The 65591-nt window shown below is 38.6% G+C and overlaps 1 protein-coding gene across 1 annotated transcript; it reads left to right on the plus strand.

The window, feature by feature from the left end:
• Positions 1-15044: 15044 nt before the first annotated feature.
• On the plus strand, positions 15045-47118 carry LOC102084116 (opsin-5-like). The gene is made up of 7 exons (XM_065055740.1): positions 15045-15303; positions 26609-26761; positions 33222-33341; positions 37203-37373; positions 40160-40494; positions 43654-43898; positions 45180-47118. Exons 2-7 carry the CDS (start codon positions 26623-26625, stop codon positions 45241-45243), a joined length of 1074 nt encoding a protein of 357 aa, XP_064911812.1. The 5' UTR covers positions 15045-15303; positions 26609-26622; the 3' UTR covers positions 45244-47118.
• Positions 47119-65591: the final 18473 nt, after the last annotated feature.

Genomic DNA, 65591 nt, shown 5'->3' on the forward strand with positions numbered 1-65591 from the left:
AGAAAGGTGCAATTAATACAATGGCTGTTTCAAGAACTGGGTAACTTTTTGTTGTTGTTATCTTCTATAGGAACACGTCTGTTCATTTTCTATTCAGCAAATGATCAAAAGGTTCTTAAAATCCACTTCGTGCTTATTCAGAACACTTAGACTGCTTTTTTTGCTTTTTTTCTTTAGACTGTAAAAGTTCTTGGTGCTGCTTCCCTTAGTAAGAAGTGGATGAGTAACTCTTTTATTATTATAGAAGTGCATTGATAGCATGATGACTAGTCAAAGAATGCAATTTTATTTCCAGGAATTGATTCCTCTTACTACCTTTAAGCAAGTTGTATAATGTTGCTTTGGGGTGACACAAAAATACCACTCAGTATCATTGAAGACATTATTTTAATTTCTATCTTAAAAAATAATAATTAAAAAAAAATGTCAAATCTCTTGCAGTCTTTAGTATTTAAAAGGACAAAGTGCTAATTTTTACTAATGCTATTTGGTCTTCATTCATCAAACATTATTCTTTCAAAGGTCAGGTACATACTGTTTCTGCAGTTCTGTGACAGTCTTACAATGCCTCTGCTGTATTTAGTTGTAGCTAGATAGCTTCTCAATGTAAGTATAAATGACCAGTTATCTTTTACAATGCTGGAGGATGATACTTGGTATTCAGTCATCTAGTATTAAGTTGTATCTATCTCATAAACCCCATAGACCAGGAACTTAAAATGTCAATATTTTCTCAGAAACTGACAGATAAACGTAATTCTTTACATCCATACCTAACAGTTACAGAGGCAAAAATCATCCTTAGTCCAAAGGATGATGCTTTTGACTGATTTAAATCAGCAGCAATAAGCCAGGTTTGTACTTCTCATTAATGATCTTGCTTAATCGGGAGGAGATTAAAACAGCACACATTGGGTGTGTAGGCACTAGGAACGTTATCAGGATTCCAGCTATTTCTTTGGCCCTGATGCCAGACAGTATTTCAGTGCTATGGCCTCCAAAATGGTGTGGTCATATCCCAGCTACCTTTTGCAAATGGTTTCTGGTCCATGATTGGGATTTGTTAGTAGGGTTCTGTTTTGTCTTGGCCAAAAATGTGGCCGAACATCCAGCTTGGTAAGTACAGGTGAGTGAGATTCAGTGCAAGGGACTAATTTTCTAGTAGGAAAGTGGCTGCTGAAAACAGAGTCATCCAGAAGTCTGAAAATAGTGGAAATGGGGTGAGGTATATAAGTAACAAGTACCACATGTGCCCTTAGGAAATGGCGTCAGGAACTGCTCTTATTTTGACATGAAGGACTAGAATAGAATCATTTCAGTTCGAAGAGACCCTCAGGATCATCAAGTCCAACCAGAACCTAACTCTAGCACTAAAACATGTCCCTAAGAACCCCATCAAAACTGTTCCATCACGGGATCAACATGAACCTTCATTGCACTGCTGTCAAAAAGCTGGATGGTCTTAATTGTATAACAGCAGCCTTTCAAAAACACAGGGAGAATGAATCCCCCAAGTACGTGATATATATAAAACCTCATCTAAGATGTAATGTCTCACAGAATCACAGAATGTCAGGTATTGGAAGGGACCTCAAAAGATAATTTAGTCCAATCCCCCTGCTGGACAAGGAACACCCAGATAAGGTTACACAGGAATGTGTACAGGCAGGTTTTGAATGTCTCCAGAGTAGGAGACTCCACAACCCCCCTGGGCAGCCTGTTCCAGTGTTCTGATACTCTTAATGAGAAGAAGGTTCCTCTCAAATTTAAGTGGAACCTCTTGTGTTCCAGTTTGAACCCATTACCCCTTGTCCTATCGTTGGTTGTCACAGAGAAGAGCCTGGCTCCATCCTCCTGACGCTCACTCTTTATATTTTTATAAACATTAATAAGGTCACCCCTCAGTCTCCTCCAAGCTAAAAAGCCCCAGCTTCCTCAGCCTTTCCTCATAAGGGAGATGCTCCACTCCCTTAATCATCCTTGTTGCCCTATGCTGGACTCTCTCCAGCAGTTCCCTGTCCTTCTGGAACTGAGGGGCCCAGAACTGGACACAATATTCTAGATGCGGTCTCACTAGGGCAGAGTAGAGGGGAAGGAGAACCTCTCTGACCTACTAACCACCCCCCTTCTAATACACCCCAGGATGCCGTTGGCCTTCCTGGCCACAAGGGCACAGTGCTGGCTCATGGTCATCCTGCTGTCCACCAGGACCCCCAGGTCCCTTTCCCCTACGCTGATCTCTAATAGGTCACTCCCCAACTTATACTGGAGTCTCCCATTGAATAAAGATGGATAAACTAGTGCAGATCCTGAGAGAGACGAACTGTGGTCTGAGAAATGGGGAATCTCTCTTCATGAAGAAACTGAAGGTACTTTCATTTGGATGGTACGATTACTTGGTTGGCAAAATTAAAGTTGAAATGATACTGTGTCCTGTAATACACCGGGGAAATAAATTCTGGAACAGGGAAAGAGTTATCAGAGCTGCAGGAGAGTTTCAACATAATAACAAATAGGTGTATGTTCAGGCTGGACATTAGAGAAAGATTTCTAATTATCACTGAATGAAAGTCAGGAATAGGCCTACAGTAAAACCCAAAGGAACAAATAGTGAATCTATAAAAAATAAAAGAAAAAAAAAAGAAATATGATCAGCTTACCCAGGGGTTGCCTGCAGTGCTGAGTGATGAGATTTCATAGCTCCAAACATTGTTCCTAATGATGTGTTCCCTCTTTGGCTGGATATTTATATAGGTTTGTAAATCACATATTAACTACATTGAAATTAATCTCTTAATATGTTTTCTATATATTTTTTTATGTCTTACATGGAAGTTTACATTATATATATATATTTAGAAAGAGGATATATTGTTTCAGCTGGGACAGGTAAGCACATAATAGGACAAGCTGCCTTTAGGAATTTGTGTGTCCATAGAGCTCAATGACAAGACACTTGAATTGTAGGGGAATAGATGCTGTTCAGACAAACTCTTCCATGGACAACTAATTAGTCCTTTTTCCCCCTACCTTCTAACAGGTTTATCACGGACTCCTTTGTAGACAGGGATTATAGTTTATCCAATAACAGGTTTTATAATACTTTAAATAATCCCACCACATAATATGAATGACTTAAAGAAAGAGCAAGCATTTAGGATTAATGAAATTAAAACCTTTCATTAGCAGGAGAAAACAACTAATTTACATTCTTGAGCTGGTTTAGGACAGTAGCACTGATTTTGTGGTGAACAAAAATACAGGTAGAATAGCAGAAAAAAGAATCTGCAAAATTTTTGCTGGTATTTTCTTCCTGTTGGTTTCATAGTGTTTGACTCATGGGTGAAGAAATGCCAATGCCAAGATGGGCCTCTGTTTCATGCTTGTTGCTGGTGATACTATCTATTGAGTAGTCATCTAATAAAGCTGACAATGTTGCCTTCACCTTTTTCTCTCCTTCTGTGAGATGGCTAGAGATGGCAGGTGCTGTCAGAAGTTTGGCACAGCATACTTGTCTATAGGGCTAACTCCCATTTGTAAACTTTTTGGCACCACTTTTGTAGTTGCAGAAACAATCAGAAAGTCCTGGCACCCTGGAGACAGTCACCGTGACAGAGATGTCATTGAAGTGGGATCACCTCAGTGAGCCACTATTGCCATTGCATGTCACACATTTTGCCAAGGTGTCAAAAAACAGTAAGAGAAAACAGGGTTTTTTTTAGAGGAAGGTGTTTCCAGGCTGCTGTCTGTACTGGACCACATACATGGAGAGACTTGTAACAACCATCCTTATGCACAAACACATGGTGCTTTGGATTTATATTTAATAACCTCCAAGAACATCACAAAATTTGTCAGCATACAAGAAAACAGAAGTAGATACTATAGCCCCTTTCAATGGAGGTTTGGGTTCATCTTCCAAAAGTGTGTTACATAGGTGCAGAGACAGCTGCCTCTAGGTCTTAGAAACTGAAGAGTAAAAAATATTTACATAAAATTCAAATTTTGTTGCTTCTTACACTCAACTGTTCACAAGTGTTATTGGTTTGTTCTTTGCCCTCTTCTCTTGTGGTCTTCACTTTATTAGTTGTTCTATCCAGTTTTCTTTGCCTGATTCACAAGGTATTTCCTAGGAGTCTTCTTCCAGCTGGGAAGATTTTCCTCTTCCATGTTGTTTTGTCTCAAGTGATGCAAAATGGGTGAGTACTGGTCTATTTATACAAAAAAATAAGCAGTGGCTAAGGTTTTGGATACCTGTTTAAAATATGCAGTGTGACTTGTCCATCTGTATTTGAAGTTTGTGAAAATGCCATTAAAGGTTTGGTATTAAACCTGCATCTGTCACAAATGCATTAAAACGGACGAAATGGAACATTTCCTTTGCACTATTTTCCACACAAAACAAAAAAAAATTATTCAAGCAACAGTCTTCTGCTGTGATTTTTTTTTTAAGTACACCTCTCATTTTTAGTTAATGCACCAGAAATGAATGAATGACAAAACCTCAACAAGCTAATATTTCACATCTCTAAGTACTAATTCTGTTGTTTAACCACTTTCCTGTGGTTATTTGAGAAACGTATGATTTTTCTTTGCTGCCACCTCCTGTTGCATTGAAGGTAATGCTGTTTAAGGGTGTTTTTTTGGTAGTATATAAGTGTTAATTTGATGGTAGAGTCTGCTTACCACTGCTGCATGAGGAGACTTTCCTGCTACCACACTTGCTCTTATACAGCTGGTGCAATCCATGTTGGTGGAGCATGATGAACATAACCCAGACCAGGCACAATATTCTTCAAAACACTTCATGGCTACTTATTTTTCTTTCTCTGGAAATAAATAGAGCACAGTAAATAAACTTCAGCCTGACACTTGCGGGACTGGCAAGATGTGGTCCAAGGACTAAAATGTGTGACAAGCACAGGGAAACAAGAGTGTCTGGAAAGGGGGCGGAAAGAGAAGAAAAACAGGCAAGTGATAAACAAGGTTGAGCAGGGGGCTGGAGGGGGGATTGAGTAGGAAGAAGAGAGGATGTCCCTAACCTGAAACATTAGAGGGGATGCTGGAGATTACTGCACCATAGAAGAAGCAGTTTGAATGAATGCCAATTTATTTTCAGAAACTCTTCTTTCTTTTTTTCCTTCCAACATTTTTCATCTTGTGACCCTTTTTACTTCAAGACTTTTATCTCTTACTGTTTTGAATACCTTTCCCTTTTGCCCACTTGCAACTGCTGTTTCTACCCATTCTTCACCTCTTTTCCTTTTTGTTTCTTTTGCATTCACTCTTTCTGTCCTCTTCAGCTTAATAGACAAGAGTTCACGGTTTTTTCCTGTTCTCGGTACTCAAAGAGCATTCAGAGTGAAAAAAAAAAATAGACTTGAAAATACCATTTATATATATAGTTGCCATTGGATAACTCAGCTAGCTAGTGACTTCCACTGGGTCATCCTTGTGCTGAACCAGCTGATCTGACTGCTACAGTTCCTTGAACCTGCACCTTGTTGGAGGTTGTGGAGGCTGCATGGTCGAGATCCTTTCCCTGTGGTGAATAAAACCAGTCACTCCAATGAAGACTTGTGTAAGATCCTGGGAATCAAGTACATGATAGATAGTCCCCTTTTTCTGTAGCTGCAAAAAACTTTGTTTTACGTGAACCCCTGTGTCAAGATACAGCACCAGTTACCACTTTCTGGCAGCAGTGCTAAGTTTGATGAGTATTTATTCTTGCCTTGTTCTCTCCTCTTCATCACTCACTCATTCATAGGCATGTATGATAGGGGATAAGTCAACTGAGGTGGATACAAAATACTCCCTCTGTCTCTTTCCCCTCTTTTCTCCCAGGAGCATGGACCTGAGGAAAGCCTGGACCTACGAGTGAAGACACACCAGTGTTTCCTCAAGGCAATGGGGCTTTATCAATAACTTCAGCTTCTCATCAATCCTTCTCTTGCTATTGACCCAAAAGGAGATAGTTAGTTATGCAGGTAAATATACACCAACCAGCAGGCAGCCAGTGTCTTCAAAAACTAAACAAAGAGGATCCAAAATGAGAACTACAAACTTTTGAAGTATTATTAACTCTAAAGGATTGTGTTGGAGAGGTGGTAACTGCACAAGCAGAGAATCACTTCTCCTGATTACAATTACTGTGGTGTATTGGGTGAAATTTTATCAAAACTGCTCACTAAAACCACCGCCATAAGTTAGGCTAGCTTAATAAAATTGACACAAAAAGCAGGGAAGTTTGCAGCTGAAGGCACAAACCCAGGTACGGATCTCCAGGTGAAGATGCACAAGAAAGTGATTTGCTCTCACAGAAGAGAGCTGCTCCAGACTGGAAATTTGGAGGTTGCCCTTGCCAGGGAGACACTGAATGTTTTGGAGAGAAGGCAGAGAGAGGATTTGTGTGATGGATTCTGGCAAAAAGCCTGTGAGCTGAGAATAAGAATCTTATTGTCTATCCTGTTTTATTCGGTGTGCATAGGAAGTAAAATTCACTTTGTGTTCAAAGCATATCTGACTATCAGCTTCTCTTTGCTCTAGAGCACTGCTCTTAGGAAAAGAGGTCGAGCAGTTGCTGTTGATCATTTTGCAGTGGGTTAATTGGGCTGTGTAACTTTTAGAGCAGAGTAATTAGCAGCTCCGTGCCCTGTTTTGAGTCATTCTTAGTCACACATTTGTAAAGGACCCCAGAGCAGGGAAGCATATGCATAAGTGTGTGTACAGGCACAAGCGAACAAGACCAGCAGAAGAATCCTGTTGTACTTAATACGATTGTGAACTGATCAGGGTTGGATCAGCTGAGCTATTCTAAGATGGATTAAAAAACACCTACTGAGACAATGCATCCACAAGAAAATGATAACAAATTAGAAATATTTTTTATGGGGAAAAATCTTTCGTGTTCTTTAGTCCTAGTTTTCTGTTTCTTTTCTGCAAATGCCAAACTGATCCGTAACTCTGCAGAAGTCAAAACATCCTCATTTTTATTAGCTATTAAACTTTGTTATTGCCCTTAGAAAGAGTCTGACCATCTCAACCAAATATTAGTTCTTCTAATACTATTCTAAAAATCAGCACCTTAGCTTAGGATTGTCTTAACTAAATAGTGTTACCTCAGTGTAGTCTCAGCTTTTTTTAATAATACAATAAATATGGAGTCTTCTTGAGTTAGTTTTTACATTATTAAGTTTTTTTGCCTGTCCTTTAAATGGAGAGAAATGGAGAAGCTGAAGCTTGTCTAATATACAGGAAAATTCAAAAAAGAAAACAAGTGTCCTTTGTCCTTTTTTAATTTGCAAGGAAGACAGCAGGAGTCTATGTGGGAATATTATGGATCTGGGTGACTTATGATTTTTTCTCCCTCAGACTGCCACCAATGTGTTTAATAATTAGATGTAGGCAGAATTGGACTCAATTTTTTATATCTAGAGAAATGAAATATAGGAAGAAGTTGCCACCCTTTCTAGAAATGAAAAGACAAAATCATTGCTGAAATTGCTGGAGGGTCTTTGGTTTCAAATTCAGAAGAAATCCTTTCATCAAAGGAAACATTTAAAGGGGCTATTTTATTTTTTTTGCTTAGTGGAGAGTCTAAAGTCTTTAATAGTGTGAACTATTAAAGCAGTCAAGATGCAATCAGGCAGTTCCTTGTTGCAAATCCAGCAAGAATTGCCTTTGGGTCTAATGTCATTAATGTATAACACCATGAGCTTAATCTGTCAACAAATACATCTGATTTCTTTCTTGAACTGACAGTATGAAGTAGAGGAATGTACAACGCAAGTAGACACAGATCAATCAAATACTATTTCATACTCTTTTGAACTTCTTTATTTAATGAACCTCAGTATCTCTTACCTGGATTTGATATGTAAAGTCTTTTTCTGTACTGGTTATATTGATATTCAGTTGGCTCATGGGCTGTTTTTATAAATGAATATAATTATATTATATAGACTCAAAACAAGCGTAGGGTATCTAAGAAGTTATCTAGTCCATCTCTCTTCCCCAGACTCTTCTGAAACCATTTCTACTAGATATCAGTCCAAGCTTGCTTTTTTCCTACTGTCTAGTGTGAACCTTTTCTTGAAATGTTAGTCCCACTCTCTTCTTGTCCTGTCTAACATAAGTAGGAAGCAAATTTATTCACTTTTCTAAGCATTTTTATACTGTTCAGAGATCTTTCTTGAATACTTTCCATTTCAGATTAAACAACTGTTGTGTTGTATTTTCTTCTCTCTATTCAGTTCTGCTTATTCTATTGCCTTTTTCTACCCTCCAGGAGAAGCATTTATCATTTTAAATATGGGCTCTACCCATACTTACCAACCTACTAACCAAAACATTTGATATGTAAGGCTTGCCAAGTTAGTGACTTTTTAACAGTTTCAAATACACACAAAAAACCCAACCAGTATTACCATGAGCACTGAAATCAATGGAGTTTGATTTTTTAATTATTCTTCATCCATTAATGCGTATCTTCCCTCTAAAAAAGAGATATCAAAATAGAAGTATTGTGCACAGAAATACTGGTGTTTCAATTGTTTGATGAGGCACTAAACAAAGTTTGAGTGCCTCAATAGCCTCCATCAATGGCACAGGTCATGGTTCTGCCTCTTTTCTTTGCTGAGGGTTATGGTTCTGCATAATTTCAATCTATGTTCTTACTGATTTTTCAAAACATTTAAAAAGATATAAGAAGATATTTCTACTCATTTCTGTTTTAGAGGGAATTAATAAGTTGCAAAGTTATTGGGGAAAATGTGAGCAATGTAATTATGTAGTCCTGATTTCCTTAAGAAGCCCAGAAGCAAGTCAGCCACTTATTTTTCATTCCATTTTCAATATCAATGTATATTTTCAGGGATAAGAAATGAAAAAGAGTATCTAGGAAGTATTTAACTCCAGAAATTTTAATGTCAATTTTTAAAGAAACTACATTTTTCCACTTTCCTTTATTTAACATATTTTTTCTTTTGACTGATTCCATTATTAAAATGTTGTTTTCCGGTTATTTTTGTCATGCCTAAATATAAAAGGCATATAGATATTTAAATTTTGATGATTCATATTTCATCAGCTAATGTTAGGTGAGATTAATCTCAGCCTGCATGTATAATTATATTTGTATGTCATAGAATTAAGTCCAGAAGTTTGCTCACCACTTTATTTAGCTGTCTCTTTGATTTGTACCTTTCATGTTCCTCCTCTTGGGAGACTGGGGACCACTGGCTGAAAACAGAAGATCCCAAGGTGTCCTCATTGCCTGAGACAGGACATTTTTGAAGTGAGACATACCCAGATGGTCTGAGTGAACTGTCAGCAGGTGGCCTAGTTTAAGGTTGTCTTTGGCAAGTTCTGCAGACCCAGAGGACAAAATTAGTGGCTTCATTGATCACAGACATTTTGTATGCCTTAGTAAGAGAAAAATATTCCTACGTGGATGCAAGCTGAAGGAGACATTGCTTACATTTGCAGTGGAGGTTGTTACAAGTTGTTTTGGAGGGATGAATATAGGACAAGTTAGAATTAAGACTAATTTTAGACCTAGCTCTAGTCCTAGTAAACCCGACACTTCTAGAAAGCAATTCATTTGACTACTTTCAGCTATTCAGTTTATAGAGAGGTGATATGGCCTTTGGCAATAATGAGAACCAAACTATCTGTTTCTCTGCAGTAACTGATATGAGCTTAATGTAGATGGACCCCATCCCACGGCACCTCAGAGTGGCTGATAGATTTTTGGATAACACATCTGAGCAATGCAGTTCTATGTGCAAGGAAGAAAGTAATTGGGAGCCAAGAAGTCAGGAAGGGCTTAGAATGTAAGAAAACGTTGAAGAGGGTTATCTATAACAGGGTGAGGACAAGGGCAGAAAACAAGAGAGAAAGGAGCCTTGAAGAATTCTCCATAGCTATATATGGTGGAACATGAGGCCTTGAAGATCTAGTTGCTGGTGGAGCAACGGGGATAGCCACTTTACACAAGGTATGAGGGACTCGCATACCCATAAAAGGTTTTATTTTCACATAGAAATTATTCTATTTTTCTATTCAGGATTACACCCTAGGAAGAATGGGTTGGTTTTTTTGTTTGTTTGTTTTTGACTTTGTGTGTGTGTGTTTTTATTTGTTTGGTTGGTTTTGTTTTGTTTTCATTCTTTTTTGTTTGTTTATTTGTTTGTTTGTTTTTGTTTTGTTCTGTTTTGTTTTGTTTTTTTCTTTCTTTTTTCTTAAGGGGGCAGAATAAAAGGGAAGTATTTTACCTTGCTACCTGACTCAAGCTATCTGTCGAAAAGGAATGGCATTGCAAGCATCTACCTACAATAAGTAGAGGGAGAGATCTGTGTTTTGATGAAAAAAACATGATGGAGTTTTCATGCTTCCAGTTGCATTGTATTTCTCAAGAACTTGTAGGTAACTAATTCATAACTTCAAAGCTGGAGCATTTATTAGTGAAAAAGACTAGAATAGGCTGTCTCTTGAGAAATAATAGTGGTAATTTGGATACAAATGGTCAAGTCTTGAAGAAAAATGTCTGCACTGAGAAACTTACAGCCAAAACACAATGGACGGGTGCAGATAAATAAGTGTGAATTTGCCTTAGAGGCCAAAAGATCAAATTCTTTTGTTTGCTTGTTTTGGACTCTAACTTGAGCCATGTTATTGATCATCCACTTGAACACTCAACTGAGAATTGTGTGGCATAGGGGGCTATTTGAAAGACAGGTAGCCAAAATGAAGAAAGGAATTTGAGTGCTATTGTCAATCTGAAGTCTGTGATGAAAAGGAGCTGTGAGGTTTTGGTGCAGTAAGGAAGAAATACTCCCTCCAAACAAATTTTTTTCTGATCACTTTTGCTTGTCTGTGTGGTTTATTTTCTTGATTATTGTTACCTAAAACACACTTTTTTTTCCAATTTCTTTGTTAATTCAACCATTCAGTTTTTCACTTCCTCAAAAAATGATGACAGTATCACTAGATGCTACCTGCTCCTCCCTCCCTCCCTCCTTCCTTCCTTCCTTCCTTCCTTCCTTCCTTCCTTCCTTCCTTCCTGTTTAGCTTTATAGCTCTTTATTTAGAAGAGGATGTCTCAATGTCAGGAGCACTAGAGCTCATCCAGTGTCATGACAACAGGGAACACCTGCACATGTGCATAATTACTTCACTTGACAAATCCTGTCCCAGCATTAATATTTAAAATATCATCCAAAATGGTGCTAGTAGATTTAGAATAGGCAAATTTTCAGTTAACATGTTTTGGCACCTAGAAGATGAGGGCCCAAGAGGGGATGGAACCCACAACCACTGAGCTCTTCTGTGCCTCGAGCTTTGTGCTGCCATTGTATTAATTTGTTCTGTCGCATGTCATGATGTATGGCTTGGAGGTTTGCATGGCCTTGCCCTCTAATGAGTCCTGGCAGCCATTTCTTAATGAGAGAGTGCGAGTGCCATGGGAGTAATTTGGATGGACACATCCTGATGGATGAGGCTTTTGCACTCAAATATTCCTCTTCCCAGCCATTGTGTGTAGCCAAGCTGAAATTGCGTAAGCCGAACAGAGAGTTACTTAAATTTTATCTCAGTTGATCAGTCTGGCATTAAGCATCAAGCCATGATTTTTTTTATAACCATGTGAATGAACGTGCTGAACATTTAAGATAACCTGCAGTTGCCACAGGACCATGTGTATTTTGGCCCGATATTCTACTTGCTGCACCAAAAATACTGTGTAGTGGTGCAAATAATGCAGGTAACATGGGGCTTTATTGTTCTTCATGTTGTTTGCTGAAAAGATACATTACAGAGCTGTGGTGTACTAGTAACTGAAGTACTGCCAGACTGAAGGATTTTACCTTCCACCCCCTGGTACTTTTTTTTTTTTTCTTATTCCCCCCCCCTTTTTTTTTCCTAAAAAACCCCAGTCAAATATTCATTTTTGTTTTCTTGCAAGCATGTTCACTGTTGGCTTTTGTTTCCCTATTTATGGTGGTCTAGACATGAAAGGTACATGTCAGCTGGATTCATCCAAGCTTGGGAATACAAGCAACTTCCTGGTTCTCTTCAGCCACTGCAGCGATCTAATTCTTCATTTTCCAAACTATGGCATTTTTTTGCCAAGGTTCCCAAAAAAATGTTCCACAATTTGAATCTTTTGTGTCTCACTTCTTCACTAAGTCCCGTGTGCCTAAACTAGTTTCTCAAACAGCTCAGAGAATTTGCGTTGGTACCACATCCTAAGCCTGGCCTGATACAGTCAAAATCTTGTTGTGGACCTTATAGAGACATACAAGAATTGATTGCCAGTCCAATTAAAATAAAACAAAAAGCTGCTACAAGTTCAATTAAAATGACACCCATGCATCAATAATTCACATTTTCTAATTAAAATAAAAGGCGTGAAATCACTAATGTAGTTAATAGCAATCTCTTAGCCACACTGTCCTTTTGCTGTCCCTTTTCTCCAAGCTACTTTCCCATCCTTGTGGTTGCCTGTGATTTGCTCTGGGTGCTGGCCAAAGGCTGCCATGGCAAGATATCAGTGCCCCAATTTGCCAGTGTTATTGTTGGTGCCAACAGTTTCTTCTTATGATAATCTTCAGTTTTGTGGTTTGCTTGGGGATATTTTTATACTGTTGTTTGTTAGTGAACTTCTTTCCCAGTGACCTATGATACTGTACTATGCTAGGATTTTTGCTCACACATGGTTCTTTGCTGAACTTTTGCCAGATACGATGTGACTAAACCTTACTAAATATGAGCAAGTCTGAGATTTAAAGCTACTGAACAAGGACTGTGGTTAAAAAAATAACCATCTGACCATTTTCTTTTTTCTATTAAAATTTTAGTCACCTGATTACTCTGTTACTTGAGCAAGAAAAGCCAGTCAAGACCAGTTAAGATGGGTCTAAGATGAGGACTTGAGGTCCATGGTCCATTACTAACAACGGCAACATCATACCGTCAATACCACCTGCAATGAACTGAGGAATGAACTCAATTTTCTTCCACTGCTGCCTTGCATGCATTTTTTCCCATGATTTCTGCACCTAAGGAAAACAAACTCTGTCCTGGTGATGTGTGATATGTCTCAGAAGGACTTCAATGTATACTTTATATCTATTGGCATTTGACTCCATAGCAAATATAAAAATCTTCCTTAAAAATGATGTTATAGGTCAGAAGTATCAGTGAGAACCCTGAAAGTCCAGTTTTTTGGTTACTGCTTTGGAACAGAACCATGGTCCTGTTGTCTCCAAGTGCCAAAGGCTCTCGGTGGTTCTATAAATTACACCTTTTCCTACTTTTCACCCATCCATCTTTGCCCTTTCCTGGTCCTGACCCTCTTGTGTTATTCTGCTCTCTTTAATGCACGCTAAGTGCTGCTGCTTCCCACTGTGCTCCGTGTTGATGTGGAAAAAGTGGAGGTGAGGACGGCCACCATGTAGCATCTGGTTTTGGGACTTATCAGCCTTGGTCTCCTCATAAGTCTTGTAGAGAGCAGTGCAGAAGCATTTTTGGAGGGGCTGGAGCTTCTGGGGCTTCTCATTTTGAGAACTTTCCTGATGGCTACAACTGTTTTGGCACACACTGACAGTTTGGAAGACTGGAAATCTCTTCAAGAGTGAATTTTGTGTTTGGAAAACCATGTGCTTTTCATCTTTCTCTGCCCTGCTTCTTCACCCTGTAAATAAAACATGACATTAACGATGAGCATTTTCTGCAAAGCGGCTTCAAGTCAGTTGAGCATAAAGCACTGCGTTCCTGTTAATTCTGTAGTGAACTGTCCTGAAGTCATTTGCCACACATGGTTTTTGACAGTGTAGCTTTGGATTTTGGGTCAATTAGAAAGTTACTCTCTGGAATTTCATGATTTTACTGAAAATGGAGCTACTCCCAGTCCCTTCATTAGGAAAGCAGAAAACATAGTGCTTTTCTTATTTATGTAACCATCAGATAGTGATATCCAGCCTTACTGTAAGACTCTCCCTTGCCTCCATTTCTGGAAATAATTTGTTTTCTCTTTTTTCATTATTGTAGGATACCACCCTTTTATCTCTTTTACTTCTAGAACGTGATCCTTTCACCTCTCATCAAGCATAGAAAGAAGACACTGGTGAAATTAGTAATGATCTTTTTCTTTTTTTTTAAATGGTATTAAAATGTCATGTTAATTTTTTTAATGATTAAAACTTTTGGTTACTTCTGCAGCCTCTTACTCTTAGCCACTGGTGGAAAGGTGATAGGGTTAGTCTCTTGTTACAAAGCAACCAAAACTGTTCCCTGCAATATTATTTTCATATCCATGATTGGATTCATTTTACTGTGTTATCCAGGAAAGTGTTTCTTGATCAGGCAGCTGATGAAAACAAACTGATTCTGCGGGGCAGAGCTCTGCAGACTCAGAAATCTGTATTGGTGGAGGAAAAATCAGTGATTGATTCCTGTATTTCCTATTTGTAAACTTCTTTTGCAGGCTTTAATTTCTGTTTTACTGCAATGGGGAGTGAAAGTCAGGTCTTCAACTAATGTAAAAATTTGCTAAGACCAGGGTGGTGATGGTGATTTACACACGTCTTCTTACTCTCCAGTCCAGTTTTATAAGTGACTGGTGTTGCTGGTGAACATGAGTGAAATGCAAAACTAAAAGATGCTTTTATTAACTCTCTAAAAGCAGCTTTTAGGACTGCAGATTATTTTTCCTCTCTTACCAGAAAATAAGAATCACTTGATGAGAAAAAAAACAAACAAAAACAAATAACACATAAACCTTCAAGTTTAAAAACATTCTCTGTTTTGTGGTGTGAGGGATAGAAATAGGATTACAGCTGTGCTGGCAGGAGGGATCCAGTAGCATGTGACATGTAGTTTGACAGAATTTGGCTGGGTCTGGCTTATGCCCCTTCCCTTGCCAGTGGTACAGTCCCATGGTCCCTCTCTGAGGTGTCGCTGCTTCTTCGGAAAGCTGATCGGCACAGACATGGGGGCAGGATGCTCCGGAGGGTGATTTTTGTGGGCTAAAGTGGATGATCGACAGCAGTACCGCTGGGAAGAGTGAGAGAGGGAGGAACAGCACAGCATCCATAGGCTGGGAGTGGGAAGGGGGGGAAGGAGAGAGATCGCCCTTTACTAAGGAACAGTGTGATTTTTCTCATCTCCCTCTCGAATTCTAAAACTTGAAACACCAGGAGCGTTGTGGATTTATGCTTTTACAGATCACTCTGCTCTGGACATTGAATTAAAAGCAGCTGTGAAGCTCTAGGGGGGATGATCTACACAGAGTTCATAAATAAGGTACGTCCTGTTTCTTCTCTTGTTCGTGTAAGATGCTGCAAGTATAGCAGTGTACATACAAAAAATGCAGGTGCAACGTTGCATGCATATGTGGACATCTAGGTGCTTACACTATGTATTTTCCCTGTATTTTTAATTCAGGTCCACATTCCTATTAGCTTCACTAATACTTAATTTCAGATAGAATATTTTGATTGCCATTCTACCTTTCTTTTCCTTCCTGTGGAATAAAATGTTTCATTGTAGGAATAAAGATTTTAGGATTTAGCATTCGGCAATATATCTGATGAAGTCAGAAAATTTTTTCTGAAAGTTTTGATATTTAATATTTGCACCATGTCTTTTATTTCTTTCTCTCTTGCACCCCTTCTGATGGTATTAGGGTTTCTAGGCTTGTATGATATAACCAGGGATAATTTCATTGTGGCCAGTGTAATGGCATTTTGATAAATATTGTCCTTTTTGGATTGACGTTTTCTTTATGCTTGTTGGAGGTCTATACAAATCTGGCACTACCTTTATCACAGAATGAATTTGGAAGAGAACTGATCATTTGTGTCTTTAGGCAATATCAGGAACCTAAAATATTGATTGACTCGATTTCATACTGATTATTTGTTGATTTCAAAGTAAGAAATTAAAATGAATGTCCCAAAATACTCCCTTAAAACAAGGGAGAATGTTATTTGCAGAAACTGTGTACACATCCCTTCCTCACATCTCTGCTTGTTCATAGAGAGAAGGTAACTGCCTGGAGTTGTAAAACTAAGTCAGCACAGTGTCGTGATGGCACTTTGCACTAAAGAAAAAACAGCTTTTTATACATAGCAGAACTCTAAACTGCATTTAATTACAAATTAGCACTGAAGTACTCATCTAAGAGTTGGGCATCGGCAAATCCTGGTGTTTTCATGTAGCTGGAGAATGTTTCTTTGTTGAGTGGGATGTAGGATCCCTCCTTGTGTACCTTCTGCACCGAAGTTTGCAGTGTTGAACTACTGCTTCAGTAGTAAACAAGCAGCAAAAGGACAATTTTAATATCAGCCTCAGCCTGTAATAGGAGGAGAGAAATCCAGCAGAGAACGAGGGAAAGAGAGTCAGCATTTCCAAGTTACATTCCCAGCCTCTGACCCACTGTATGACTGCACGTAAATCACTAACCCACTCTAATTAGGTTTATAAGCTGGAAAATAGTTGTGCTTGTATTTATTCCAGGACTTGTTGTTTTACATGAGAAAGGAACAGATGAGATTTCATATGCTGGTCTGCCAAGAAGCCGCTTGTTTCTCCTTGGGACAGGATCGGGCTTTTGTGTGTCTCCAGGACACTTGTTTAATGGACAAACAGATCACAATGTTGAAGTGGAGGAACAGGATTTCCTCTGCAATAGGAAACCTAAAAGTGTTCCGGGAGCCTAAATCAAAATTTCAGGTGATACATCTTGTGATTTGGCATTGTCTTTCTATTCTTCTTCAGCTGGTCTTGTTTTTGTAGCTTTTCCTTGTTGTTTGTACTCCTATGATGCTACTATCAGGGTACTGTTTTCTTGGGTTTTAGCCCTATTTTTGTTCTCTCTGAACTGTGCCTTGACTGTGACTCCTTTTCATTTTCTTCTAGACAGTTTCTGCTGATCATGTAGCTCCTGTATTTGAGTGGCTCATGCTTTTTTTCACAAATCAGCCTCAGGAAAGCAGGAGTGTGAAACCTTTATCGCTGCCGTGCTGTAGGTACCACAGAAATATTCAATAAAACCTTTTCAGCCTCTTCGGATCCTGTGAAATATCTGCTCTGTTTTCTTTTGGTTTGTTTTGACTGAGGTCTAGAAAGACACTCAAATTCCTTTTGCAAGGTTAGGACAGGGTTAGAGCCAGATATTTGGTGCATGTCAGTCAGTGCTACTCTGCTGCAGCAGGTTCACACAGGTGGAGGTCTACTCACCACCAATACTCGCAGGAAAACCATTTGAAGAAAACACAGAGCTATTTGCCCCAGACAAGAGCAGGGATGTGCACCCTGAAATTCGTAAGCAGCGTGAACTCAAACATGAATGCGAGGAACATCCTGGGGATACAGTGGGAACGTGGATAGATCTTTCCCTCCTAATAAGCTGTCTCTCAAAGTTGAAGAATTTTGCAATGAGGGCTTGAACCTGGAGATCAATTTTTTAATCTAAGAAGTGCCCCTCCTGTAACGTGTTCTTCTTGGTCAAGCTGTGCATGGTCTTGGGAGCTGCCTCCCCATGCCCCTCAGCGAGGGTTCTGGGAGCATCCTCTGCTGTGGGCTCTGGTTCATACAGTGCTGCATTGTGTGTTCTTGCAGTGTCGGTGTGTACGATGCTTTGTGCTTGAGTTGATTTTATGAACTAAAATCCAAACAGAAGTAAATCTGTATTGCTGTTTATCAAATATTTACATGACTCTTCTTTTTAATTTTTGTTCCCAAATTGACTTTTTCTCAGTGCTTCTTAAACACCCTTTGTTCTTCAGATGAAATAATGCCTGAGTTTCAATTCAGGTTTGTCTTAATTTGTCTTACTGCTTCCCTCTCATCTTTCTGCACCTTTTGCATTTCATTAGTATTTTGTGGTATAACATCATGGTGACTTTCATTTTATTTTTTCTGAGTCCCCAAAAAGCACTGTTGATGTCCAGTTCTTGCCAAAGCGATGACACTACATACAAATGCACTTCTCTATATGCGTGTTACCCATTCAAGGCACTTGAATTGTCATTCCTTGTGCACAGCCTTGCTCATAATCCATTTTGCATTAATAATTTTTTTATCAAGGCTGAATTTAGCAGATTATTGAATCTACACCATTTACAGTCCTAAAATAGTGAAATTAATCCCTGATACTATTCCTCCTCAAAAGGCTCTATATCTATCTGTCTATTTATCTATCTATCTATCTCTATTTATCTATCTATCTATCTATCTATCTATCTATCTATCTATCTCTATTTATCTATCTATCTATCTATCTATTTTTGGGAAAAATGGCTCTCTGATCTAATGATGTGAGTTGTTTAAGAAGTGAGTGGTCTCAAGTATCTCTCTTTGAGAATTTTAATTAACCTCAGGAAAAAAAATACCTCAGGTGGCTGTGAAATTTCCGTTGTTAAAAAAAGGCTGGACAATCTTGCCTAACAACATAACCAGAATTTATCCTGCCTTGAAATCAGGTAAGGATTGTTTGCTTGAAACTCTCTCCAGACTGTTTTTCAGTCATAAAGGTTGCAATGGTCAGATACAGTAATTTCATTTCTCAGTGCCTGCCATCCAGACTGTAAAGCCCCGGTCACCACTCAGCTGGTTTTCTTGGAAATACCACCCAATCTTCCAATCTTATCATTGAGCATTGTGGTTCTGGCCTCTTGGAAACCACACACAGGGGGTTTTATTAGCAGCCAGAGGGAATAGTTGAGAGATTTGTCTTCCTAATCAGAGGTGACTGTTGTGAAGGCTGCTGCTTTACCCATCTTGCTCAAACATACTGCTGTTTTCAGAAGAAGTAAATTTTCCATGATTTGCATGCCCTAGCATCTTCAGATTCTGCTCCTGGACACAAACATACCTCTGGCTGCTGTTGCGGACGTTGGCAGGCATTGCACAACAGAGAGCATTATTTGTTGTTTTGTTGAGCTATAGGAAAACAAACCCACAAATAAATTGTAGAATTCAGATGACTTCAGGCTTGTGGATGTTGTTATGTGCCCTTTGGATATTGAGGACTAACTGTATAGATACAGCACTCTGAAAGCGGAATGGTTTCAATTTTTCACATCAAAATTGAAGATATAACAGTCTGCTGAGATGAATTTGAAATTTCAGTTTTGATCTCCTTATTATAAAGAAACCAGTTGTCTTCCAAAAATGCTATGCTGAGAAATACTACTACTACTACTACTACTACTACTACTATTAGTAATAATAATAATAATAACAATAATAACAAAAGAAAAACACATGCCTCGCTCACAGCTTCAGTTTTCCGAGTATGACTTCACCTGTAAAATCTAGTCTGTTGTTCCTGGAGCTAATAAATTCATTCTTACTTCATAAAAGCATTGCATGTCTTTACACCTCTTAGTACAGCTTGTGGTTTATAATAATTTTCCAAAACAGAAGAACACATTTTTCTTGCTTCTTTCAGTGACCTGAGAGCTATTACACCACCCCACATTAGTTCAATGGCCCACTTCTGCCATAGATGTGAATTCACCCTGTTTTTCTTCTGGGAGAGGAGGTTTAGCAATTTGCTGAAAACTGCCCATCAAGTAAAAGTGATGGGACTCTGAAGGACCAAGGGGATTGCTCTGTGTTTGATGCTCCAGAACTTTTTCTCCTCTGGTAGGGTTTGGGACTGTAAGAATTTCCTTCAGAATGTGGGAAAGTGGCTGGACTAGGTAGGAAAAGATGGACAGTGACAAAATCATGGTGTGTGATGAGACATAAATGGAGAAAACCACAGCCTCGTCAGATTGTGCCAGTGGTTTGCAGCTGCTGAGGTGACAGGTATTATGAATCTTCAGTCTTCTCTAGATTATGCTGTTGAGGCAGATGTGGCCTTAACATCACAGGCTGGATTTTGCTTGGGGCATGGAAAGCATCATGCTATGTTTGCAGTGTGCCAGCCACCGAGGAGGTCTACAAAGCCCCGAAACCAATTGTTAGTGCCTGACAAATGACAGATAACGGTCAGGTCTATTGTGGTTGTTGTCACTCACCCCCTGCAAAATACCTTTTTGGCAGCTCCAGGTGAAAATTCCCCAGATTTGTCCAAACCTTAGGAAAAAACTGAGGTGGTCCATGCTCTGCAGGAACAACTGAGATTTTCCTCCCCCTTCCTTCAGTGCCCTCCATGGAGGAGAAAGGCAGCAGAAAGGTTGCTGCTCTTCTGTGCTTTGCTCCTTTCCTGCAAGAAGTGGGGATGGCATGTTCTTGCTTTTCTCAGCTCCAAAGGACATGGTGAAACACCCCAGTGCGAGATGAGGAGAGAGCAGGGAGCAAAACAGCTATCAAAACAGCATTGATGAAACCCCACAAAAAGCCTCAAATTGCTATTATTTTTTTTAGTCTCAGAAGCTTTGAGGCTTGGTATTGTAATTTTATAGTGTCTGAGTTACTATTTTGGATCTCCTATAGTGGAACAGTTCAGTTTTAAAGAATATATTATTTAAAAGTGGAATTGGTTGCATTAATTAAATATGAATGTCTGCAGCAAAAGAATAAGCATGAGCCAATTTCTAATTGGAAACAGCATATTTGTTTCTTTGTTATGGTTTTAAATCTGTTTTCACAGGCACTGGGAAGCTTCCAGCACGGGATGTGCTGGAAAGATGGTCTGTAAATGAGCTAGCCGATGGCAGGCTATGGTGTGGTGCTCTCTGTTCTCATGCGTTGGTGACTGGAGACCTACTGCAGAGTGGAATCCTCTGGTCCTTCAAGGGAACAAGAAGAAAACAGTCCTTGATAACTGGTTTATTTTCCAGTACCTGTCCAAGTGTACCCACTGCACTAGATAGTGCACTCATGCATTGCAAAATCATCATTTGAGAGCTTATTTTTAAATTTATGTTTATTATTCAGAATCAAGGACTCAGTTATCGAAAGACTTGTCTTATCATTCAACAGTGACTGTTTTGCTCTACAGATCCACTGCTGTAGGTCTGCAACGCTTACTAATGTAAAAGCAACTGCAGACACTTGCATAGGCACTTGTGAATTTATTATTGTCCTATTTTTTATAATTATTGCAATGTTTCAGAACTCAGTAGTAAGTCTTACTGTGTACTTTTAAGACTGAAAGGAAATTGAAGCATCTAACTGGGGCTTTAATAAAAAATGTAGGTTTCTTCTCTCAGCAGAATCTTTACCCTGAGATGGAGACCACATAAATCTAAGTGTAGCTTTTCTATTACCCATGTCCTTCCAGTGTTACAGCAGGATGTTACATTGTGTTGGTTGGGCAGATCTGTGACAGGTAAGCATAAAGTATTTTCCCAATATCAACATCAAAAAGCTCTCTGATTCTCTCTTACATTAGAAATAAGAGACATTTCAATTTAACTGAATTCTGTCGTGATTAGCACAAAAGCAGCAGTCTGATGCGATGTGATGAAGCACAATTCCCTCTTGAAATGCAGGAAATGTACACTTTTAACCTAGTGGATTCAAAGTGATGATTCTACTTCAACAGGTGTGAGAGAATCTACCCTAGAACACCCAACAACCTGGTGGTTAAACTAGGCTGCTAAGGAGAAAAGACGGCTTTTAGTCCATAGATTGGATCTTCAGAATTTAGCCCTAAACTGAGATTAAATGAAGACCTTCTTTCTTAAGGAAATCTTGTGTACTACATCAGGATGTTAAAATAATAATAATAATAACAAAATTATGCTGCTCTGTGGTTGTTTTGAGAAAAGTTTTCTGGTCACTGTTATTTACATTCCTAAATGCAGCAGCTGGTTGGACCCTTAGGAAATACTCGATTAAGGATGTATGTCATAGAAATGAGTTTTGACAGCCATCATCAAACTGGAGGAAAACAACTACTGAAAAACAACTATTTAAATGGTGAAGCAGTGATTGTCACTGGGACTCTTGGGCTCATGGTCTGTGCTACCAGCATAGCAGCCAGGATGGCTATGAGAGGAAAAGGTGGTGACCACTGGGGACCTCTGCTCATGCCTTCCACAGCTCACGCTTGCGAGACGGGGTCCGCAAAACACACAGGGGAAGGTTAGAATAAAACCGACACTTGGAAGTATGAATTGGGATCCAGGAGACACTGAGAGCTGACTAACTTTGCTATGGAGAAATAGATGTCATTGGACAAACGGAAGAAAAAGAAAATTCCTTTTTTTGCTCTTAAAAAGATGACAGTACTCTCTGACACTAACGTATCCTTTTAGCTTTTGTCTTTACTGACTCACATAAAATTATTCGTAGTTTTATTGTTTTTAATGTATCATGAGAGGGCAGAAAGTTATTTTCTTAATTAACACAATTGACAAATGTTATCACTTTAGCTGTGTTAATTCTTTTAAAATAAGCTCTAGTAATTCCTTCTATGAGGTGTCACTGGCTCCATGGACATAATCTGTTTTACTCTACCATTTATCCCTTGGTAAATTAATCTGCTGTACAAATAATGGTGACAATTCTATGTAGCCCATGCCTTTGAACATAATATTTCATTCTTTGTGGTCTCTCATCAAAGAGTCACGCTAAAACATTGCTGCCACAGTAACTTTCACAGAGGAATTGCTTTGTAGCATCTGATCGTATCTCAATTTCTGTGATTCCCATAGACATACTGCATACCACTCTTTCTCATACTAACTAATTTTTGGCTCTGAACTACAATATGCTTTTAGTTTTTTCAGACTTTTTTTAATAGTTGTTAACATTTCCTTTGTTTACCTGCAAAGTCATAAAAATAGTTTCACCACTTCATACCAGTTTGACTATTCTCCATAAACTGAACCCATCCATTTTTGACACGCTAACATAAGTATAATGATTATTTTCTTATTAAGTTAGATTAAGGACTTCAGATTTTGCCGTTATCTGCCAATATTTATCTGAGCCACAGGGAAGAAGGCATAATTTGAATCTGGGTTTAGTACACCTCACATTTTTGTGGCTTCCCAGTATGTTTTAGGAGTTCACAGAACATTGCAAGCAATGAAGATTGGTACAAGCATGGATCACTGAAATTCTATATTAAAATAACATTTTATATTCCCTGCCCCCGACTCATTAACTTTTAGGGGTGATGTGTCAGAAGCTTCATGAATTTTATCAGGCATTTATTACTGTAGTATCTTAAAAAACACATGTATAAAAAAGCGCCACCAGAGTTAGCAGTTCAAACCTGGGCTCCTGAAATAATTAATCTGGGAAAATGCACATTCCCTACATTTGCTAGGCTTTACCGAGAAGTTTAAGCTTTCCCTTTCCGTATTTTTTTGTGCATCTCTTAGGCACTAGGTGAACATCAGTTTTATGGTTTTCTTGAGTTGGAATTGTGAGAGGAATAATTATTCTGCCTTGTTAATGACTTCATTTTCTGTGTTTTGTTTGTTTGTTTGTTTTTGTTGTTGTTTGTTTGTTTGTTTGTTTGTTTTTAAACTCTAAAAGTGAGATTTTATTCTTGAATAGAGCTTCATCTGGGAGGCACAACTAATTCCCCTCTTAATCAGGATGATGAAAATCTTTTAAAGCCATAATCTGGTACTAACCTCCTGTATTATAACTATCTGCAACACTTTTTGTGTAAATCAAGAAAAGTTGTTTTTCATCTTTGTATATCTGAAACTTATTCTTAATTTGCGAGACATAATTTAAAATAACGAGGAAAATTTGTGTGTCTTTTTTGAAGTTAAATATTAAGCTCTCTTTTCTTTTTGTTGTATTTTTTTAAATAGAAATAATGTGCTTTCTCTGCTTAAAGCCAAGATAAGAGGCTTTTTTTAGCAACCAGATAGAACTAGTCAGTCATAACACCAACATTTGCAAGCAGATAAACAATTTATATTGAATGAAGTAGCAATATCTGCCTTTGTAGCAGTCCAGTTTGATCAGAGAAGGCTTCCTCCTGCTCTATAGCTGTGATTTCTTTGGAAAACTTGCACCTTTCCTTCTAAGGCTGGTTAAAATCCCAATGACTGGGTTTCTGACTGGGCTTATTATGTACAGAGGTTAAAATTTACTCTTTAAAACTGCTTTACTTTTTTTTTTCTTTTCTTTTTTAATGTGTTTATAATTTGGTCAATATTGTCCATGTGAGCCACCTAATACTGACTTGAGAGGGAGATTTTAGTGTAGCTCAGGAAAGGAACATGCCCTTAAACACTTTGATACTTATATCAAATCCAAATTGTGCTGACAGATGTCAGATGTTCTTTTCCATTTGCATCACTTCAACCACCCACATGGTTCAAAAGCCACGGTGATATGAGGGTTGTGGGACCATGCAAACTGTGGGACAGAAGAGTATCAGGATCCTTTTAAAGGTTGTGTGGAATTGGAATCAAGACTTGTGGCTATGACTGGTTGCAGAGGATGATCAGTCTGATTATTTTGTTTCCCAGATTCATGCCTTAGTCCACCCTTTTGGCACAGGACGGTCTCTTTAGTCCATGTCCAGGCTGCTGTACAATGGTACCAAACCCAAACCTAAATGGTTGCTCTGCCTTCTGGACTAGTGAACAATTTGGAGTGATTATTCTCCATCACTGTGAAAGGAGAAAAGTTCTCATGAAGTCACGTAGGGTATTTTTTTTTTTCATTAATTAGCTTTTGCTTATTTTTTCCTTTATTGGAAAAAAAACAAAACAAAACAAAACAAACCACCACCACCACCAAACAAACGAACAAACAAACAAACAAACAAAAAATGAAACAACCCAAAAAGCAGCAATGAAGCTGCTAAACTTTAAAGACTTAGTTCTACTTGGAGCCAAATGCCTGGGATGCCTTTTGGCTTCTCCCATGTCTAGAATGGCAGTGTTCCCTCATAATCTGGTTCCCTTAAATGAGGTCTTTTTTCGAGGCTAGAGAGACAGCAGGGAGAGTGTTGTGGATGCTTTAGGTGGCGTCATCTGTGATGTTTCTGGCAATACAGGGCCATTACTGAGAAGATCGTCTGCCTTCAAAATGCAGAAGACATAGCAAATGGGTAAAATAATGAAATATTTTGTTCTTCTCACTTAACTTCCCTTCAAGTTTGGACTTTAAGAGGGGCAAAATTTAAAGTTTCCCAACTTGTCCCAGGTCCCACAGTAAAAAGTATGGAAGCCTTGGGAGTCAATTGCTAAATTATTGCATGTCACTCCTGCCCGATCATCACCAGCAAGAAGAACTGGGTGACTAAATGTCCTAAATAGATCTTGGCTGGGTGGTTTCAAACGTTGCAGAAATATTTTCTTCTTATGCTAGAGTTCCTCACCTTACTTCTTCGGTTGTCCTGGAGGGGTACATTTCATGGAAGTGTGACAGATTCTGGTTTTCCCATATCAGGGTTCACTTTACTGATCTTAGCGCACTTGACCTCAATAGCCCATTTCCACACAAAAAGAAATGGAAAGAAAACTCAAGAAGTTTGCCTAAATAAGTGTATTATTTAATAGTCCTGTTGCTTCTCCATAACTGTAATAGCCAATTACTGTTTATAACCACAGCTTATTAAGCTATTTATATTAGAACCCTCCACCTAAATAACTCTAAGGAGAATTTATGGATACAATTTTTCACTTAAGTGTAAATTTTGCAGAGCACTCTGTAGACACAGTGTCCCTCAGGATACAAAGAAATTGCTGAGACGGTCTTACTGATAATTCCCAGTTTCTTGTGATTACAAGGACAGTGTGTATAAATAAAGACAACCAGTTCACTATGCATTAAACATATTGAGCAAAGAAGCCTTTCAGACACAAAAAATTTCCTTGCTTGTTTTTTACATGTTTGTCTTGAGTCACTCTTACACCCAGTTGGAAACATGAAGCTCCTTCAGATATTCAGGGAGGGTGCTCCAGAAGCCCTGACTTGAATGGCACAACACACTGGCACCTAGATACTGCTGAGATAGATTACTGTGGGAAGTGCCATATGAGTAATGACATTCGTGGATAAAGTAAGTGGTAAGAAGGACATGGGCCTGTTGGAGCAAGTCCAGAATAGGGTCCTGAAGATAATCAGAGGGCTGGAGCACCACTGCTATGAAGACAGGCTGAGAGAGTTGGTGTTGTTCAGCCTGGAGAAGGCTCCAGGGAGACCTTACAGCAGCCTTCCAGTTCCTAAGGTGACCTACAAGAAAGCTGGAGAGGGACTTTTTACCAGGGCATATAGTGATAGGACAAGATGTAATGGTTTTAAACTGAAAGAGGGGAGATTTAGTTTAGATATAAGGAGGAAATTCTTCGCCATGAGGATCGTGAGACACTGAACAGGCTGCCCAGAGAAGCTGTGGATGCTCCATCCCTGGGAGTGTTCAAGGTCAGGTTGGACGGGGCTTTGAGCAACCTGGTCTACTGGAAGGTATCCCTGCCCATGGCATGGGGGATGAAACTAGATGATCTTTAAGGCTTTTTCCAATCCAAAACATTCTGTGATTCTATGATTCCATGAAATAAATCATGGCAGAATGCTTTATGCAATTTTAAATTGGATCCTGAAATGCCCTGGGAGGTGGCAGAGCAGAAATGAAGACAGGAGGATGCACGTTGTGTATTAACAAAAATATCTTTGCATTTTATGGTGGCAGACATGATCTATTGCAAACTGTTCTTCTGTTTTTCAGACACTGAACAGGACATGAATGGGATGGCGTCAGATGACAACACTTCCTCCCAGGAAGAGTTCCTCCCACACTATCTCCAGAAGGAAGATCCCTTTGCATCGAAGCTTTCTAGAGAAGCTGACATTGTAGCTGGGATTTATTTGACAATAATTGGTAATGATTTTTTAGTTTGTCTTTGAAATATGACTATGTCACTGCATCTTTGTAGGCACTCATGAAGAAGGCAGAAGCTGTGGTGTATTAGATGTGTAATTATATATTTCTCCATACTAGAAAGAAAAATCTATAAGGGAGAGGACAGTATGTGTTAGAAATATGGTGTTGAGAGTACCAACAGTTAATGTCAACACACAATGCTCCTCCAGGTAACTAAAAGTGACCAGGAGTAGACCTTCCAGCAAAAAGTGAAGAAATACTTTGATTATTTTTTTTCTACAGATAGGTTGCTAGCTTGCAGTTTAATCGTTCTTCACCAGAACTGATTTTTGCCTCTTTGCCATGTGTGTTTTATGGCCTGTTTTCAAAGCCTCTCTCATGTGCCTATGCAGCAAAAAGAACATCCTCAGATGTGCTCATTTGAATCTTGCTCAGCTCCTGGCATCAGCTCTCCTGTTACATATTGTACTGAACAATATTTTTTGCCTAACACTCTCCATTCCCTTTTGTTTTGGAGTCTTTTGCCATGTGCAAAGTGATTTTACAAGTGGAATAAATGCAATTATTCATTCGTTAGTGCACACAGATGATAGCTGGGACTGAGTTCTACTTTAAGTATTCCTATGCCAAGGCATTGTCATCCACCTGGGGAACAACTGGTCTCCATTGTTTCTAGGAATAAACTGGTCCTTGTTCTTGATAATTTACCTTCTTTGCTTTGAGGATGGGGACATGATAATATCTTTTAGTGTCAATATTTTTGCTCTGGAGTACTTGAGCTTCTAACTGTTGCCTCAACACTTAGCTTTCTTTCTAGTGTTTAGGTTTCCTTATGTTTTATGTCTTCAATTCACGCAGTTTCTCATAGATCAGCAGCTATTTTCTGAGTAAAGCTGAGCCCAGGTTGTACAACTGTGCTACACCAAACTGGGCTCTGGGTGTCAGACAGATGAACGCCAAGCTGAATACAGGGTATACAGTCTATTCCTTGACATTTATTATTTTATTCTCTTGTTCTATCAGCTCTGCACAAAATACAAAAATCTTTCAGTCCTACCTTCATGTTTCTCATTCACTATTTTACATTTCTCCTTTCTACTCTTACTACCTTTCCCCTGACTGCTCTAAGTAATCTAATATTTTCTGCAGGGAAGGTCTCACAGAGGCTTGAATAATGTTTATTTCTCATTTGTCTTCCGCTTATATATTATCAAAAAAAAAATTCAGAGCAGCAGAGATGTCAGGTGAAGCTGTATCTCTGTGGTGTTCTCAGCGCTCATGCACAGTGTTGTATGTATCCTAGCTTTTCACATATATATATATATATTCTTTTTCTGCTGATATACAGACAGATGTATTCACTGAACTGTCCAAAACAACCCTCCTCAGTTCTTTTTTCACTCAGTTAAGCAAATTTAGTTTTAATCCCAGTAAATATGTCTGAGTAGTTGAAATGCAGATTTATCCAGTTCCAAAGAAATACCCCTGCCAGATGTGAAACATCTTGGAAAACATAGATATAATCAAATTAAGGGAAGGAATAGAAATAATGAATTTGCAGTGAAAAACCAAAAGCCAGCCATTAAGGTACTGATTTATATAAGCAGTGTGAGGAGACTGAAATTATAGTTTATAAAGAGCTGATAATAATTTTGATACTGGATTCCCGAGCTGATAATAACTTTGATACTGGATTCCCATCCTCCTGATGCTCTGTACTGGATGTCAAAAAGCCTGTGATGGATTCCTTGTGCCCAGTGGCCCAAGCCAGGGAAGTTCAAGTCACGGCTTTGCTGTACACATGTAACTCTACTTTAGACATTGCATTCTAGATTCTGCTCTGGGCTTAACTTATTTTTTCATGTTTTTGGCTTGCATTGCTTACAACTGGTATCCTGCACAGATATTTTTAATTCCTTTTGGTAATCGTTGCAATGATTTCAAGCAGTCATTGCTTAGCTGCTCATCAGTCGTGCCCTCAGCCACTTCAGCAACAGAAACATGTTTCGTGTTTTCTAGACCAGCACAGCAGTGTTTTAAGCACAGCATGCAATATAGTAATAGATATTAATTTACCAGAAGCCAAGAGAAGTACAGAAACTCCCCTTTTATAGGGGTTTGAGTGAAGACGGAGACATTCATGCTTTTTGCCAGTAAAGCTGAATTATACTTCAGAGCTCAGCCACTAAGAGAAGGAATTAAACTAAACTGGTGGAAGGAACAATATCAGGTCTTCTGTGCTTATGAATAGATGGGGTTAAGTAGTCTTTAGACACGTTTTTCTTACCAAGAAAAAGAAAGGTTTTGCTTGGGCTAATGCTTCATATATGAGTTACAAGACCGATTTAGCTTATTGCCTTGGGGATGCCACCATTAGGTCCTGTTGACGCGCAGATCTGTATTTTGTTACCCATTCATGTCTAGGTGGATGACGACGTTTTATTAATAGCTTGGGCCTGCAAAAACAGGAGCGCTTAGAAGGAAATTAATCTCTGTTGTTCCCAGGTAAATCTTGGAGTGGCTTTTAATACTTACTGTGAACAAAAGTAATCCTAAATTTCCTTTCCCACTAAGCAGATTTCTGACAGTTCAAAGCATCCACATTTCTGTTGGGACATGAAGCACTGACATGCAGAGGTTCTCAGTGGTGGTCACTTGATCTTGAGGTAGTGGAGAAGGAAGTCTGTCTCTGTGAAACTTCACTGGCATCGAATTCCACACAACAGCTTTGCTGAGGCTGTGAATTTGCTTTAACGTGCAGCTTTATAGTTAATCCTAGCTCCCAAGTACCCCAAACAGCAAGCAAAAACTGCACTTAAATTGCTTTTGGGCATAGTTGTGTCTTGTAGTAACTCTACATTATTGCAGATTTGCTTCGTAAACTGTGCAATCTGCAGAAGATGGAGAACTGTGCTGGAACATTCAGCTCCTGTACCCAGTGAGGGTTTGTCTGTGTTTTCTTATTGTAACTTGTGGTTCAGGACAAACCTGCCCATGGTCACCTTCTGCCACTGAACTGTGCCCTCGATTCCTTTGCAGATCCCTTCCAAGATTGCTATGGGGGATTGCTATGGGCATCTTTTTGAGCTTGAGGCGTGTGAGGTGCAAGTGAGTTTACAATTTGTTTCAAACAAGAGAAGAAGCTGCACAGTGAGCAAGCAAGGCTGGGATGCTATCAGGAAACTTGGCAGAGCTCTTAGGGTCAGACTGGTTGTACGACTGAAGTATTGCAGAAAATACAAAAATGCATTTTTTTTTGTCCTTAAAAAAATCAGGGGTCTGGACCAATCTGTGATAAATTCTCTGTGAATGTGTAATCTTGTCCTAACTGGTTCATTTCCACGTGTTTTGTTTTAATTGGAAAAAAGAATGAAACAATTATTTTTACTTTGTAACTTCACCTGCTAGCTTTTCCATCACTGACTTGATTGATTTACTGTATGGCCGGGTATGGTAACTGACTACCGAGCGGAGACTTGCTGGCTGTCAGCTCCTTTGGGAGCCCATGGCGAGTAACTATTGATTTGCAAACTGTTGTTGCAAACTTCTTCAGCATGTTACAAAACAACTTAATTGAATACAAACTCCTGAACTGTCTTTATCTATCTATCTATCTATCTATCTATCTATCTATCTATCTGTCTGTCTATCTGTCTATCTATCTATCTATCTATCTATCTATCTATTTATTTTTCCTTGGATAGTTCAGCATGCTGTGAGATTGGAGAAATGGAATGTTATTTGTTCACATTTCTTCTTTTATACACTTTCCCCTTTGGCTGCAGGTTGGCTCTTTCTCTGCAGGTGGCACTTTTTTAGCTGTCGTATCCTTGGCTTTTAGTATGTAAATATTAACAGTGGACAGTTGTGCCCTGAACTGTTTTCTCCTGGAAAAGAGCCTTTATTTTTTATATGAAGAGTCTTTTTTCCCCTGTTTTCAACCCTGGGCTTTGCCCAAGACATGACCTGCCAGCAGCTACCACAGCTGGGAACCTGCACCGGTGAGGACTTCGTCTAGGAAAGTCTTTTTAATAGCAGGAAAAATGAAGCATTAGGTGCTTAATCTACAGAGATTATAAAGTTTCTGTCACCAAGGAGTTAAATAAGAATTCATATAAACAACTGTCAGACACAGGTATAGACAAAAGACAATTATCACTGGACACCTTCCAGGATTAGAAAGTCAGTGGACTGGTGCTCTCTGAAATATTGTTATTAATAATGAGCAGTTGCTTCAGAGGTTTCTCTGATGAAGACATCTCTCTGGACTACCAGTCAGTTGAAAAAGACTCAGGAAAATGTCAGGCACTTTTGAACAGTGTTTCAAAGTAAATGCTGTCACGCTGGATATCCTAAATATCAATAGAAAGAAAATAGCATTAAGAAAGAAAAGTATTAAGATATATGAAAAATGCTCAGCAACACTGAGATTCATTCACTTGGCTGCAAGGAAGAAAATAATTTGGATGAATTCTTGTATATACTTATAATTCAGATTAATTTCTCAAAGGCATAGGAGTAGGATGTATTTCAAATTTCATTCACCAAGGATAAATCAAATTTACTGAGAAAACCTAAGATTAAATGATAAGACAATTTCTGTCCTGTTTATTTTTTAAATTAATGTAGAAAGTGATGTTGTCAGTAGACAAATAAGAAGTGTTTCTAATTAAGTAAGTATTGAATTTATTACTGAAAAATTCAAAATCAAAGTATTTTTCTCATTATTTTGGTAAACTCTGGGTTCCACAGTTACTTGTATTTCTTGAGAAATAGTCTGGTATCAGCCTCTGGGAATCATTTGTGTCTCTGCCCTATGGATGTCCCCAGGTTGGGTTTCTTGGATCTGTAAGGACACGTCACCTTTGCAAGGGGATCATTCCGTCGATGGGCCAGAGGAAATCATACGAGAAGTGGGAAACACCCATTTAATTCCTGAGATTTAATTCCTGAGGTCTGGTCTCTCAACAGACTGTGATGAAAACTATGTGATGCTCGAAGGTGCAATATTTGGAGAGAGAGATGTTGCTGGGCAGGTGGGGGCTGCTGGGGTCTTTTTGAAACATGGAATATGGCTGAGTTTGCACCACCAGAGCCATGAGTGGGAAAGCGCCACAAAGAGTGAGTTTTCTGCATCATCAACAGAGGAAAGTTGGATTATTTACAGCTTTTTTATAGTAGTGTAGAGGGTTGGCCCTGGCCAGCAGCCAAGCTGCTCACAGTGGGATGGAGAGGAAATGAGAAGAATGAAAGCAGCGGAGACTAAAACAGGGTGGATATAACGATGGGGCAGAAACAATCAACAAAACAAACTCATTGTGGGGCAAAACAGACTCGTTACGGGGAACTCAATTAAACTGAAAACATTTAATTACTAATTTGGGTGCTGGGAGACAATTTAACAAACTTTAAATACTCAAGGAAAACACCTTGTCCAAGCTGAACTTCACTCCTGGCGTCTCTTCTTCCCCCTCATGATCATCATGGGTCCCTTTGGCGAGACAATGATGGTGCAGGAGGTTGGGGTCTGTGCCACTCTTTGCTTCTTACTCTTTTCTTCTGGATCTTCTTCTTACTTGTCTCCTCTGCTCCAGCGTGGCACCTTCATGGGCCATGGTCCCTTCGGGGTGTTCACCTTTGGGGGTGACTCTTCCTTCCTCAAATGGATGTTCTGGGCTTTCTTGCATTTCCACTGCAAAATGCTCACTCTGGGCTCAGCATCTTTGAAACATGAGTTTTGTTCTCCTAAAGGGAAGTGGAAACTCTTTGATTTTTGATACCAGTGTGACTGGCTGATTAACCACATGCAGGGTGGGTCCTTGGGTGGTGACAAGGCAAAAAATGTCAGCCAGTATGAACAAGATCGCTCCTCATGCACTGAATTCCAGCTGGAAGTTAAAATCAGACATATTTTACCATTTTTCTTTCTCATTATGATAGAAATAATTTTACTGTAAAATTTAAGATGCAATATTAATATAAATAACTTACATTACTTTAGAAATGCATCTCTCAACCTCTGACTATAGTGTTTTATGAAATAAATGTTGGTCAGAGATTGGGGTCTTTGTGATTACAGATGGCTGCATTTCATTCTTGTGGTTGTATAAATGTTTGTGAGACAAATGGGCTTGAATGGAGCAGAGGAATTCTGGGATTTCTATTATGTGCATTCAGTCGATAGTTGTGCAGGCCCAGGTAGTAAATGTCCTGCTGCAGAGGGGAAAAAATAGCATTTGTTGTGGGAGGGAAATGGCTGCAGTAGATGTCTCAATGAGCTGCATAATGAGGATGAGATGATGATGTTTCAGAGTGAAATGTCTAGCCTTGGGACCACAGGTTCAGGTTGAAAATATGAGAGAATTTCACAAGGTATTGCTGAGGTATTGCTGGGGTTTTTTGAGGAGAAATCTAATTATTATTATTATTATTATTTTTTTTTTTAATTACTTTGCAGGGATTCTTTCAACTCTGGGAAATGGGTATGTTATATTTATGTCCTCAAAGCGAAAAAAGAAATTGAGACCTGCTGAGATAATGACTGTTAATCTAGCAGTGTGTGATCTGGGCATTTCAGGTAATTTTTTGTCTTATTTTCATTTATTTTTCCCATCCCAACATTCTTTCTAGCAGCAGCAAGAGTCAGTCCTCTGGAAGTCATGGGGAGCCCAAAATGCCTTTTGCTTTATTATTTACATATAAATAAGAAAGAAAGATAGAAAACAACATTCCTGAACAAGCTGACGGAAATAAATGAAAACTACAGGGGAAAAAAATAGGGTTGGATCTATCAATCAGGCAAAACTCCTGTTCATCCGAGCAATGGGCAGGCCTTAAAAGTTGGCTCCCATGTGCATCCCGACATGATAACCACAAAACACAGAATCACAGCTCAATATTACAGCTCAATAAAACTATGTTTTCTTGCTGTAGGATGCTATGGGAGGCATCCAGGTACCTCCAAAATACATATTTAGCCAAATATGACTGGAGAGGAGCATGAGAATGGGAAAATGCCAGTGGCCATCAGCCTAGCAAAGCTAATAATTTTCCCTCTAGTGACTGTCGTTTTTTATCGTCATGTCAAGAAAATAAGCGTTTGTGTCACTCTATAGAGTAAGAGGAACATCAGCCAACTGGTGGGATTTTTATTTCATACCCACAGACAGGATGCCCTGTCATGAGAGGAGGGAGCTTTGGAAAGGTTTACGTGAATTTTCAGAGTCAAATGCCTTTGGCAATAATTCCTTTGGCTCTGGACATGAATCTCATTCAGATGCTCATGGCTGAATGCAAATGCGGGGGCAGGACTGGATGTCCTTTAGAAAAGGATATTTTGGGTGGCAGACAATCCAATGGGAATAAAGACCTGATGTGATCCAGCTGACCATGGGATCTCCCTGGAGTAATATCAACACCAGCTTGTTCCTATGCTTTCAAAGTCATCTGTCCCCTGTGTGTTGCATACACCAGGATCCCATCCCCAACTCCAGTGTACCCTTTTCCTGCCCTCATCTCTGCCAAATGTTTTTTGCCTTCATCCAAATGTCTAAAATACAGATGTCTCCCAGCCTCCTTGAACCAAAGCTCATTGTGCTGTCACTGTGCACGGCCAAGAGCAGCTCACCCCCTCAGCCTCCACTAATTTTGGTGCCTCCTGGTGACCAGTAAATATGGTTTTTTGAAGGAGATACTTATGTATTCAGCAGAAGAAAGGCATTAGTATAAATATCTCTGCTCTGCTACCAAACAAAGAAATCCCAATTATTTCCTTAACATATCTGCCATGGAGACATTATTTCCACCTTGCAACATGTAGAAGTGAAGCAAAAAACCCAAAAGTCTAGCTTTTTGCCTCTTCTGTGATGCACCCATCTCTCTTGTGTCCTAAGAATCTGTCTTATTTTATAAGGCTAATGCCCAACTCCAATGAGAGTCACTCCAATGAGACAGAGTGTTTCAGGAGAATTTCTGTAGCTATATATTTGGAATGTAAACAGATATCTCCTAAGCATATAAGCTGTATGTCCCAACCATACAAACTACAGCTTGTTTGGGAGCCCTTGTAGCATGAGGGCTGCTAGTTCCCTGTTAAGGTCTGTGTCTAACATAACACTTGGTCACCTTGTCTTCCAAGGGGATTCCAATTCACCTGTGTGTTTAAATGTTATAATTAAAAAGAATTGTGATTGACACAGCCATGCATGCTCTTTCCTCCCTGCATTTTTGTTTTGTTTTGGTTTGGTTTGGTTTTTGTTGTTGTTGTTGTCAGAAGACATTGACTCACGAAACGTGATGTTTTCTGTCTGCTGGACTGATTGCAATGAAGATGGGACTTTTGCTGCCTGTAGATACCACAGGGTGGCACCAGCCACTTGCTCAAAACTGCATCAGGCTCCGTTTGCACTGATCCCACGCTCCAAGTCCTGTGCCACTGAAGAGAAATTTGATTTTGTGCAAATATATGTGTTAGTCTTAAGAACTAACAATGATTTACATTAGAAAAGTTGCTGACTCTTGGCATATATCCTAGACCTTGCCACATTTAATGTATTTTCCTTGAAATCTTAATCACTGGGATCAGCTTTTGCTTGAAAAATTGAAGTACATCTATTCTGTTTGGAGAGAAGCATATAATATGTTGACCTAAGCACAACCTTCAGGCTGAGGCGGAGTTTCCCTTACATGTTTAAGCTAAAGGAAATTAATCCCAAAATATCTTGTTTAAAAATAAGTCTCATTTTGAAGAGTTTTCAATCATGATGCTTTTGGCACAGAACATGAAGCAAAGGACATCTTCCACCATGTTTTATTTTGGTAGAAAAGTTTCAATTTTCTGTTACGAATGAAAACACAATGTTTAGTTTTCATTAGTTTAATCCAAAATGGAATATTTTAGGTAAAAATCCAAAGTATTTTTCTACAGAACACTTCAATGAAATGGACTTTTTCTTGACTTCTACGAATAGGTTACCTTGTGGGAATTATTGTTTGGGAGACCGTTTTTGCCTTCTTTATAAAACAATTTGCTGAGCTGCCATGACATTACAAACAGTGTTGTTCGGTGAGGAAAAATAGCCCAGGGCAGCTGAGATGCTTTCGACTCCTTGAGGTGCTCTGGAAACTCCTGTGCAGGAAGGAATACAGGCACGGGAAGGTGGAATTAAATATTTAATGTTGTTCGAATGTTGCAATTCAACTGTTCAGGCCTTAGAGCATTTCAGGTCAGTCTGGTAAGTGGAAATGAAGGATTCAGAAAACAAGCTGATGTTCCTAGATTATGTATTTTTGAGTTTTATGTTTCATTAAAATTGGGGATTTTTTTTGCCCAGTTTGAGCCAAAAAATAAAATAAAATCAGGAAGTGGAGATTCCAGCTAGAAAATTAGTATTTCTAAACTTTCTTATTTTTATGATACTTACAAAGAATATGAACAATGTTAATGTGTTTTAATGTAAGAATGGAACATATGACCTAAATTCATTTCTTCCACAATGCACCACTCATTTTTACAAATAGAGTAATGAGCTAAGGTGCCACTAGGATAGAGTCTCCAAAATATAATACTTAGGTATTTCCCTTTCTGTTTGGGGATACTTAGAACTTTTCAATATCTGTGAGCAGGTGACTTCCTGAGTGTCACCAAGGAAGAGATAGGAGCTGAAACCACTTCTGCAGCTCAAGTCCATGCTGTAACCATAGCACCATCTTCCTTAATAACTTAACACTTTACCACAACACACTTCCTACTGTTGAGCCTTGGCTGGTTTGCAGAAGTTCTCTTTGAAGGCAAATTTCTTTATCCTCTGTTTGAAGGCACTCAATTATAGGGACGTAGCCCAACTAGATCTGTACTAGTTTTAAGCCCAGCCTCACTCATCGCTCATACTGTTTACATTCTGGCATGTATTTGCATGTGGATTTAACACACACTCTGAAGTTTTCATAATAGGACGGGCTTGCACACACTCAGTACCAGAGTATGGGTTTACTTTCCAGTTCATGTGGTCGGCAGTAAATCACCTGTTTCCAGCCATTCTGCAGGCTTGGCTCATCCATAGCATAGATGCTATGGGATGTGGGTTCAACTGTCTTACTTTAGTCCTGTGGACAGGACACGTAAGTTATCACATCTGTTGTGCCTGAATCCCTCTCTCCACTCTGCAAAGCATTTTGACTGGTTTTACATTATCTTTGGGCAAAAGGGAGTGTCTGCTTTTCTGGAAAACAGTGTTTATATCAGTGATGAATGCCTCATCCCTGGAAGTGTTCAAGGCCAGGCTGGATGGAGCTCTGAGCAACCTGCTCTGGTTGAAGATGTCCCTGCTCATAGCAGGGGGTTCGGAACTGGATGAGCTTTGAAGGTCCCTTCCAACCCAAACTATTCTAAGATTCTATGATTTTATCAGTCAACTGACATTCTTTTTTCTTTTTGAAGTTGTAGGAAAACCCTTTAGTATCATTTCCTTCTTTTCTCACCGCTGGGTGTTTGGATGGATGGGATGTCGCTGGTATGGATGGGCTGGTTTCTTCTTCGGCTGTGGGAGCCTTATTACTATGACAGCTGTCAGCCTGGATAGATATCTAAAAATTTGTCACTTGTCTTATGGTAAGAAATAAAAACTATAATAAATGACTATGGAAAAAATGTATTAAATGATACAGTTTTATAGACTGAAATCATACTTAAGCTATTTGAAATTCTTTTGTTAAATATAGAGCGGAACACACAGATGGGAGGAACATATTTGTATGACCCAAGTAATCCCAACTAAATTTGTATTGCTTGGCATAACACCTTCACCGTTTTCTCTCTGCTGCCTGCTCTAGTTATGAGTTTTAGTAATCACTCGCGGATAAATCACTTGGTGTCTATCAAGGCCTGTTGACATTAACAGATCTGAGTACAGCACCTCTTGCAGGGTATTGTGGCCTGACATACAAAGGTATTCCTTATTAGACATTTAAAGTCCCTTAAGATATGTGGCAAGCTATTTAAAACATCTAAAAGATTTGGATGTGCAATAGATCATGACAAACATGATGCCTTCTCTCTAATATGGAGATGGAAGCTGAAAGGATCCAATTAATTCAGTCATGAAAGGTGTTATCACCATATCCATCAATATCTTACTTCTCTTGGATATGAAATATTATATGCTTCATTCTCGCCAGCTAAAAGATGTCACAGTTTAGAAAGGACATTTTCCTTGCATTATAAGGGACTAGGTCCCTGACAAAATCCTGGGAATACTCAAGGTGACTTTGCTTATAGGAAACGCTTTGCCCATGTGACCTGAAGGATGTACAACTATTCTCATTATAATGTCATATAATATCAACCATGTAATATTAAGGTATAAGAAATGTTTTCAGCTGGGAAGTGTAAGCTAGGCTGCCCAAGAGCTGAGCGTGCTGTCAATTAAAAGCTGTGGTACTGCACTGAGATCTGCTGTCACAGATCCTGGCATGTTCATACTTTTTTCCTGAAATGTGAGTGCAGGGAAAGTCTCCTTAGCTGAGTTTTAAATACACCATTCACATTTAGCAGGATTTCAGCTCATTCTAGAAAGGTCTTATCAAAATAATTCAGTAGCAACTCAAATCATAAGCAATTTTTCAGACTTGGTCAGCTGAAGTAAACATTTCATGGCCAGCTGCATTCACACCATGAGCTCTGGTGTTTAGTTCAAGAGAGACAGAACACTTCAAAGCTTGTTTTCTCAAGCGATGTCTCATCATGGTTGTCCATAAAAAAATGATGCAGAGCAATAAACATGTTTAGCATGTTCAGCCTAGATGGTTAACTTAGCCATTTTCTATACAAGGGCTTTTGATCCTGTTTATGTTCCTGAGACCCAGGATTTACAACCTGGCCTTTCCCAGGTCATTCTTCCATGTGAAGCTACCTGGTTCTAGTAGGTTGTTCAACACAGGGAGCTACTCCTAGACATACTTCTCCTCTAGGAATAGGAACAGGAAGACCCTTGTTAAAGGAAGTGCAACCTGGAAACTGTTGGAGCAATTTCTGAAAGCAAGTCCTGTGGTCTAAGTCAGTCAGGAACCTGGAGCACCTGACTATATACTTACACCTTCAGTTTGCTCCAAAAGCAGCAACTTTTTTTTTGTTTGTTTGGTTTTTTTTTTAGTAATCAGTTGCCGTGGTTTGACAATAGCTGTAAAAATAATACAGATATTTTAGTCCTCATGCTCTTGTTGCTCTAGTTTTTCCACATCTGAATGTCACAAACCACCTTCCTGTCTCTCAGCCCTTGTGCTTGAATTCGGCATTTGACAGTCAGTGTTCATTTTCCTTCCAGTGGTCTGAAAATGTTAAAACCAGGTGGGTAGGTGCATTGGTTGCATCCAAATGTTTGTTGTGCTTTGGTTTTGTTCCATGTCATTCTAAAATTCTGAAGAAAGCTTCTCACGGTGGATGAGGAGTGAAAACAGATTATAGCTTCCAAGGTGGAAGGAACTGATTTTCTGAGTAAATAATAGATTTTAACTTGTTAGTCCTAGCTGAGTCCAACATGATGAACAAAGGTGATAGTGGACAGCTTGTAAATGGAAACTTTTTCCTAGCCGAAACAGGGTTGCATGCAAGATAAGCAGGGAGACAATACCCCACTCCATCACTCCAGGCACGCCATTAGTATTTAAAAAAAAACAAATGGATAATGGTACATGAAAACATCAGTTACAAATACTTCTGACTGTAGGCATATGATGATTTACTGTACCGGAAAAGAATCACAAGATATAAATAAATCTTGGATATGTTATTTTGTCTGTAAAGTTTTGTCTTTCAGTCACTTGGGTTAATGTTTTATGTTGAGAAGTGTCTTGAGATTGAACTTCAGCCAGTTAGTATGTGACAGGAAGAACAGGAAATAAAGTTGTGTCATACAGTTGCAGCTAGTGAGTCTTCATACTGAACAACAAAAAGCTGAACCAAACACTTAGTCCTTCATGTGGGCTGAATCTCCGTTTCATCCAACCACATACTATGAATATGCCTTTAGAAACCACAAAGCAATTTTCAAAATTACTAGACAAGATCCCCACGATCATTGCTGAACTGGCTATTTGGATTGGTTTTGTATGGACTCTTCTAAGTTGCAAATCATCACAGCTTAAAGTAGAGATCTGAAGTAATGTCAGGTGGAGCCCTCTCCAAGAGTGTGTATTTATTTTCATGAGGTACAATGTAAGCTGGGGTGCCTAACTCAGGGGTGTATATATATACTATAGTTGGTGGAAAGAGGTGAAATAAACCCTATAGCAGTTGTTGTCAAACAGACAAGCAAACTCTTACTGCATGTGTACAATGACATATTCAACTGTGCTAAATACATATGGACCTGATGTTGTAACTCTTGAATTATCTTCCAGGTACCTGGCTTAAGAGACATCATGCATTTATCTGTCTGGCAATGATCTGGGCTTATGCTACTTTCTGGGCTACGGTGCCTTTTGCTGGTGTGGGGAGCTATGCCCCCGAGCCCTTTGGGACCTCCTGCACCCTGGACTGGTGGCTGGCACAGGCGTCGGTGGCGGGACAGGCTTTTATTCTGAGTATTCTTTTCTTTTGCCTCCTGTTCCCAACAGCAGTGATTGTGTTTTCCTATGTCAAAATCATTCTAAAAGTCAAGTCATCCACCAAAGAGGTTGCTCACTATGATACCAGGATTCAGAACAGCAACATACTTGAAATGAAGCTGACCAAGGTAGGTAGGAAGATTTAACTCAGTTTACTCTGTTGGGTCATAAGAGCGGGCTTGAAGAACTTCAACCATGTAATGAGCAACAGTATGATGCTCTGAAGGTGGTTCTTCCAGCTTTCTCCTCCATACTGTCAAGACAGGAAAAGACAGGGGTTGAAACATAATTTTGTGATTACTGCACTCGAGTCCCCCAGATTATCGTTCAGTTTGAAGCTCTGCCACAACCTCCCTGCGTGACCTTACAAACGTTGTATCATCTCCCTGTGGCCCTTTTCCCCATCATAAAACTCCCTTTGCTTTCAGAAACTGTTGTAAAGAGTTATTTTAAAGTGTTCAAGGTGCAGAGAAATTATAACAGAAAAACAGATAAAAAGCAGATTATTGTAACAGGGAGATAAAACTTTCAGACAGCTTACATTCCTCTATTAATGAAGATATAAACCAAAGTCACTCTTATGACATTGCAACTGTTTTTATGAAAATAATTTATTATTTAGGTTCAGCCATGAGCTGCTGATAAAAATGCACTCAAGTGATAAAATTAATTTTCCATATCAGACCATATCCTATTTTCCCTTTTTGACTGAATCTATTTTCTATTCGACAATGATGACAACCATGATCTTTGCTGATACTGCTTATTGTGCCAGGAAATCTCTCAAAATAAAAACTTGTACTGAACAAAACCAGATTCCTTAGCTGTAAAAGATTCATCAGCCTTTGTAAGCCATGCCAAGAGGGAGACAAGAAGCATCTTTTGCTTGGCTGATCGAGTTTTATTACATTTTTAGGGAGCTGAACTGAAAATTATATAATATGCAGCAACAAATGACAGTATGTCTAAATGTATCGGAGAACCTCAGCTACCTACCTGTATGATCAGTGCTGCCAATACAGCTGGTAAAATTGTACTTGCCTTTAAATAAGGTTCCTGTAGCACAATACTGATTTGTAGTAATTCAGCACCTTTCCTTTGAAGAAAATTGGAGATGTTTGATTTGAGGTTGCAGACTGATTGGAGGGATATGTATCCCATATTGGAGGGATCATGTAAAACTTTAATGTGATCTGAGTCAAAACACTAGTAGTTGTCCCTTCTGTCTCAGCTCTACAGTGGAGAACATAACATTAGGACATATATAAATATGGAAAATGAGCCTCCATCACAATCTGTTTAACTCCACAGCACAATTTATAAAAAATGGCTGTGTTTGAGATACTTGACTTTTTTTTTTTCCAGTGACAGTCAACAAAAAAGCATAAAAAATGAAGTTTCCCCAAAATAAATATTACCATCAAGATGTGGAACAAAAGGCTCCCCAAAAGGTTTTGCAATACCCTAAAAATGTGTGCTTTCTGAAGATTTTTTGCTGTAATTCTGCTGATTATCCTTATTTCAAATAAGCACATGAACAGCTGTCAGTCTGGATGCAGTAACAGTCTGTCACTGGCAGCAGTATAATGGCAAATATTCTTCAGGAATTATGTTATTTCAAGCTGTATCTGGCTGTGTCTGAGCACGGACAGGCTGGTTCAGGTAAAGTATATACACCACAAATTTTGAGCCCAGAAAGTTTTTCTTTAACATTTATACTGAACATTCCTATGGCTATGTTTCCCCATTTTGTAAGGAAGACCTTTTCCCATTTACCAGGAATGCAACGTTAATCTTTGGTAGAAATTTGCCTTTTAAAGCATCTACAGATTCTAACGGAGTACAAAATACATACTATGGGTTAGGGCAGTCATAGAATCATAGAACAGTTTGGGTTGGAAGGGACCTTCAAAGCTCATCCAGTCCAACCCCTGCCATGAGCAGGAACATCTTCACCCAGATCAGGTTGCTCAGAGCCCCGTCCAGAAAAAAAAAATAGACATTGTACTGGCATTCTTACTCTCAATTGAATTCCCAATAGTTTCAGTTCAGGCTTACCCAGGTAAATATACTCATTTTTATCTGCTGGAGTGGGTATACCCAAAGATTTGACAGATCATGCCTTATTGAATAAATTTATGCTTATGCATTCCATATTTCTCTTGAATGGGATTCAAATGTTTGGCATTTTTCCAGTGACAGATAGGTCATAGACCCTTTCCTGGGGGCAGAATATAAACATAATTTGGCAAAATTCTTCTGCCTCTTGTTACCAATGGCCATCCTCGTAGCAGGTTATTGGTCACGCTGGGATTTGACATCTTCTCTTTTGGGCATCAGCACAACCTACAAGAGAGGAAGAAGCTTTGAATTAGATCAGGGGGTTCCAAACTCTTTTCTTCTTTTCCTAATTTACCTTATTTTTGCCTCAGTGACAGCAGAAGGAGCTACAGTAAATATAGACAGGAATATACCCTCCTAAACAAACTCACCTACAGAGATAGTCAGGGTCCCCTATTCCCACATACCATCAGGACCTACTTTAGTCTTGGAAACTTCTTCAAAGACACAGACTTAGTGAAATTTGGAATCTGATTTCAAAGGAATCAGAATCTGGAAGAATTGCACGTAAATTTTTTTGTGTCTTCTTTTCCCAGTGCATGCTTCTTTCATTCTGGAATGCAAAAGAGACCAGGTTTCTTTTTGAAAGTGTGAGGAATATTTGATTGGAAGAAGATATAGAAGTGAAGGGCTCTGCAAATAAGAAAGAAAAACAAACAAACAAACAAACAAAGAAAAAAACCAAAAAAGTAACAAAGAAAAACCCCATAGGAAACATTTTCAGCTTAACTTGCATTCATTTCAAACATCTTGCGAAGATTTTCAGAAACTTTCGCAGTTCTGTGTTATATATCATCCTAAAAAATAGAGCTTGTATGTTTTTAAATGACTTTCCTCCTTAAATAATTTGAATTTGATGTCAAAGAAGTATTGTTTTCTTAGATCTTATTTAGTTTCCTCATGTTTAGCCCAACCTTAAAGCATTTTTAAAGGCCTCTGATGATAGCAGACTCATTAACTGCTCTGTGTCAGGTAAAAGGAAAACAGGAGCTAGGTAAAGAGAAGAAAAATGCGTGACAGCTTTTCTTCGTGTTGTAAATTTATCTGAAGCAAGTTATAATTTTTCTTTTCCATTCTGTTGTGTGCTCCTTTGCATTCTGCCTAGCCCTGTGCTGTGCTGTCCAACTGCTACATTAATTTCTTTCTCTCTTTTTTCCTCTCACAAGGTGGCAATGTTGATCTGCGCAGGGTTCCTCATTGCCTGGATCCCTTACGCTGTTGTCTCTGTCTGGTCAGCCTTTGGACAGCCGGACTCAGTCCCCATTCACTTTTCAGTGGTGCCAACTTTGCTTGCAAAGTCAGCAGCCATGTACAACCCAATTATTTACCAGGTTATTGATTGTAAGTTTGCCTGTTGCCGGCCAGGTGGATTGAAGTCACTGCAGAAGAAGAACTCTTTGAAGAAGTCAAGGTAATTTCTTGGAAAAGTAGGATATCTTTAAGTACACAATATTCCAAAAATGTATGAAAAAAAGATATATTAAGAGTCACAGCTCTTTGAATCCAATATCTTGGTTTTGACCAGGTTCAGGGTCTTTCTTGCCGTGGAAATTTGTAACGTGACTCTAGGTGTAAAAAGACAAGTAAGGAGATGGTTCTTACTTTCAGATTTGGCTGCAACTCCATTAATACAGTTGGAAAAAAGTCCCATTGATTTTAGTGGTTTTCAGATCAGACCCTCCTGTTCCTTTTCTTTCATATCATCATATGGGTTATCTCCAGAAGGTGTTGATGACCTCCATTGACAGTGAAGTAAATGGGAGAGAATTGTATTAAATTCTTATATAATTAACCTGTTAATAGCATGCCTTTCTGCCACAGAATTAGCTGTGAGAGGCAACAGTTTCTTAATCACCCTGTAGTTACCACTTATACAAAAAAAAAAAAAACAAACAAACCAAAACCAAACAAATTAAAATGAAATAAGGTCTCATAAAAAGGTCTCTTTTCTATTTATAACTTTTGGGCAAAATTCATGCTGACCACCAGCGGAGTTCCTGAAAAGACTAACTGTGCACTTGGAGGAAAAACGCTTTTAGTTCTGACTTAGGCCAGACAAATTTCTTACTTCTATGACTGAATATCAGTGAGATAATGATGGATGTTAATCTGATAAAAAGGCCACAGATGCCCTCCTAGGTACAAGTAATGGTGAATCTGTAAAATTCCAACAAGAGTAGTTTGCTTCAAAATTCTAGAACATCTGTGCATTAGTGGGTACTTCTTAGAGGCATGAAGGCCCATTTAATCATTCATATTATTCCCTTACTGTTTTCAGCATTTTTCATATATTTTCCAGAGAGTGAATCTCAAGGTTACACAGTTTCACTTAGCAGATTGTTCTATAATCTTACACTCAGATTTATCTCATCTAGAGAACATACAGTTTATATATGTTGTGTTTGAGGTGTTGAATTTATAGTTTACCAAAGACCATTCTGCAGTTTTAGGCAAATGAGTAACAAATCCAAGTAGCCTTCAGTGAATCTTTAGAGGCTGGATTTGTATTTAACCTCCATGTTATCACTCTGATGGAGGAAGGATGTTTAACTTATTCCTCATGCTGAATGCAAGTTGACTTTCCTAGACCTATACAGTGAACAAAATTATCTGGAAAAATCAGTTCCCAGAATTATGAACTTAATTGTCAGCTTGGTACGATCAAGAAAATTGTTCTTTCTCCTTCCCATAGGATGTATACCATACCTGCACACAGAGACTCGATGGCGATGAACGAAACCCAACTGGAAGTATGAAGGCTAATTTCATAGACAGCAAATGAAAACCTGATGACAAGCAATCACACTGTCTCGAGTTCCTCTTTCTGTAAATAAATTGAAGCATGATGACAGCTTTCTTTTATTCCCTAGTCCTATGTAAAATGTAGCTTTTTCCATCCTGACTAAAATATTGTGATTGGAGCCGGTAAAATATTTTAAGCACTCAGAGGAAGAAGAAACAGAATATTCATATGTATATGTATACATTTTATTCTATTTTTTTTTAATTTTTATTTTAGCCATACAGAACTGATAGTTTGGATGATATTTTGCCTCATGGAAAGGGAAGTATTCACAAAGGCCAGTTTTAGCTTGCGAAAGCTAACCTCCCTAGATTCCCACTGCTGTCACCGGAGCATGAGAGTAAGGATTCCTTAGAGGACAAATCAGAGTTGGAGCTCCACTTATGAGGGCTCTGAATCACCCACTGGAGAAACATTAACCCTCTGACTATTCCTTGTGAATATCTCTCCAACTCATGTGGCTGCAACCTGCCTTAAAACCACTTTGATTTCAGTCCTTCAATATTCAGAAATATTTGCTGCTAGTCAAGGCAAGGTCAGAAGTGTCACACTCATACACCACAGATGGTCAGTATAATATTTGTGAATGAGAAGGGAAAGGTCTCTTGCTCAAGTGTCAGTGTCATTTAAAAAATTTGGAACCATGAATGACTTTGTAACAAAAAAGTAGAATGTAAATGAAGTCAGCCCTATACAAGCCAAACTGAGGAAACTAACAGTTTGCACATCTTTTCACCATTCTCTGCCAAATTTACAAATAAATTTGACAGCAATAAGCAGACAGGTTAGACTTATTGAACAGTAACTGACTTTTTTCGTCTTTTATTTTTCATCATTCTTCATGAGATCACTGTTTAATATAAAATGACAAATCCTTCCTCAATCCTCAGCGTGAAACCAGAAACAAAACTAGTGAATTAATGAGAACTTTACAGCACAGGTAACAGACAAGTCTTTCTCCAGTGCAGTTGTATCTAATTTTTAAATATTAAACCCTCGAAGGATGAGGATTAGGAAAGATTTGGGAGAAAGACAGGCTTACTAAACCAAAGCTTGTAACTTCCTAACGCACTTAACAGAAAAACATGGTGCCTTGAAAAGACATGCAGAGTAAGGCAGTCTAAAAAGTTGCATTGTATCTGAACCATAATTATTTCCATTCTCTTAGTTTACCTTAAGATAGAGGCATCACTGCCCACCAGAAATTAGCAGTCCGGTATAAACAGATTTGTAATGCTTAAAATAATGATTTGGTGTTTGTATGTAATTTCTTTGGGAAGAATACAATACTATAAAAAATAAGTTAATTGCAAATCAAAGAATCTCCCACACAGATTTATGTTGACTGTTCATTAGAATAAAAGAAAATTACAAGCGTGAAAGCTTTATTCTGAATTGTTCCTTTAAGGAAAGAAAGCATTTATGAAAGAGTTTCATTTGTTTTCCTGTTAAACATTTAATGGTCCTTTTTATCATATTGCTATTTCACAATTGTGTTTAACATGTATTCCCTGCAATATTGAACTGAACTTCTTTTTTAGCTAATCTGTAGTGATGTTAATATTGTTTCATATAATAATATCATAAAGGTTTAAAGTAATCTGATGTTTCTTGGCATGTCCCAGCACTCCAATTCTGCAGTGCAAATGGTTGCTGTTTTCTCAAATGATATTCAGACAATGTGACAAAAGCTGAATTTTGTCGAATTTCCATATTCGAGTAGAAGAAAGTACTTCTTCCTCCTCTGTAATATATTTTGCAAAATAAGTTTGAATAAATACTAGGAGAACTCACAGAGGTAAAAGGAGTTCTCACGTTACCTATACAATGTTTTGTGCTAATTTTTCCCAAGAAATTGAGTTCTTTCACTTCTATAGACCTTTCAGTATAAGGCGAGTTCATTTCTTGACTATAGTTGCAAGTAGTGCCCGAGAACTGATCCAGAGCAGAAGGCATCCTTCACAATATTTCCAGATTTGGTTATTCCATTGACAATCTTCTCTCTATTTTTCTGAAGCTTTTATTCCTTTCTTCATCCAGGTAAACTTTTGGGTTGGTATTTATATATGTTTATCGTAACTAAGGTCTGATGTAAGGCCAACATACTTTGGTCCTATAAATGGAGATTAGTTGTAGCAGATCTTCTGGTAAGACTGTAGGAGTTACCCACCAGTCTGGCCAGATTTCAGGGTAGATCAATTCACAGTTTGTGCATGAACCTTTCCTGTAGTTTCAGTTGAGGGTACTTTTCTCTTTACTTTTTAAAATTATGTATTCTGAAATTGCTGCTGTGTCATCCCAAAAATTGGTATATACTTATAGTGTGACTGAATTTCATATTCTTAAAGATTGTAAAACATTTTTGATTCCACTATAGGGAGTATACATGTGCTATCTAAATAGGTCAGAGGTTTAGTAAACTATAAATATGAACTTGCAGAATAATGGTAAACATGTTTCATATGATTTATTTAAATGTATTTATTTTTTTATTCTGTGCCATAATTACATTTGTTTGAAGACACAATTTTACCACTACTGAATAGTGTCTTGCTCTGTAAGGAACACTAGGACTCTAATTTGAGCAGGAGATAAAGACATGTTTATACTGAGCATGTGTTCAAGTGATATATGTTTTTATTGACTCAAGCAAGACATAACATTTGAGCATGCAGTACTGTAATTTAAATCCAGAACCTGAACCCAAGAGCTCAAAGATCTCATCTGATTCAATGATGAAAGAAAACCTGAGCACCTCTTTGTCTACATGTATAAAGCACACCACAAAATTAGTTCATGCTCTGTTTGGGATAAGAGTGGTAGATGAATGGGGGGCCTTATTATGGATTCAAATTTTCAAGGTTGACTTTGAATTTAATTGAAGGCAGTAGCCTGATGTTTCAAAAGGAAATAATTTGCCATTGATGCACTTGACAGAGTTTTGTACTCTCCATGTATTGATTCTGATAATTGATAATTATATAAAACTGAGACATGGAACCTTGGACTAAGGTCATCAAAAGACACTGAATTTCTCACTCTCTGTTCAAGAAATCTACTAAATGTTTTGCAAGTTCAAACTTATGTTGGTTTTTGACCTGAGCTTAGTCAAAGCACCAGCAAAGTAAAACCTACTCAATGTGATGAATGAGTAAGGAATACGACTCTGAGTAAAGATAGCTCTATTGAATTTTCAATATTTTTGCCTCTTTGTTATATTAAGAAAGTTCCTCATTTTATGTATTAACATTAAACTAAACATTTTTCAATGAAGTTAGTGTCATCAAGAAAGATAGCCATGAATGAGAATCTTTTGTTATGTATCCTATGTGCACATTCAGACTGAGCTGCCAAGAAGCAAAATATTATCTGAATTCACTGTCAGTGGCTTGAAGGAAATAATTGCCATAGGTTAAGACTTCATTTAGATAATGAGCGGACCTGGACAGTAAGATTGCCCCAGTGAGATTAAGCTGCTACTCAGTATTTCAAGGTTACAGACAGTGAAATTATGCAAAGCATGTGGATATGGAGACATTTAATTTGGTCATTTTCAGTCATAGATGAAGAATGTGTATAAACCTTCTGCAGACTTGAAAATCCATCGACAATGTAGAACTATAAATATTTTAAGTGCTTGAAGAGAAACTTGAAATATGGGAATTAAGCAAACTTTTATGTCAGAAAATTTTGAAAAAATTAAAGCACTAAAAAAGAAAATTATGTTTTTTAGCTTTTGGAAGACAGTAGAAAGTGTTTGTCCATGCAGCTGAGTGCAGCTGTAGCAAAATTTATTTCTACACCTGTAATAATAATGAAAAGATCCCAACCCAACAAGTGGTTTATTAAAAATATTTATGGCCTACAGTTCAAGATTGCAGCCTGAAGGTTTTTTGCTTTGTGGCATCGAAAGGGAGATAAACTTTTCTTGTCCTCATATAAAGAGAGTATGATTAATTAATTGACTGACATAGTGAAAGTGGATTGGATTCTTTAGTGGAACTTCTTTCCTGGATGACTGTGTATGGACAACAGCTTTTGTAGGATGTTGCACCTCCAGTGTGCAGGGTGATCTTGGTCATGAAAATAAATCTGAATTGCTTTTAAATGGCCAGACACTTACTTCTTCTGTAATTCTACATTATTCATTTTATGATTGTATTTGTACCTCTTCTTCTCACTAGGGAATTTTTAGATATGTTAGCCTGCATCCCTCAGGAAAGCTCTTTGACATCTTTCTAGTTACTTTTCCCATCTCAAGCTGTTCCCAGATGAGTCGTGCCCCAGGTGAGAAGCTCTTAATAAATAATGTTCACTGCAACACCCATCTCTCTCACTGCCCTCTTCCAAGACAGATGGATGACTGCCTGGTCTCCTCCAGATCCACGTCTTTCCAAGTTTCACAAGACTTTGCAGTTCTCCAGCCCCAAGGAAGAATATTTAGCCACTTGAAATTAGGTTTTCTGGAGAGATGCTTCTAACTTTAAAGTAGGCAATGAAGGGAAGAAGCCTTTAATCTCATCATCATGTTTACATGTGTTCTTGAGCCACTGTGAATCCCATACTGACCTTTCTCATATTTACATGCTTTGCTTTTCAGGATGACCTGTATTCCTCTTTACTTTGCACACAGTGCATAAAGTGATAGAACTATTTTCGTAATTGTCCAATCTGAACTTCACTTCCCAAGTTATGCCTCTGCTTCACTTTGTAGCTGGTGGAACAAGTCTTGGACCTATAGGTCAGAACAAAATATTTTGAAATACAAGGCTTAGTTACAGGGTTTCACGCTTTCATTACTTCTGAACTTAAAGCTTTTTTCACTAATTGTGTATAATGAGACTTCATCAGTCACTGACTGTATTTCTGTGTCTCAAGTGGGTAGAAAACTCTAGAAAATTGCCACCTAGTTTGGTTGAGATCTATTCTAAGAGAGAAATTCAGAATCAAATCAGGTAGCTGCAACATCTGGATGAAAGATGCTAATAAATAGCAAAGTTTTAGTAGGTGTTTTGAGTTAGTAAGGTAGACTGCTGATCTGTACTTTGGACCTAGAACCTAAAAGGAATTTTGGGAATAGAAGTCTTAATCTTTACATAAAATGACAAATCAGGTTGTTAAATATCAAGTAAACATAGCATTGACTGAAAAAAAGAAAGAATATATTACAAAGAATATATTTCAGTCATAGACTGTGGACACAGCAGGTGGTAATATACACATTTTAAATTACGAATAATGTCTGCATTGCACCAAGAATAATTCTACATTAGGGAAAATATTAAACATTTAGAAAATAGATATGTGTAAAGAATAGATATGAAAATAGAAATGTGAAGGTCTTCTTGGTCTGTGAAAGGGGAGACACAGGGGCTGGTGTGCAAGTCTTATTCTTTCTGTGCTAGTCTTGCAAAACATACCAAGAAAGGGATTTTACCTTAGGATTTTGTATTCATGGAGGTGATTTGGAACACCTAAAAGTGTTCCACTGAATCATCTGATCATCCTCTATCCTGAATTAAAAGCCATTATCTTAGATTCATCACTGTGTAGAGAACCTGCCTGTCCACCTGCAGCTCTGTTCCTCAAAGCTAAGGAAAGCTTTAGAGAAACTAAAGGAAAGTGTAGCAGCAGAGAAAAAATTGATTATGTATAAGAAATTAAAGTTAAGAGGAGAAAATGACCTGGTTAAGTAGCCAAAAGAGGCAAGGTCTGAGAGTAAATTATATCAGCTTATAAATAGTTTTAAGGCAATACTAATGTAAATGAAGGGAGGAAAATATTCACAGTCTCAGAAGGTGGTAGAATAAGAATTCAAAGCTGGTAGCTAAGGCAGGAAAAGCTGAGTTGATTCCACTATGGAACAATCAAGCTTTGGAAAAGATCTTATAGGGGAAATTAGGGCATGATTTGTCAGATATTCAAGAACAGATTAGCTAATCCACTATCAGAAATTATTTACAACTAAAACTACTTCTAAATGGTCGTTTTAGTCCTGATAACTGATTTTCTGAAAAATTTCAAATTTAAATGTTGGTAGAATCTCACCTTAAGACCTACTTTTGTTGCTGGAGAAATGAGTACTAGATTGTATACACTAAAACCTGCTTCAAAAGACATGTCAGACAGTGAATCTTCACTTCTAATGAAGTTGTTTCAAAATCTGAAGTTGCTGCAATGCAGTGGCACATACAGACGCCAAGTAAAACTTTGTTACGAAAGAAGTAGCTTTCCTTTCTCAGTTATTAGATTAGCTTTTCAGAGAGGCATCAGATTGCAACGTTTGCAGTTCAAGCTGAAATAAAGTGCTGTAATTTCTGCCATAGACAATTTATTGGAATAAAATATTTTCAGTTATGCTATTGAGCTGTTGAGAATATGATAATAAATCTGGAATCTCCAAGTGATTAAATTGAAATATACCAAATAACCACAGGGAAATTACATGAGAAAATTACCTTTAGACAAACATTTGTTGGTGGTCTGTGATCTACATTTTCATTCTTAGGAATTATATTCTTAATAGAGTTAAACTTACAGAGATACCAAGAGATTTTTAGTGATAACAACCCAAAATAAACAAAATATGATTGTCACCTCAAAACTTAGGTGTATTCATTGTACAGAAAGACATTCCTACTACTGGAGGTGTGTCCTATTCATAAATTACTTAAAGTGTAGTTTTTAGTGTTTGTGCTATATTTATCGTTTCAGTTTGCTTGCAGTAGAATTGTATTTGCATTTCATGTCCTGATACTGATCTATGCTTAGTATTGTAGAGCAAGAAATCACAGGCATGTTTTAGCTATCTTTATCCTCCTCTGTTTAGGAGATCAGATTCTTTCTTTCCTGCTGAAAATAGATACACACTTCCTTACAAGTCCATGATTTATGTGTAGTTCCAGTTTATAATGTAAAAAAGGATCTTGCATTTCTTATTTGACTGACAAATTTTCTACCGCAGCAGCCTTACCAGCCTTGCTGGAGTTGCACATGGTTTACAACACCTACAATAGCGGGTCTGGGTCTGTAGGGAAGAGAGAAAGTCAATAGGGATTTGGCTCCTTTCTCAATTAGAGATAGAAGAAACCCCACTGAAATCAGGGACTGGCCATGCTCTGAAACTGTGATAGAAATAAAAGGAGAAAGTATCTCTTTTCAGCTTTATGCGAGCATGCTGGACCCAACAAATGCAAAATGTGTTGCCCACTTTCTAGGGGCTAGTTCTCCAGCTCTGACTTCAATAGCCGGACATTGAGCTAAGAGGATCCCTCTCACTGGGAAGAGGTACCGGCTGCAGTAAGGATTTAACTTGGCAAGTAGCATGAATGTGAGGAAGGCTGAAGGCCACTTTGTTCATGTCATTGGGTGATTTCAGCTTCCATGTTCTGCTTCATTATATTCTTTTAAAAATGCACTTAACCTTTCCAATGGCCCACAGGATTACACAGCTGAAGTGTCAGCATGTTGGTGTTGCAAGCAACATTCAAAGCTGCATACAGCTGTAAGAAATTAATATGGAACTTTCTAGAATACTTATCGCTGCATTTTTTCAACATACTGGAGCTCAAAGTGTCACAGAAAATCTGAGTATGGTTATTAATGAACTTCAGAGGTCAGAGAGGTAAGAAAGTTCATAAACTGCTACAGTCTTGTAACTCACAGTATGAAATTCAATTCTTAGTATCCATAAATATTTCCAATGCATTCTGTGTCAGTGCAATGTCCTGGAGCTGCAATCAACAATGTAAGAGAAAATTTATTAAGTGAACCTGTAAATAACTGTGTAAGTTCTCAAGTGGAGTTGCAGAGTTAATATGTTGTTAATATATACCACTGTATTATGAAGCAGTAAAGAACCGTAACTTACTGGCTGCATTTAACACCAGGGGACATTTTGCTGTCACTGTATTGGAACAACAGATTGGTTATTTTCATTTTTCTCTGCCCTTTTATATTCCTCTAAGCACACAACCAGACTGATGCCATCACGGGCAGACTTTATTTTCTGCACTTTGTTTTCTGAATGTGCTTTCAAATAAAGCAAGATAACAGATTCACGTCGTTACCTGTTGTTTTGTCTCTGGGTTTTGATTACAAAGTTGTTATGTTTTCACATCAAGGCTGGCTTTTGTGCCATTTCAGTGCAAGTCATAACCCACATGTGTCTGTAAAGTACTTTGCCATGATGAGTGGCTGCAGAAAGAAAACTCATTTTGGTGTGATGAGAAACACCCAAAGCCTGAGGTTAATAACTTGTTTGTTCTTGTCTCTGTCACCCTGATTAAAAGGATTCTCTAAATAAAGAACAAAACACTTTCTCCACCTCTTTTTCCCCTCTGCCCCCAGGACCCCAAGAGACAGCTGGCGGCTTTGGCCAAGGGATCTTGCAAAGCTGCCATCTCTGTCTATGTGGCACATGCCTCCTGTCCTACCTCCCTAGACCTGGGTGATGTGTAAGGAGTGATGGGCGCAAGAATAATCCAGAAACTCTGTTCAGAGCCAGTCCTTCTGCTCTGTGCCCTTCAGTTGGGCTGTTCTGGTCCAATGTCCTGGAAGCCTGCAGGGTTTTCAGCAGGGTGGCTCAGCCTCCACATGAAGTTACAGTCCAAGGAGGGGTGGAGGAGGGTCTGTGCTATGGGAGGCAGACCAAATGGTGCTGTGCTGCTGCTTCATACACTGCTCTGATTAGCAGTCATGCTGCTGGTTTGACCAGCGGATGAGAAATGATCTGGAGCACCTCTGGAGCAACAGCAGAGCTGAGGTTGGATTCCCATGGCTTGGAGGGGTTGATGGGCTACACAATTGAGCAGTCCAACTGTGAACAGCAAGGGAAGGAAGTCAGTCATCTTCACTTTCCACTCCTGATCTTCTGACAAAAGGAGCTCAGTGGAAAACTTCCATAGGCAGTGCTGGCAGCAGGTAAAGTGATACGGGCAGGCAGAGGCTGCATAGCCCTCAGGAGCTTTTCCTCCCAGACTCATCCTCCCACCTTCAGCAGTCATCTGTCTGTAAATCCATCCAGCCAAGGCTCGGAAACTGCAGGAGATTACACCAGTGCTAAGCTGAATGCCAGATGGTTTTGAGTGGACATGGCAGTGTTTTAATCTCATTTTGCTCTGCCCTCGTGGTGAGCTCAGCTACAGTCAAAAATGCGATGGGAGGTACGGTAAGCAACGGGATTGAGATAGAAAATAGTACCAAGCTGCTGCCCACACCCCTGGCACACCACATCTGCTCTGTACATACATGGCTCCAAGTGCCCTGTCTCAGAGGATAGAGTGGAAGAGGAGAAGACCTGGTGAAGGGCAGCAGAACCCTGTTATGGGACATGGAACATCTTCTGCACAATGATAGGTTAAAGGGACTTACCATGTGAGAGGGAGAAGTGAGATGGTATATGGTATACACCAGCATGGAAAGGGTGAAATTAATCAATTTACAATATGGTGCAGAAGTTGGAAGGCACCAAATGAAATGTCCAAGTATAAAACAGCAGGCTTGAGGCAAAGGAAAGAACGTGCATTGTCTTGGCAGCACATCATGAAGTGGCAGGGGGGCATTCATCCTGCAGGGGAATTTGGGCCACTGGAAAATTGCGCAGAGGCTCTCTGTGATCATACAAAGGCAAAGGTACAAAGTGACTTTTTTGTAGGAGCCACAGGAGCTTTTCCAGGCAGAGTCTGGTCCCACAGAGGTGACATAAATCATTTTATCTGACAAAACATTCAAGGATTCACAAACAGACTTGCTTTAATGGCTGTAGGGAGGGGTGCCCCTCCCTACGTCATATGGGTCCATTGAAAAAAGAGCCTGAGCTTTGATTTAATTGATGCACATTTATGATGGGTATTTCAAGGCACTGAAGAAGGTGTTTCGTATTTCTTTGAAGGTCATGCTCATAAATGGCATAAAAATAGTTCTCTGAGTGAATCAGGGGTTATTTCTATTATCTTTCTTCAAAGCCAGAACAAAAGAACAGAACTTTTCTTTATTTCATAGTTGTTACTCTGATACACTGAAAAATTAAAAAAAAATACAGGTTTTGTAAAAATACTATGAACAAAAAAATTATTTTTAGATCAGTGGGAAAACTATAAGATCAGAGAGAGCACCATAACCGTTGCATCTCCATGGAGATTTGGAGATTAGTGAGGAGCTTTCTGCTTATGGTAAGCTTTTTCTGTAATGGAAGCTGAAAATAAAAGAATTTAATCAGGATTTTTAAAAAGAAGAGATTCTTGTGCATACAGAACTTGTATGTGGATGTTAAAACAACCAGGATTTGCAGCTAGCAATCAAACAGGGATTTGAATCTCAAGTTAAAATATTGGTTTCACTGTTGTATTAAACTAAGACTCAATCTTTATCTGAGTTTGATTTTCAGGAGTAAAATACTCTGAACCGTGAGTACTTCTATGATGAGGTGCTGGAGCAATTCCAGATCTCACAGAGTCAGAGTTTTGGGCCAGCCCTGCGTTTTCAAAGCCCTCTCCACATGAGAGCTCTCCCTGCTCGGCAGGAGCTGCAGTCCCCAAGGGTGCAGGGCTTTGGAACCTGGAAACCTCGTCAGGCCAGAAATGGGCTCATAAAATTGTTGCATAACAGGAAAACAAGCTGGTGTGAACCCATCTTTACATTTACTGAGATTTCCTCAGGGGTTCAGTAGTTAGAAAACATGGTAGAGTGGTGAAGGCAAGTCATCTTTTACATACCTAATGTTTAAAAAAGATAGACATTCACCTTGTATAAGTTGGTCCCTGTTTAGGATATTTAAGGGTAGTCACCACAATTTAAATTTAGTTTTAGATTTTTTTTTTCCCCAATTCTTTCTCTTCACTTTTGACTGTTAAATACAACAAAATCAGAAATGGAGATGACATGGACAAAGTTTGAAGTGGATTATTCACTGGTCTTGTTCCTCTGGAGTATTATTTTTTATAATCTGACTATTTTCTAATTTTGGTTTTGTGCTGATAGATAGAGAGAGCTTTTGATTCCAGCTATACTGGCTATAAATAACTTTTCAGAACTTCTTTCTTCTTAAATTATTTGGAAGCACTCTGCTATGTTTCCACTTATTTTGATATCTTGTAAATTGTGTGCACAATTTTTCCACTTGGAATGTTGCATGCTTGATTTTAAAATAATATTTTAAGACCATGTAAAACTAATGAGAAACATTTGCCTATCAGAAGGAAAACTATGATGGACTTCAAGGCTACATAGATCCAGTGGGAGTCAAATGTCAGGGTTCCATAAATTTCTCTTCTTTGCTTAAATGCCTCAGCTATACACCAAAAGTAAACATGATGACTTTCCTATTTCCTATTAAGACCTTTGAAAGCTTTTCTTGAGATCTGGAAGAGCAAGTAGTGTAGGGTGCACAGAGAGCAAGTGGACATTGAAGGTTCAAGTGCCTCTTTCCTTCCATTAGGAAAAGGGATTTTAATCGGCATCTGCTGTATTTCAAAGACTTTTGACCACATGCCTGTACATTAAGTTTCTTTATTTTTCTCTGGCCCAAATACTATTTAATTTTAAGCCAAAATGAGTTCCTTTTCTGAAGAGACTGAGAAGTACAAGTTGAGACTCACACCTGTGTCTTTCCAATAAATATTTTGTTTGTCCTAATCAATCAATAGATGACATTCATGCAACAAGAATTCTTGTCTGAGGAATTAGAATGTGTCCTTGAAAAAGCTGCCCCAAAATCACGTGCAAACTTTTTTTTTGTTTTGATGTGAGTCCTGATTTCTACATCTTTTAATGTCTTCACTGAATTCAGACTCAGTGACCAGTATCTTAAACTACAAATTCAGCTTCTGTTAGAATTTTTTCCTAGGACAATATCTTCATTACCATGGTGGAAGAAAAGGGATTCATTAATTTAAATAGATATGAATCTTACAATACTTAGAATTTATCCTGCAACAATTCTGTGGGTTTTGAAATCCCTTAGTGGAGTGCCTGTGAAGGTGTTTAGGGTTTTGTATGAAACAATAGCCTCAGGATACAGTTTTGTGCCTATCTGAGGAAACATCATGAAATATTGTTTTATGAATAACAAAATCAGAAGAAGAAAAAGAAGAAAAGATAGGAAAAAAAGAAGAAAATGATACTCTAGCTGAAAGAAGCTTTCTGCTCTGTACCACACTTGAAATAAGGTAGATCTGGAGATAACAGAAAAAAATAAAAGTTTTCTTTTGAAGCCTTATTGATGTTTATGCAAAGGAAGTGGAATAAAGTATAAAGGCATCATGAATGACGCAGAGATAAAACTGCCAGCTTTAAATAAGATAAGGTTTGAAGCTGATGTTTTCTATTCCTGTTCCATTCTCATCCAATGCATAGTCATCCAGAAGGTACAAAATATGCACTAGATTACAGTCATATGGAGTTTTGCATAGAAATCAGTTAGTACTAATCCTCTAATGCACCACTGTCATCTTTGAGCAGACAGAGCCATGTAGTATCTTAGAAGAAAACGAGGAAATGATGATATCAACTTCTGTGTGTTGAACTGGCTTGGGTTTTAAAGAGTGAAATGCAATTGCATATCCACTGATAACTCCAAGCACTCCTTCTTCGGGAGCTACTACTAGGGCACAGGCGCAGTACAGGACCTGCATACTCACCACCCACCTCCTTTCTACCATTATATCACTACTGTGGAACTAATTGAACAGAGAAACGTCAGAGTACAGAACATATGATTACAAGCATAATATTGGATATACTTTGACTGAATTCTGCTAAGCAGATACAGAAGTATACCAAGCCAGCTTTACACCTGTTTTATGCTTTCCTTGTGTACAGCTTGAGGGGTGGAACAGTTTCATGGCCATGCTAACTCTTCCAAGGTCACAAGAACAGCCCAGGCAAGCAAAAATCCTTGCAGCATGCTAATATCCTGGCTGCCCTCCAACATTCCCATTTTTTCTTGTCTGCTATTGTCTCCATCTTCATTCCAAAGATTTCTCTCAGTTTCGGTGTCAGTTTGACTCATTCATATTGTTAGATTGGCCAATAGTCCACTGAGTAACTATGCAGTTTCTCATCACTTATTCCTTTTCTCTCTGTACAAAGGGCTTGAGTTAAGACAAACAATCCTCCAGTGATCCTGCTAGGTTTAATACCACAAAGGGCTGTATTGCACTAAGGCAAGGTATAGCACAATAAAAGTCATGTTGAGTATCATAAACATCACCCACTTTTGTTGCCATAACCGGTGTCTGTTGCTCCCAGAGCTTTTGTTTCAAGAGCTGGAGGAACAGAAGCAAGAAATCAGTCCACAGTGCTATTTACAGAAGAGCTATATCCCACCGAGGAAATGTTTTTGCCTGAATGGCTGAATAGAAAGAGACATCATCAAGAAACAGACTTGTTTCTCTATAGGTAGACCTACAAGGGCTTATATTAAGCTTGCCACATTTACTACTGCTAACATCAGTGACAGGGAAGTTTCAGGGATGCATTAAGCTCTGCTTTTTGAAATAGGGATGCACCATTTCATGAAAATACAATGTAATTGGAGTTAAGCCTATTGAAGAAAAAGGGTTTAGTGAACAGATGACAAATTTGGGTTTGGCATGGGCGGTGCCATCACAGAGGGACCATTGGGATAAGAAGACAAGCCATAAATTCCTGCAGTCAAACGTGGCCTTTTCAGAAAGTTTTGTTTTGTTCTTTTCTAGCTCCACTTTCATTTTTCCTATCTCTGGAGAATTGTCCCAGTCCTCATTTATTGCGGTGTTTCATTAATTTTCTTATTCTCTGTGCAGACATAAGGCAGGATAAAGTTTTTATTACATTATAGTCTCAATTTTGGAATGTTGCTGTTAACCTGGCATTTGTAGAATAGCTTATATGTTTGGCTTAAATATTGCAAGCCTGTTTGTATTAGTATCTTTTTTTTTTTCTTTGGTTTGGATAAATGCTGAAAGAAATACCAATCAGAAAAACATGCTTCAGACAAATAAAAAGTGACAGCAGATATCATATGAAGAGCTGTTTATTAGGATTCCAGTCTTGAAGGCTTCCAAAAAAAATAAAAAATAAAGGTGTAATTCATCTTCAAAGAAATCGGTTTATTATATTTGCTTACCTCTATGTAAAGCTCCTTTGATTGTTAAAGAATGTCAGTTGGCTGAGAAGGAAGCAGTAGGAAAGCTGGGGGAGGACAGGGTGTTTTTCTGTTTCCATATACAAGCCTGGTGCTCCTCCAAGGTCAAGCTTAGCAAAAGACAGGAGAGTGTGACACATCCAATAGATTTGTATTAATAAAAGGGACATACCTGGCCAATCAGTGTTGCTGGAAGAGAAAAATACAGACTCTCAAGCCTATGGAAGTGCTTAAGAATGGAGAATTATTGTCCAGTGAAAAATCTCTTTGCTAATCACCAATAGATTTCTTTCCTCCTCTGCTGTTAATAGGGACTACTTGTATGCCAGAAGAAAAAGAAGCATGAAGAAATTGAGACATACAGCACAGTGAAGACTCTGTTCATTCAAACAGTTTGATATTCAAGGTACTACCATCTAGATGTCATCAAAAACTGAACTGAAATACCCACATTTAAGTAACATTAACCCTTTTAGGTTGCCTGTCATACTAATGCTAAAAATCTGGGGTAAAATCCAAATGAAGTGAAGTCAATTCCTAGTAGATGTTTTCAAGGTTTCTGTGAACATGCAATTTCTGCTTTCAGAACTTCTACTGCAATGGCCACAAAGCCTGATTAAGTCTCTACCAGCTTTTTCGGCTGTGTGTCAGCTCCAGATGCTGGATTCACCACTGACAGAGGAGACTGCTGCCGCATGTCCTGGGGACAGCCAACCTTCACCTGCAAACCCAAGCTGCCTCCTCACGGTGATGTGGGAAGACGTCAAGCTACTTGATAAAGCGTTGAAACAAACTATGGAGGAAAGGGGTGTATTCCCCACCCCTTGATGACTTTAGTTCAAACCTGAGTGCCTTTAGGAAAACAGTTTGGTTTTGGGTAGTCCTGCAAGGAAAAGGGATTTGAATTTGATGATCCTTATGAGTGCCTTCCAACTTGAAAATACAGTTTAGCCATATATGCAAATTATGGGCTGCATATAGGAGTGACTGGTAGCGGACAGTGGTGGGGATATGGAAGAGGCCAAAGGCAGATGGCCTGACTGTGGTCTTCACCTGAACCTAATGAGCTCCTGCAAATGTGATGCTGAAGGATAGATGTAGAGAGCTGATTGTCTCTTGGAGAGCAACTGACTGCAGTTTACACAAAGGGAGATGAGTTTGGCACTTGAGTTCTATCAAAACACAGTTTCTTAATTTGAGCTCAGTCTTTTTAAGCCTCTCAGACTTCTTCATTTTATTTTGACCAATTAGTGGCGTCGGAACAACAGAAGGACAAATCAAACAGTCCATTCTGCTCATCAAGTCTTTTCCTTGCACAGCACCTGGATGAGAAAAAAATGTGTTTTTTCTATAAGCAGTAGGAGCAAATGAGAATATGGCTCTGTTGTGTAGTAGCTGATGTGGTCTGAGAAAGTGACAGCGCACTGCTGGGGTGCAGAAATACTACTCCTGTCCAGAATGCATGTTGACATGGTATTGCACCTGGAGGAACAAGATTTGTCATGGCATCAAGTCCTCTCTGATTGTGTTCAGCATTTAAAATTCCAGGGGCAACTTGCAAATGCCCAGTGTGTGGGAGTTTTTATATGTGTGTTTTGCTGTAGGACCTCAAGAAGTGAAAGGTGTTTTTTAAATAATTATTTTGCTATGAGTAGTAATGAGTAAGCCTAAAGGTTTCAGAAACTGGGGATTATAATTAGGAACATAAGAGGTTTGCTGCCTTCTCCTGTAACTCAGTATTTCAGGAAAAGAAAAAAATCTGGAAATTAGTTACGCAGGAAAAGCTTCTTGAAAAGAGCAACAATAAAACTAATGATACAAATAGGGCAAAATAATTAGTTGGAAAATCCAAATGCATACAAATCAGCCCAGTGGAATGGAATATAACCTAGCATGCCACAGGAATTAGATAAAGACATTCCTGAGGCCACATACATTATTTTAGAGAGACAGGGAGGCAGAGAATTTAACACAAAGTGTAAGAGAAGACAAGGGAACGGCATTTTTCAAAGACTAGGGGTGATGATTTCCATAGTGCAGCCTTGCTTCTGGCTGTAACAATACAACAAACAAAAAGGAAAATAACCAAGAACAAACACCTAGATCCCATTTTTAAAGATGTGTAATACCTGGTTCCTCAAACAGAAGTGTTGATAGATGGAGACTGTTTATTTTTTTTTTCAATTGTTTTCTGCCACTGAATTTAATAAATTGTTATTGTTTGCCACCACTTTTGTTCAAACAGCAAGTTCTTGAACTTATCTTGTTGGTGTGACCGTCCAACAACCAGTACGTTCATATAGCATTCAGCCCCAGTTTTAATGATGCAGCAATTGCAAATATGTAGTTTACGCAGAATGTCAGATTGCTGTAAATTTTTATTTTCCGTAATTCCCTTTCTCACAAAGGATTTAATCTTTCTAAAGCTACTGGATCTTGGAAAACAACTGATTACAGTGTCCAAGCCTGCCTAACCTAGCACCTTCTTCCAATTATCTTGGAGGAAACCTGGGTGTGTAAGACATGAAGAAGAGGAATTACTTGTTAGTTTCTTGAATTTATATCCAGTAATATTCAAGACGACTTCTAGCAGGCAGTTTGAATATGAACACTTTACTTAATAAAAATTAAGAATTATACAGAGATATTTATCCTACCAGTATAACTGTGGGATGTTGTAGCTGGCATGGTTGTTTGGCTGCCTTGCATGACAGGATAAGCAGGAAATTTGGGGGAAAGAGGTTTGTCAGGTCTGAGATAAAACCAGATAATATCTGGAATATGGCAATGCTGGCTTGGATGGAATGACCGTTTAGGATTGAATAAAATTCCTTTGGTTTTCATGAGGTTTGCACAGGCAATTTGTAAAACCCTCTGAAATCAGCCCAATTTCTAATGCCACACACCGATTGCATTGCCAGAGGAAGGTGAATCATTTTCATCTGTAACCCTGAATTCCAGATAATATGTACTTGTCAACCTACATTTTTAGCATTAAAAAGGAAGACAGCCCCTATCTAAATTATGCTATTAGTAAGAACATGGAAAGTCTAACTAAAAAGAAAAAGAAAAGAACTAATTTTTTGCAAGTCACTGAGCATATTTTACTCTGTTTCCTTTTCATTTGTGTTTGTAGTATTCCCTTTAGAAATTCCCAAAGGGAATGTGATTCGAAGACATACACACTCTGCCTTTCTCTTGCAAGCTAATACATGGGATACATCCAGACTGACCCAGTGATGGGATAAAAGGAAATTTTCCATTCCATTAACCTTAATCCTGGGTCTTTCAAAGGTAGTGCTGTTGACAATGTGCCAAATGTAGCACATAATGAACCTGATGAATCACAGCCATTGCTCCTTTGGGATAAAGGCATATATATATATATATTGTATATATTAACTACTTCAGTGATTTGGGTCTTAATTGTAAAAAAAATACTTGAATGGTCACTTGGATGTTTGTCCTTTCATATATATATATGAAAGAGCTTACTGATCCTTCAGACATCAAAGACACTGCACACATGGTAGGTCCATCTCTCTTCCTATTTTCCTAGTAAAGCCAACGAGAATTTAGCACAGATCTCAAAAAAAGCAAAAAGGAACAAAGGACAAGAACTTTACTGTGGCCATCTCCAAAGCTGATTCAGTTGAAAATAAGAAATAGCTGGCTATGCCTTGTACATTAACCTGCACTGACACTTTATTAGATTTCTTTCCTCAGTTGATTGTGCCTTGAAGGAGGTGACTTCTCTGCTATGGTCTTTGGAGTTCTGTTTTCCTTACCACGTGGCCCGCATGCCAACAAGTATTCTGCAAGACACCTCAGAATGCTCTGGTCCTGAAAAGCACTTTGTGTACAGCATTGGAAGGGAATATAGAAAAGATTTGTTACAACTTAGAATTAAATTCTATATTTATTATCATTAAGATATTGTTAGATATATCATAGTTTGTTGTCACAAATTAGCTGACCTTGATGCAATTAAAACTGGAATCTCAGAAACATGGTAGAGTTTCAATGAATTTTTTAGATGAAGAGTTGGTCACATACCTGGAATATTGTGTCCAGTTCTGGGCTCCTCAGTTCCAGAAGGACAGGGGACTGCTGGAGAGAGTCCAGCATAGGGCAACCAAGATGCTGAAGGGAGTGGAGCATCTCCCTTATGAAGAAAGGCTGAGGGAGCTGGGGCTCTTTAGTTTGGAGGAGACTGAGGGGTGACCTCATTAATGTTTACAAATATACAAAGGGTGAGTGTCACGAGGATGGAGCCAGGCTCTTCTCGGTGACAAACAATGGTAGGACAAGGGGTAATGGGTTTAAGCTGGAACACAAAAGGTTCCACTTAAACTTGAGAAGAAACTTCTTCTCAGTGAGGGTGACAGACACTGGAACAGGCTGCCCAGGGAGGTTGTGGAGTCTCCTTCTCTGGAGACATTCAAATCCCGCCTGGACACCTTCCTGTGTAACCTCATCTGGGTGTTCCTGCTCCGGCAGGGGGATTGGACTGGATGAGCTTTCGAGGCCCCTTCCAATCCCTAGCATTCTATGAATCTATGATTCTATGATATGTTTAATATTAAAAAAAACTATAGTGTGGGATTCTGCTCTTTTTCTTCTTTTTCATCTTTCCTAAAATACAATTGAACACTTATGAATGCCTTTATTTTTCCTTTCCTTTTAACAGCTATTAACATTTTTCTATGATTCTACTTGATGTGACCAGACAGGATTTTAACCCTGTGCAATGGCAGGACAGATGCTTGGAAGGTATAAAATTTAATTAGAAACTCATATTAATCTTTGCCACATAGGTAGGAAGATCTTTCCAATATAGAGATACCACCCATTTTAGAATGAACACTTCTATGAAAAAAAAAAAAAGCAACAAACCAAAACTAATACCACACACACGAAAAAACCCACAAAAACAATAACAAAAAAAAACCCAGAAAAAGCCTTGCCTAATAGTGTACAAATCTCTTCCTGTTCCCCACAAAGGCTTGTTGATGCAGATATATCCTGTTTATATGTATATAATGCCATATATATGACATTGTGAATAACCAGAGAAGAGAAGGAAAGAAAATGACAGACTTCAGGCACACAAGATCCAGTTTTTGGAGCAGAAAAGCTCCATCTGTACTAGAGTTAAATAGTGTCAGGGTTCATTCTCTGGTGCAGAAGTTAACTGGCACAATCTGGACAGTATTAAAATAAGGCATAAAATATAAAATCGTAAGATTGTAGACTAATTGAGCCTGAGGAAGATCTAACCTCTGAAGATCAGTTCATCCAAACCCCTTCTCAAATAGGGCTCTCTTCAAGGTCACTTGGGTTTCAGAGGACAGTTCAATGTCCATCTGAGCTTGTGTCTCCAAGGATGGCAAATCCATAACCACTCTGAGTAACCTGTTTCAATATTTGTCTAACCTTATGCTGAAAGTTTTTTTCCTTGTATCTCATAAAAATTTCCCTTTTAGCCCTTTGCGCTCATTGTCACTTGTCCTTTCATTGCACATTTCTGAGAAAACTCTGGCTTTGTCTTTATTCCTCAACATCAATTAGGCTGTAGAAGTCTGCCATGAGCTTTGCCATGCAGCTTTCTTTTTAGGAGTCTGAATAAACCCCACAGCCTGCTGACCACCTTGGTGATCCTCAACTAGAACCTCCCCAGTACGATTATGTCCTTGTTTTACTAGGGCAGGGGAGGGTTATAACTGGACACTACACTGCAAAATTTGGGCCAATACCATGCCAAAGACTGCTTTAACATGTTATTAGTATAGACAACCAAGTTCTGGTAGCTAGACCCGACCCAGACACTAGTACAAGGATATAGAACAGATGAAAGCAAAAGGGCAATGGACTGTTACTGGAATAAAGATTCTCTCAATGAGAAGTGGTTTGGGTTGGGCAGAGTGGCCATTTGTCAGAGACCTAGCGTAATTTAGCTTATGTATTATATTATTTACAGCTTTATCCACAATTTTTCAGATTGTGTTCACCACAGAAAGGCAAAGAGCCCATAACCAAAACTGATCAAGCCTCACCTCTGCTCCAGGAAAGTAACTCGTACAGAAACTTAAACTTTATAATGAAATGTCAACCGTTTGAGCTATTCCAAGAATGCACAGTTCAGAGAAGAATACATTTTGGAAATTTTGTCCTGA

Source organism: Columba livia, chromosome 3, assembly GCF_036013475.1.
Source record: "Columba livia isolate bColLiv1 breed racing homer chromosome 3, bColLiv1.pat.W.v2, whole genome shotgun sequence".
NCBI classification, from domain to species: domain Eukaryota; kingdom Metazoa; phylum Chordata; class Aves; order Columbiformes; family Columbidae; genus Columba; species Columba livia.

Excerpts from the sequence above, each read along its gene's own strand:
- LOC102084116 (XM_065055740.1), top strand. The coding sequence starts at position 26,623 with ATGAATGGGATGGCGTCAGATGACAACACTTCCTCCCAGGAAGAGTTC. Across the intron at positions 26,762-33,221 it reads GATTTATTTGACAATAATTG|GGATTCTTTCAACTCTGGGA; the intron begins GTAATGATTTTT and ends ATTACTTTGCAG. Across the intron at positions 43,899-45,179 it reads AACTCTTTGAAGAAGTCAAG|GATGTATACCATACCTGCAC; the intron begins GTAATTTCTTGG and ends TCCTTCCCATAG.